Source organism: Ooceraea biroi, chromosome 8 (genome assembly GCF_003672135.1).
Source record: "Ooceraea biroi isolate clonal line C1 chromosome 8, Obir_v5.4, whole genome shotgun sequence".
Classification (NCBI taxonomy): Eukaryota; Metazoa; Arthropoda; class Insecta; order Hymenoptera; family Formicidae; genus Ooceraea; species Ooceraea biroi.
Window position 1 is genome coordinate 577,589 of NC_039513.1, and position 72,089 is coordinate 649,677.

The 72,089-nt window shown below is 33.7% G+C and overlaps 3 protein-coding genes and 1 pseudogene across 3 annotated transcripts; 1 reads left to right on the forward strand and 3 right to left on the reverse strand.

The window, feature by feature from the left end:
* Window positions 1-24,902: 24,902 nt before the first annotated feature.
* On the reverse strand, window positions 24,903-25,901 carry LOC113562416. Its single transcript, XM_026971848.1, has one exon. It carries the CDS (start codon window positions 25,899-25,901, stop codon window positions 24,903-24,905), a length of 999 nt encoding a protein of 332 aa, XP_026827649.1.
* An 8,000-nt stretch (window positions 25,902-33,901) lies between these two features.
* LOC105282935 (aminopeptidase N) lies at window positions 33,902-39,509 on the forward strand. Its single transcript, XM_026971849.1, has 8 exons — window positions 33,902-33,907; window positions 34,606-34,772; window positions 35,107-35,531; window positions 36,793-36,871; window positions 37,201-37,568; window positions 37,739-38,013; window positions 38,496-38,686; window positions 39,233-39,509. The coding sequence occupies exons 1-8, from the start codon at window positions 33,902-33,904 to the stop codon at window positions 39,507-39,509; spliced, it is 1,788 nt and encodes a 595-aa protein (XP_026827650.1).
* A 3,227-nt stretch (window positions 39,510-42,736) lies between these two features.
* LOC113562440 lies at window positions 42,737-43,678 on the reverse strand (annotated as a pseudogene).
* Window positions 43,679-43,840: 162 nt separating this feature from the next.
* LOC113562441 (ATP-dependent DNA helicase PIF1-like) lies at window positions 43,841-44,445 on the reverse strand. Its single transcript, XM_026971887.1, has one exon. The coding sequence runs from the start codon at window positions 44,435-44,437 to the stop codon at window positions 43,856-43,858; it is 582 nt and encodes a 193-aa protein (XP_026827688.1). The 5' UTR covers window positions 44,438-44,445; the 3' UTR covers window positions 43,841-43,855.
* Window positions 44,446-72,089: the final 27,644 nt, after the last annotated feature.

A 72,089-nucleotide genomic window follows, 5' to 3' on the forward strand; every position in this document is an offset into this window, starting at 1 on the left:
GCTTCACGAACTTCTTGTTCCGACCATCACGCCGGTCCTCTATCGCAGTTTTAATGTACCCCCATACAAAATAATCGAGTACATTTAAATCAGGCGACCGTGCCGGCCAGATGATTGGGCCACCTCGACCCATCCACCTGTCCGGAAAACGCGCGTCTAAAAGATTCCGTACTTGCCTGCTAAAATGTGCAGGAGCTCCATCGTGTTGAAAAATCAACTCCGCCCGTACGTCGAGAGGGACATCTTCAAGAAGAGCTGGAAGTTGATTTGCGAGGAACTCTGCGTATAATTGCCCGGTTAGCCTGGGCGGAAGGAAGTACGGACCGATCTGAGAATTATCAAGAAACGTTAGTAGATAAGTGCGGAAGAAAATTAGCCGAAATACAAGGTGCACTCACCACTTGATCTCCAATCATGCCGGCCCAAACATTTATGGCCCAACGGCGCTGAAATGCGCCTTGTCGAACAGCGTGCGGATTTTCTTCTTCTCAACGTACGAAGTTGTGAGAGTTAAACACCCCGTTCGGTGTGAAGGTGGCCTCGTCCGTCCACAGGATGCGGTCGGGGAAAGAAATATTCCGCCGACACTGCGCGAGGAACCCTACATGCATTTTATTGAGAATTAACACGAATGCACAACAAATACTGTAAATGTTAAATAAGAGTAATGAAAATATCTTCACAGAAGAAGATGCGCGGTTGTGCATCTCCGGGAAGAAGTTGCTGCACACGTTGATAGTGGTAAGGTCTTAGACCACTACGCCGTAATGTACGATGCACCAAACTGTTGGAAATTCCAAGTGCACCAGCAACGCGACGCACGCTGTTTCTGGGATTTCGTTCGAATTCCCGTAAAATCCGTTCTTCTGTACGAACGTCGTGATGCATTACTGCACCGGGTCGTACGCGATTTGGAACGACGGATCCGGTTTCCCGTAATCGCTGGATACAGCGCGTAAGTGTTACGTACGACGGATGTACACGGTCAGGAAATCTTTCCGCGTAAAGACGTACCGCGGCATTTCCGTTTTCACCCGCCATCCCATACGTTATCACCATATCGGTGTATTCTCTCGCGGAGAATGGCCCAGTTCTCCGCGAGAAAGTGTTGTTACGTATTTCTTTTTGTGATGTACACACAAGTTTTATTTATTAATATTAATAATATTAATAATATTAATTAATAACCATATTAATTAACATTATTAATATTAATAAATAAAACTTGCGTGTACATCACAAAAAGAAATATGTAACAATTATTTTCCACGCGTTGTCTCGCTTGCTGCTGTAATCCGATACCCGCTATCGCGTCGCGCCGCGACTCGCGCGAGCGGCTCATCCTATTATTCCCGCCTACCCCGCCCGCTCTGGCTCGCGCGCACTGACTCGCCGGTAGGCCGGACTAATACCGCGATTTTTAATACTTAATAACTCGTTAACTATTGCGCAGATCGCAAAATGGTTTAGGACATTTTAATACGATCTGACGTTATCTACCTGTGGGCGAAAGGTTTTTACCCTTGTGTGAAACACCCTGTATATGTTCATTTTATTGTATTTAGTTTTAAGTTTTCTTGTTAATTTAACTGTTACTCGGTTTAATTTAATATTCGGTTGTATTTCTTTAAGGTGTAATTTATTTTTAGGAAAAGACTTTGTAATTTGACATTTGATAAGGACCGGAATTGCGGTCGAAACGTTATGTTCTTTCGATGAATAAAGTTGCCAGTGATTGGTCGTTGAATTTTGATTTTATTGATAAAAAGTAATGTTAATACGTTTTACCGATATTTATTGTTTTCAGAGAATTCAGTATTTCTGTTATTTCTTTCATAGCAAAATGTTTAAATGCCAAGATTGATAGGTACTTTCATCTGTATCATAATCATCACAAATGTTGCAATAGTGATACAAAACTGAAAAAGATATATTAATATATTTTAAGTGTTTGCAATAGTACATATTTAAGTAACGGTACAAAATAAGTTAAAAACTAGTAAGAAGTATTATACGATATGTATTATACGTAATGTGAAAGAATAGTATTATAATAATAAATCTAATAACAAAGATAGTGTCTTCAAAATTACACTAGTTTACAACAAAAATTTTTTTTCATTATTTTAAAGCAGTCAAGGTGTTTTTTAGATTTTTGGATATTGAAAACGATGCCGGAAGCCAATTTTCACTAGCACGTCAGGTTTCTGAAATAATTGAGGTTAAATATGCAAAAATGGTTTTTTTGCGATATGTTACATTTTTTTGTAACAAAAGATAATGTTATTTTGAAATTCTAATCAGAAGTCATGAATGTATTTCTCATCCCTTATAAAATGCATTTTAAACCGGAAAGTTTTTTCCAAAATTGATTTTATCATTATTTTGTCCTCCTTTATATCGTACACCTTTTGTCTAGAACATTTTTTCGAAAATGCATTTGTTTCGAGAAATACGAGGTGGGCAATTAAAATGGAACACCCTATATATAAATACATATAATGGAATTTATCACAATAAATTATTGTTGGAAGTCACTAGTTATAACTAGCTCAGATTATTTTTGGTTTGTATAGAGGGCACCACGTGGGTTTTGTTAATAGCGGCATGTATGCCGGTGTATCTATGTTTGTTTTATAATTCGAGCTTTTCCTTTTGTTTAACGTCTTGAAAATTGTGTGTGCCCTCAAAGAGCTTGTAGTAAGAATAAATATAAACGCATATATATTGTTCAAGTGAGTGTGATTATTTCCACAAGACTGACACACATCGTGCGCTCGAGTACTAACAATTATATTGTGTATATGTGTCGATAACTCTAAACTACAAATTATATAAATATATGACTTCTTATCATAGGCAGAATATTTGCTATCTTATATATTATACAGGGTGTCCCAAGGCCTACCGTATAAGCCGTGAATGGTAGATTCCTGAGTTCATTTGGAGACGAAAATTCTAATGCCAAAATGTCGAGGGTGCTATAGTTTTTAAACGGGAAAGGTTAAAGTTTACCGTGCCGATAAAGATCGGATGATGTTAGCCAACCCTTAATTAGCTCTTGCGATCATTCGCGCGAAATAAGCTTGTCAAAATTTCGCACGCTCAGGGACATCACATATCAAAAAGGCCCTTCCACATCACTTCACTTAACTCGATAGAAACATGTTAATGTGTTCGAGTGTTAACTTGAAATTATTATTCACTTTATTTCTTTGTACACTGTTCACAAGACCGACGAATATCAATTCAGGATGATAATAGTTTTTAAATTGTCATACGGAAACGCGATGCGCGTCGAACTTTCAAAGCATTCGTACGAAGCGTGTATTATAGCAAAACCCTGTATTTAAATCCTTCATAATATGAAAAATAAGTTATCGAAATAAAAAAAAATGCATTTTATAGGAGATGAACAATACATTCATGACTTCTGATAAAAATTTCCAGATAACATTAACCTTTTCTACAAAAAATCTCAAATATCGCAAAAAAGCCATTTTTGAAACATTAAACCTCAATTATTTTGGAAACCTGACGTGCTAGTGAAATGTGCTTTGCATCGTTTTCAGTACCCAAAAATCTATAAGAAACTTGTCTGGCCTAAATTAATTAATTTTTGGCTGTAAACTAGTGTAATTTTCTAAATGATAGTTACACCAGATATGATACGATAATTAAGAAACAAAACATAATAAATGCAAATATAAACCTTCCAAAAAAACTTTTGACCAAATTCGAAGAGACCCATTCCAGTGAATTTTAACGGATGATGCATTGCTTGTAGAATAAACTGGTACATCTGTAAATAAATAATTAAAGCTATTATATTTTAAATAATTTACTTTGCTTGCTTTGTGTTGTTTATAATATTTTTTTACCTCTTTCCATATATCAGCGTATCGCATGATATGTGTCAGTTGATGAATTGTATTGTCAATGCCATTAGCCTGAAATTTATGATTAATTGTTATTGAATGCATATTTTTATTAAAAGTTGCGTTTTACCTTGTATCTCACACTGTCACAGATGCAATTTATAATGTATAGCCTTATTATAAATGAAGAAGCCCATACAAACGCCATAAACCAGTCAAGGAACGGAAACTGATTTGAATATTCGTACGTTATCAATAAGAATATGTGATAACAAAAAGCTGTTAAATATAGAAAATAAGATGTTGTTTGAAGAGTCATCTTCATTCCAAACATTAAGTTTAATTCACGGGCGATGCGATGTAATTCTAAGTAAAGATGCCTGTAAAATCGTATTTGGTTTTATCAAGCAACATAGAAGTTATAACAGCTTAGAAGAAATGGTTTTTTATTATTTATTGGTTAATTGTTACATTAATAACAAATCAAGTGACGCGGTAGCGTCGCGACGCCAAGTACATAATCAAAAATAAGGTTCCGAACAATGAGAATCGCTGTATAATATCGAGTGTTACCAATTTCATTGCATAAACGTCGCGCGCTACCAAGTAGCTTATCTGGAATTCATGCCATTTGACAGGTCATATCAACTTATGATTAAAATATCTCAGGAATTAAAGCCGTAATCAAAAATCTAACGGCACTTGTATAATAAAATGTGAATGCGAGCTTTCGATCGCGACCAGTTCGAATAAGATTGGTGCAGTCAATTCTGAGATATTATAATCGTATGTTAGAATCGTGACGTTCCGTTTTCCGTATTCTGGTTCAGACTCACGTACGTATGTTCGCGCATACACATGCAAAACGATTTTGTCCCTCAAGCTGCTGTTCACACATGCATGATTTAATTTATTATGAATTAAAAATGATTTTAATAATACATGGGAAATGTTTTATTTTACGATAAAGATATAAATCGCAAATACTATAAAAAATGTGATACATAGGAAATGTTTTATTTCACAATAAAGACATAAATTGCAAGTAATTGCAAGCAACATCATCGACGACGACGACAATGATGTTGCACCACGTTGATGACGACGACAACAACGACGACAACGATGACGATGACGTTGCATCACGTCAACGACGACGACGACGACGACGATGTTGATGTGGTGCAACGTCGTCGTCGTTGTTGTCGCCGTCATCGACGTGGTGCAATGTCATCGTCGTCGTCGTCGTCATCGTCGTCGTCGTCGTCGTCGTCGTCGTCGTCGTCGTCGTCGTCGTCGTCGTCGTCGTCGTCGTCGTCGATGTGGTGCAACGTCGTCGTCGTCGTTGTTGTCGCCGTCATCGACGTGGTGCAACGTCATATTAGTTAGTGAGAAAGGGATTGACTGCATCAATACCACGAATTTCATTGCATAACGTCGAGCGCTACCACATTCATTGCATAAAATTATAAAACTCGTAAAATGATTTATGTAAAAGGAAAGTTATATTGTTAAAGTTATAATAAAAATATTGTAAATCACATAGAGAAATTTTGTTAGCAAAACAGAAAAAAGTATAAAATATATAAAAATAATTTACATTATATAAAAAGCAAAAGATTATTCTTAATAAAACTTATTACAAATTGCATCGGAACGATGTACGTGTTAGCATGCAAAATAATTGATAATAAAACATATAAAAAGAAATTATGTAATACTAATTATATGTTCAAAAGAATGTAAAACTAAAATATAGTCAAATTTTAAAAATTCCCAAAAAAGAGAGATCCCTAAAAAACCTTTTTAAAAAAAGAAAAAATATATACGCCAAGTACATAAAAACTCCCAACTTGTCAAAACTCAAAACTAAATATGAAATCAATAATTAACTAGCCAAGTATCTAGAAGCAGTTTGAGTATTTTACCCAAATGTTTTCCATGCATACTCTCTTATCGCATGACGACATTGAAGTACTTGGCGTGTCCGGATCGCAGTGGTCATGTATTCTTGTAAATTTGTACAATATCTTGATTTGTATTGTATCTTGTATCTTCATGATGTTCAATAATGACTCGTAAATGATTTTGTGTCTCTTATAGGTAGGACAGGACGTTTTAATGTGATTCGGGCACGCCAAGTACTTCAATGTCGTCATGCAATAAGAGAGTATGCATAGAAAACATTTGGGTAAAATACTCAAACTGCTTCTAGATACTTGGCTAGTTAATTATTGATTTCATATTTAGTTTTGAGTTTTGACAAGTTGGGAGTTTTTATGTACTTGGCGTATATATTTTTTTAAGAAGTAAATTATTATTTGTCAACCCAAAACTGGCAGTGTATTGTATAATCACGAAAAACGCAACGTTTCGACCTTTACTCCGGTCCTCCTCAAGCAATTAACATCTTTTTCTAGAAACATATACATGCAATTAACCATTTCGAAAGAAAAAATTATAAAAATGTAACACTTACGGCCTAAAAAAGATATTAGGAAATTATTATAAGTCAGCATCAGACTTGCGCGAAACACGTCATTGAACGGTGGCAGTCAACAAGCAAGTGATCACGGTGAAGAAAATATGTTATCCAAAACAAGATCATATATACCGGGTAGGTTTTCGGTATCCCTCTGTAAATTTAACGAACTACTACTCTGCTTGATATATAACATCTCTGCAATCTCCCGCTTTCTTAGATGTTTTTCTTGATGGAGAATGGTAACATTTGACCAATCAAAATTGTGGTCATTCTCCATCCTGTGCCTGCTGACTACCGACCAACTGTCTTGATGCTTTTTAATGTCGACTCTATGTTCATTAATTCTGACCTCTAGATGTCTTTTAGTTTGTCCGATATAACAATTATTACAGTCCACACAGTTAATTTTATATACAACGTTCGTTTTTTTGGCGTTCATAAGCGAGTCCTTACCACACTTGATAATGTTACTCATATTATTAAAAACAGAACAAACCACCTTGAGTCGGTAGTGTTTAAACATCCTACACAGTTTTTGACTTATTCCTTTGATGTAAGGAATCGCTATGAAACCTCTGTTATGTTCATTATTATTAGTCGGAAGTCCTTCGTCAGAATTGTTATTTTCGCTTCTTGTATGTACAATCTTTTTCTGTCTCATTTTTATGTGTCTCTCGATAAAGTCAGTAGGATAGCAGTTGTTAGTTAAAATAGACCTTACACAGTCAATATTCGTGTCGTGAAACCTATCGTCGGAGAGTAAAATCGCTCTATCAGTCAAGCTATATACATATATATATATATATATATATATATATATATATATAGCTTGACTGATAAAAGATGTTAATTGCCTGAGGAGGACCGGAGTAAAGGTCGAAACGTTGCGTTTTTCGTGATTATACAATAAACTGCCAGTTTTGGGTTGACAAATAATAATTTACTTCTCATATATATTCCCTGGCTGATTTCAAAGTTTATCTTAGTACATATTTTTTCTTTTTTTAAAAAGGTTTTTTAGGGATTAGTAATCTATGCAATGTCAATACGTTTATCGTTTTACATTGTGGTCCAAAACACTTGTTTGTAATTATTGGTTGATTTATTAATGGCGATTATTGGTCTGTTCCATGTACACCTCATCCCTAATTCCTTTCCCATCAATAGACATTTTATATGCTCGTGTACTTTATCAAATCTATTACCGACATACCTGCATTGTAAGATATGTCAGAGATTATAAAATATAATTAAAAGCAGAACGTTTAATTTAAATGGTAAATCATGCGCGCACACAACGATAAATAACATTTAGTAAGTTTATAAGTATTTCTCTAATTTTATTTTGCTTATTTCTTTTTAAGAAAATATTTTAACATAAATAACGATATAAAAAAATATTAATTTGGAAAAGTTTCATCAATTTGAAGGAGATCCTTTTTAAGGTTCATTGAATAAATTCTTTAAAAATACTAAACTTACTATTTTAATAATTGCGCATTATAAATTAATTGTATTCTGTCAACTAATAAATATAGCTTATAATTTATGGAGGAAATGACATAACCATATCGTAATTATACACAGAGAAAAATATCTAAAATTACGAACAGTATACATGATACTCTAATTTATTATTATAAATGTATGTTGCACGTACCACAAAAAAGTAAGAACTAAAAAATCCACTAATACGTTGACATGAGTGCAATGATGTACTATGCCTGACAGGATTATTGCCCAAAAAACATTTATGTATTGGATATAATGATGTACATTATAGATATTTATGATACAAACGTATAGGAACCATCCAATTATTATTTTTTTGACCACATGAATATCCTTTTATCCATTTTCGGAGTGCCGAGTTGTTCTAAAGTGTTGTCCACAGCATCAAGTTTAATCATACACATCACAAATTTCTAAAATAATATTAGGCAATAATATAATACATATCAATGTTTTTACTATATTTCTGCAAATATTCGAAATATAAAATATAATTATGTAACATCTGGTAACAAATATATAGCATATTACTTTGGCTATTTGACTATTACGTAAAGTTGTGCTAACTGTGATCTGACACAAAAAAAACTATATTCTATTGTATATGTAGTTAAATATCCTATTTTTACAAATAAAAATTTATGTGATATATGAACGTATATACATATTTGTATACAGTCTATCTAATAAGATCGTGGTGGGTATAACACGCAGGTGGTAAAAGTTATACTCCTGATTCTTGCGTGAGCCGATAGAGGACACTTTTCTCCTTGATGCTTTGCGAAGAAAAGCTCAGTTGTCGTTAAAGTTTTGCCAGAGCAAAGCAAAGGCGTCATGAGTCGCCGCGTAAGCGTCACGCTTCGAAGCTGTGTTCCTTTGCGAATATCCGAAGGGACCGAAAATGTCACAAGTAGTTGCTGCCAAGTACATGAGAAAATCAAACTCTTTTGTACAGAAGTGGGTGCAGCGGTATAAAAAAACAAAAACGGTCGATGACTTGCCGGAATGTGGCTCGGTGCAAAAATTTACAAAACAGACGATAAATGAATAGTGAACATGTTTTCGAAAATCTTGAAAATTTATAAAATGACCTTGTTACCATCTGTCAACTCTTGATTTATAAAAAAAAATGAAGACTGCGTCCTGCAGGAGGATAATGATCCGAAATACCGGAGCAGGCTCTGTACTGAGTGGAAGGAGCAATTTGGCATCAATCAATTGGATTGGTCGTCACAGTCGCCCGATACAAATCCCATCGAAAATGTTTGGGCATATATTAAGCATAAGCTTCGTTAGAAGACAAATATTCAATTTAAAGCAGTTATCTCGAGAGATTCGTCGGATATGAAGATCCTTGCCGCACGAATACGCTGTCAACTTAGTGCAAAGTATGCCTCGGAGATGTCAGTCAATTATCGACGCTGATGGTGATTGGATCTTATTTATGTAATTAGGCCACGCTCTTATTAAACAGATTATATATGTTAAATATATGTTACACACATAACATGTATTTAATATGTTACATACATACATATATACATAATATATATAATAATATAGTCACGCACATACATATAAGTGGGTGCAAAATTAATGTCAATACTAAAAATATACTTGTACCTTTTGATAGTAGAAACCTACGAAACTGGATGTAATTGTGGCAAGAACATTAATTATTAAGACAGTAAAATAAATAATAGTGAAAAATATTCTTTGCAGGGTAAATAAAGTTGTCACATAGTAAATGGCGTATGTATAAAGAGACCAAACTGTCAAAGAATATAGTATACTTAAGTATATAACCCATCGAATCCTTAAGTTTGGTTGTTCTATGGGATAAGCGCTTAAACCAATGATAAAGCACGTGAGAAAAAGAGGTCGCAAAGCTTGTTGTATAGTGATCGTCATGATCATCACCACTGTGAATCAACTCTAATTGTTATTGCTCATTCGCCGGATACATTACGATTGCGTCGATGGTCTGATGATGGTTGGATCCTTGTATTAACGACATATGTTATGGCACTTACGTATATTAAAACGATTGATCTGTTTTGAAAAATGAGAGAGAAAGAAAATTACTCCTCATCCAATTATGTATTGCCATTAAGGTGATATTATTAATCCATATGTCGCTTGCTTTCCTGTACAAAGTAAATGCATTTATGTACTTATTTTTGCTATGTATTGTTATGTATGTAGCTTCTATTATTATTTGTCATACTACTTCATGCGGTTATATGCACAAGAAAATCAATAAAAAATTATAAAATATTATAAAATAACTTACTATAAGTAATAAAACTTTTTAATTATCAATAAGTATTATTAATATTATTATTATTAACTCATCTGTAAGAAAATAATGATAATTTTGAGGAAACAAGCAGGGAAAAAAAGGAAAAGGAAACAGAACTGTAAATGGTTTTTAACAGAGAAAAAATTATATAAAAATACACACACACACACACACACACACAGGGTGAGCAATTTTAAACAGTCCAGTTGAATATGTCGAAAACCGAGTTCGAAAGAACAAAATGTTTTAGATGAAATTTGTAGGGTTCCGGTCAAAAGGCGGGTCAAAAGGCGGTGACCTTGTGATTTTACCAAGGTCATTTTTCGAGGACATATGAAGGTCAACTTTGGTTTTTTAAATGGAAACTAGTATTTTTTATTGCATATTTGAAAAGATTATCGAATTTTGCATAAGAAATATTTATGACTTGTGTGAGCTATATCTAACAGTTTAGCAGTTATTCAGGCATGATGAATTTTTTCCATTAAATTCTACCAACAAATAACGCGGGCTGCAAATCAAGCGACGCGGTAGCGTCGCGACGCCAAGTACATAAAAAATAAGGTTCCGAGCAATGAGCATCACTGTATGCATATACGTCGAGCGTTGCCAAATTCATTGCATTAACGTCGAGCGCTACCGTAAAGCTTATTTGGAATTCATGTCATTTGACAGGTCACATAAACTTATGATTAAAATATTTCAGGAACTAAAACCGATATCAAAAATCTAACGGCACTTTTATTATATAATATGAATGCAAGCTTTCGATTGCGACCAATTTGAATAAGATTGATGCAGTCAATTCTTAGTCTATTGTAATCATACATTATAACTGCGAAGTTCCGTTTTCCATTTCCAGACTCACGTACATATGTTCGCACATACACATGCAAAGCGATTTTGTCCCTCAAGCTTGCGTTCACACATGCGTTCATACATGCACAATTTAATTTATTCGTAATTAAAAATACATGGAAAATGTTTTTTCTTACGACAAAGATATAAATCGAATAAGCTATAAAAAATTTTAAATTTACTTGTTTTAAATGAAATCATCGTGATAGCGTTGCAATGATTAGATAATTCTTTTAATTGTGAAATATAAATTATGAAAATTTAAGATATATTTTGGAACATTTACTCATAGAACGAAACCGAGAAAGAAAGAGGGAGGGAGGCACGAAGTTGCACGACGACGATGACGTTGCACGACGACGACGACGTTGCACGACGACGACGACGACGTTGCACGACGACGATGACGACGACGACAACGTTGCACGACGACGACGACGACGTTGCACGACGACGATGACGACGACGACAACGTTGCACTACGACGACGACGACGTTGCACGACGACGACGACGACGACGTTGTACGACGACGATGACGACGACGATGACGTAGATGTGGTGCAACGTCGTCGTCGTCGTCGTCGTCGTTGTTGTCGCCGTCATCGACGTGGTGCAACGTCATCGTCGTCGTCGTCGTCGTCGTCGATGTGGTGCAACGTCGTCGTCGTCGTTGTTGTCGCCGTCATCGACGTGGTGCAACGTCATATTAGTTAGTGAGAAAGGGATTGACTGCACCAATACCACGAATTTCATTGCATAACGTCGAGCGCTACCACATTCATTGCATAAAATTATAAAACTCGTAAAATGATTTATGTGAAAGGAAAGTTATATTGTTAAAGTTATAATAAAAATATTGTAAATCACATAGAGAAATTTTGTTAGCAAAACAGAAAAAAGTATAAAATATATAAAAATAATTTACATTATATAAAAAGCAAAAGATTATTCTTAATAAAACTTATTACAAATTGCATCGGAACGATGTACGTGTTAGCATGCAAAATAATTGATAATAAAACATATAAAAAGAAATTATGTAATACTAATTATATGTTCAAAAGAATGTAAAACTAAAATATAGTCAAATTTTAAAAATTCCCAAAAAAGAGTGAGATCCCTAAAAAACCTTTTTAAAAAAAGAAAAAATATATACGCCAAGTACATAAAAACTCCCAACTTGTCAAAACTCAAAACTAAATATGAAATCAATAATTAACTAGCCAAGTATCTAGAAGCAGTTTGAGTATTTTACCCAAATGTTTTCCATGCATACTCTCTTATCGCATGACGACATTGAAGTACTTGGCGTGCCCGAATCACATTAAAACGTCCTGTCCTACCTATAAGAGACACAAAATCATTTGCGAGTCATTATTGAACATCGTGAAGATACAAGATACAATACAAATCAAGATATTGTACAAATTTACAAGAATACATGACCACTGCGATCCGGGTACGCCAAGTACTTCAATGTCGTCATGCGATAAGAGAGTATGCATGGAAAACGTTTGGGTAAAATACTCAAACTGCTTCTAGATACTTGGCTAGTTAATTATTGATTTCATATTTAGTTTTGAGTTTTGACAAGTTGGGAGTTTTTATGTACTTGGCGTATATATTTTTTCTTTTTTTAAAAAGGGTTTTTAGGGATAATATAATCATCATAATCATCACCTTCTTTCATTATATGATAAATTTCATTATATAATAAAATTCATTATATAATAAAATTATGCAAAATGCATGCAGATGCAATTGCATAATTAATCAAGGATAAATTATACATTTCAAAATACTTCAATTTTCTGAATTTTCCTTTCAACAAATCGAATGCTCTTTCAATTGTTGATCAAATTGAACTTATTCTTTTATTATACCGCATTTGTTGTATTGTTAAATGACCATTGTCTTTGTATGGTACTAATAAAAATCTGCTTAATGGATAAGCACTATCTCCAATTAAGTGAGTAGTGATATCAAATTATGCGAGATCTCGTCCAGATGGATATATTTGTAGTCGCGCTCCGTTACGTCTTCCCCAACAGATTTTGATAGAGTAAAAATCCGCTAGATGTCGCGCCTGCGACATCCGCCGCCGCGCTGCCGTAGCGCGAGCCGATCTTCATTGTGTTTCTGTTGTTGCGTTCCTCAACAGTTTCGCGAATTCCCTCTTTATTTTTACACATTTTTTCTCATATTTTCGCCGTTTTCTCTCTCAGAATGCCTCAACATATCTCTCGGAAGTCAAGTTTCCCATCCGAAGACCGCCTCGAGGGCATCGAGAATGAGCTGGCGCGTTTACTCGACGTACTGTTCGACCGGGAGGTTAGGTTGCCTCGCCGTGCTTCACCGTCCTCGCCTTTTGTCGCGAGTGTCTCAACAAGGGCCGCCTGGACCGTTCCTACATGTTTCTCCTGCGTATGAGACCATCCTTCAGGACATTTCCGATTTATCGGAGACGATTCTTTCTGCATCTTGCCAGGCAGCGTTTGCTGATCATGAGGGGCCCTTTGTTCGGAATACTTCAGATGTGTACGTGCTTTTCTGGGTCTATATTTGAAAAATATAGGCGGAAATATCGATACAGCTTTCTCCGCGCCGTTTTACGTGCTTTTCGGGTCTATATTTGAAGAATATAGACGGAAATATCGACGGCCTTTTCCAGGGAATCATCTCACCTTGTAAGTGTTTTTCCGACTCTCCCTGTGTGGATAATGTGTCTTTCCAGACTCCGCCCGTCACAGAGGTTCTTTGATACACGTATCCATCCGTGGTCGGACATACCGCCGGAAGATGATGTTCTCATCAGCGAGTTTTCCGCCTCGAAACTCGAACCGGTGGAGGTGCTGCCATGAAATGTACCCGTTATGGACATTCTTACTCGTGCGAGCTTACTCGTAAAGGCCTGCCACCAGAGCAACGAGAGTCTCTTCTGTCGCAGTACTTTCCATCTGCAAAATTCACTTGCCCAAAAACACTGCCGACGTTGTTCCCGCCGATTCTCTTCTTTTGATGAGTCTTTCGGGGAGCTGAGGATGACTACTACGCTGGACAAGTCTAGCAGAGTAACGACGTGGCTCAGCGGGTAGCGCTCACGCCTTGTAAGCGAGAGATCGCTGGTTCGAATCTCCATGTGCTTTTTCGAATATCGTCAGGGCGCCCCTCACGATTTCCAGAAAGATTTCGCAGCCTATTAAGCAGCAGCCACCGTCCGCTTCCTCCGCCGCATCATTGGGAAATTCCCGACTCCCTACATCCGCGAAGTTTTTCGACGGCAGGGAAAGCAGGGGTGTCGAGGAACAGTCGTCGCCATCCGTCCAGGCCCTGACAGGGCTGAGGGCATCTTAGTTGTACCTTGGTGGCCTGCGCAGCCATGGTTCTCTTTATTTCACAAGCTCATTGTCGATCAATCTATTCGTTTTGCTCCTGATATCAATAAGTTTTCGTCTCTCTTTAGCGATTTCCACCCAGCATGAAGTAGGATTTCCCTGGTGACCGCGCCGTTATCCGCCGGGCGTTTTTTAATGAAGGGGACATCATTGTCTGCGCTCGACGCGATGTTGGCCTCGCTCAGCAACGCTACGATCGCCCAATACACACTACCTCTTAAACTATGGTGGCGGTTTTGTAAGGAGAGACAGGGTATTTTCTCATCTCTGTCCATTCCGCTAATCTTGGAATTTTTGTCTACTTGCCTTTCCGATGCCGGATCTTATTTGACCTTAAATACTTATTACTCCGTTATTTCTCTTATTTCCTCCAAGGATATCGGTTCTCATCTCCTGCTTAAACGGTTTTTTCGGGGAGTTGCCGCGTTGAAACCGCAACGGCCCCGTTATGTTTTCAATTTAGATCCTTCTCCAGCTATTATGTATCTAGCTGCCCTGCCTCCTTATAAGGGGCTCTCTCTTGAGCTTGCCTGTCAACGGCTTGTGACTCTCCTCGCTCTTTCAACATCTCAGAGGATACAAACCCTAGCAGCTATTCGATGCACGAACATTTTCTTCTCGGATTGTATGGTCATTAAGTTCCCGGATCGGCTTAAATCTTCCGGGATCGGGAAGTCTCACCCCATTTTCGTCTTTCGACTCCTTTCGGACAAACCTTGTATTCTTTCCCTGACTCAGACTTATCTCGAGCTTACTCAGGGACTTCACCGGAAGAACTGCGATTCATTTTTTATTTCTTACCGTCAACCGCATACTTCGGTTTCTTCGCAAACCTTGGGCCGTTGGGCTACGGCGATCCTTGAAGCGGCGGGTATTGACATATCTATTTTTTCCGCTCATCCTACCCGCCTTGCTTCTACCTCTTACGCGGCCCGTACGAGCATTCACATAGACGAGATTTGCCGTACAGTCGGCTGGAGCAGGGCCTCTCATGTCTTCGCTCGCTTTTGTAATCGCTGTTATTGAGGACTCTCCTTTCAAACTATTATTCTTGACAGCTGCGTCAGCTATACTTGTGATACTGTTTATTTTCTACAATACTGTTATCTCTAGTGCGTTTCTTGTACTGATCTTTGGAATTTGCGACGATACGAGTAGAGGCCTACACAGGCAGTCTCTACTCTTCCAGTTCTGCCAAATTGTTGCTTTGAACATCTACAAATATATCCATCCGGACGAGATCTCGCATAATTGAATAATTAAACGAACTTACAAAAGTGAAGTTCGATTCCAATTATGCTATCTCGTCCGAATGGATACTCCCACCCGGCTCTTTCCCGGAATCCGATTTGGCTTCTTTAAAATAATGAAGATTGGCCCGCGCTGCGGCAGCGCGACATCTAGCGGATTTTTACTCTATCAAAATCTGTTGGGAAAGGCGCGACGGAGCGCAACTACAAATATATCCATCCGGACGAGATAGTATAATTGGAATCGAACTTCACTTTGGTAAGTTCGTTCAATTATTCAATTATGGTACTAATAATATTTGTAAAAAGAGGACTGTTTCGAAAAACTCGCGCATCATGAACTCTTCCTGGCACGCCTATATGTACGTCTATGAACCTTTTTTTATTATCACACACACCTTGCAAAATGACACTGTAGAAACCTTTTCTATTATAGTAGTCCACTGCATTATTATGTGGCTGCATTATTGGAATGTGACAACCATCAATTACTCCTGATATTCCACGAGAATGAGTTCTAAAATCCTGTAAAGATAAAAAATATTAATATAATTCTAACATTTACTTTTTCTGTTTTAGATGATACATTCATATGAACTCAGAATGTCATTCGACTGCTTTTACATGAATATGAAAAAAGAAAAGATAAATTTAAAACTCCAACTATAAAAAAGAAGTTACTATGGACCGAAATAAAAACTGAGTTTATGAGATATAATTACACTATAAGTGCTGAGGCATTGGATAAAAAATTTAGAAACTTGAAAAAAACTTACACAAAATCAATGTTCAGGAAAAACTGGGTAATAGAGTGAGCGCAGATTGTGATGCGAAAAGTCAAAGACTTAAATGTAATATAATAAATTATGTAATTAATTGAACGTTTCGGCCATAATATTTGGCTATCCTCAGCAACTTCTTCTCAAATCATGTTACCTCCTTCCATATCGCGGTGAGATTCCATAAACTTCCAAGTTTAAACTTTATAAATTGTTAAAGGAAATGAAGTTAAAGAATGAGTGTTGACGCATTATTTCAACCCGCGAATAATAATTAAAGAATTAAACACTCTCACGTAATATCAATGTTCAGGAAAAACTGGGTAATAGAGTGAGCGCAGATTATGGTGCGAAACATCACATTTTCCTGAACATTGATCAGTTTAATTCTTTAACTACACAAAATACATGACAACAATAAAAAAACAAGCGGAAGAGACACTGTTACTTGGGAGTATTCTGACACTTTTTGTCAAATATTTGATAGCAACAAAACTACAATATGTATATGGATAATACATTAAGTAGCATGGCGACAATGATGGAAAATAACAAAACTGTTAATCCAGAAATATTAAATTTACCACCTCTTGATTTAAGTCCTCAGCTTTCCAGATATTCAGAAACTTTTGACGCATCAAGGGATGAAGATAGCCCAACTGCGTCAAATAGTGAAATAAATAATGAAACTGAAAATATTTGTAGCGCTAGTGGAACTACCAAAAAAGCTAAAATTATGAAACGAAAGTATGGATTTCAACAAGATATGTTAGAAGTTGGAAAAGAAAGACTGAAAGAATCTAAAAAATTACGCGAGTCATTAAACGACATAGTTGAAATACAAAGGGAACGCAATAAAATATTAATGGATATATCAAGATATTTCAAAAACCAGTCTAACTAATGGCGAATTCGATTGGATGCACTAGTGCGCACTGAGTGCACACCAAGGCTTGTTTACAGTCAATTTTTATATTTATATTCTTATGTTTCTTATAAAAATTGATTGTAACCAAGCCTTAGTATGCACTCAGTGCGCACTAGTGCATCCAATCGAATTCGCCATATAACTTGTGACATCGATTTTTCCTTGAAATGTCAAGAAGTGGTAAATATAATATTTCTGGGTTCTATCATCTCCCATATTTGTGCTTGAAATATTTATCTATTTTGTTTTTCAAAATGTCCTTTTATATGTTTCTAAAGAAAAGTATTCATCTATACTTTGAAATGTCTTATGTGTTAAAGTAAACTAAAATTAAAATGTTAAAATTGAAAATGTTTATGTTTTTAAGTTTTAAGTATGTCTTTCATGTTTTTATTTTACATGTTTCATTAAAAAATATATTCTATTATATGTTCAGTTTATAAATATGAATATAAATATAAATTTATAAATATGCATTATTATATTGTACTTTACTTATTTATATTGTGACAGTACGACTTTCCACCTTAACATCGACGTGATCCGACTCACCGGGAGTTCTTGCCATAATTATTAGAATCACTATATTATAAAGCGATATAAAATTATCAACGGAGAATCTGTTCAACCTCGTGTTGTAAATAAAATGAAATATGAACTCGTAGTCCAGCCAATTATATAATCCCATAAGAACTGTTTTATTACCCACCATCGGAGTGAGAGGGGCGATCGGTGGAGGAATCCCGGCGAAACCGTGGAGGCCACAAAAGGAGCAGCAGGACCGGTCATGTAGGCCATTCGGATGCTGCTTGTGGACCGAGTCCGAGAGCGTTAACTGATGTATCATCAGAGAGGAGGATTTGACGATTCGATCGAGATGAGGATTCAAAGTCCCGAACTCAGCGTTGCCTCTGCTCGTGCGGGAGAAAGCGAATTTGCTCACTTCGAGAGAAAGATTCAGAGAGCAAACACGAATTGTAGTTGTAAACGGCGTTAGATCCAAGAACAGACTGTAATTCCCCGGGGTCGAGCACTCGGATAGTCGGATTGCCATTTTATATTTGTTCGTCAGTGGCATTGAGTTATTTGGCATTTGGCTTATTTGGTTTGCCGAGGAATTGAACACGGATATGATTGTAAGTAAGGAACTTATATTATCCCGTCTCGGACAATCTGTAGTTAAGTCAACATCATAAAATTTGCACTTACTCGTTATTATTGTTATTATAATAATTCATATTGTGGGTTCCTCCATCGCTACCACCCCTGAGTGAAGGAACTATTAATAATTTTATTGTTATCCACGCCCTCATAGACATGTTGATTTTAATTGCGTTGCTATAGTTCACTGTTGATTTTAATAGTTATAATAAATTTGCCTTATACAATGGAATTAACGCATTCAGTTCCTTTACTAATTTTTGTAAATTAGTTGGCGCCCAAAATTAATCTCTTTTATTTTCTGAGCTCTGGCAGCAATGGACCCTGCCGCGTCAGGTGTAGACTTCTAATTCAATAAAAAAGAAAGTCTGTCTCAATTAGGGATGCGCGATACATTCAAGAATAGCGATACTTTATATCGATATGTATTGATTGTTCCAGTATCGATACACCTGATATATTGGACTAAAAATGTCGATATTGCAAATATCGATCCGATATTATTAAGAAGACATTGAAAATTATTATTACTAAAGAAAAAGAAATATTTTAAAACATTATAATATTTAGTATTTTATATTATTTTATTAAAAACATAATTTTTTATTATTTTTACATTTTAATAAAAAGCCAGTTTTCTTTTGGCAAGGAACATAAAAATAAAAAGTGTTGTAAGTGTTTACTGCTAAGCCGATTTCTATCTTGAGTTATAATTTTTCCTGCTTTAGAAAATAAACGTTCTGAGGGAACTGATGTAGCGACGATTGATAAATAACGTTTTGCTAACTCCGATAAGGGTGAGTGCAAATATTTGTTCCAATATTTAACTGGATTATCTTCCATAGGAATATTCGGTTGGTTCAAATAGAATTTAAGATCACTACATTCACCGTCGTTACGAGATTCGTTGTTAAAATTAATTTGTTTAACTAGTTGTTTATGATACGCCCAAAAGTCTCCTTTTTCGTTATCTTGATTTATTTCAACCTCAGGAAGTGGTTCTTTGTTCTGTCTTTGTTTTTCTGTATTTGATAATCCTTTCGATATTTTGTCAATTGCTCAACTACATACAATCTTATCTAAAAAGTGAATTTTTTGAATCTCGAATCTAACAGTGTTGTCATAGCTATAATTGATATTTTCTTAATATTCTCAAAACGTTTGGTAAATTCTTCTATTAAATCTGTTACAGTTTTCCTGCTTGGGAATTTATACAATGGATTTAGAGCTTTGACAAACTCTTGAAAGCCTTCCTTTTCAACTGTTCTTATAGGCATGTAATCTTTCGTTAACATAAAAACCAGTTTGTTATTCAACTCAGTCGCTTTTGAACCACCTAAAATAAAATAGTTAATTTATTATTATAAACTGATAGATATTTGAATATATTTATTATTTTTACAATATAAATTGTTTAATAATAATTGTTTATGGAATAATTAATTGTTGTGCAAAGATTATAAATTTCCCTTTTTTATTCATATGTGTATATAGTAAAAGTTTGTTCCAGTTTATGTAGAGTTATATTATATTTTGTTATATTGGTAGTTTGTTAATCATATATTTTTTATATTTATATGGAAGTAATATAGTATTAGTAAAAATAATAACTTTTGATAAACTTTATTTTCAGCATAAAATAATATAATTTTCACTGAACTTATGATTCGTTAATGAATCATGTAAAACTGTTATAAGAAAATTAACACAAATTATTTAAAAAAAATAAAAATCTTATTTTTAAAAAATAAACTCAAATTTACTGAATAATTTTTAATACTATACGTACTTTGAAATAATAGTTGTTTAGCAAAACTTTCATCAAGTCTTGGTTGCTTGAGTTTTAATAATGTGACATGACTTGTACTTGTAGGTGTCATTTGAAATGTAGAAGTAACAGGGTGGGCCGTGGATTCAATTTCGTCTTCTTCTTCCTCTTCAAGTGCCTAGAAAAGAGAAATAGATATTTTAATTTTATAATTTATATATAAAAATATACATTATACAATGTATACATATATTAATTACTGTTTGCTTCTTTTTTCGATTTGGAATTGCTTTTAATTGTGATTCAGAAATACTTAATTTATGTACTCTTTCCAGGTGAAACATAAAATTGGTCGTATTGCCACATCCTTTTACTTCTTTTTGACAAATCTTACATCTGCCATCTCCATTTCCGATTTCAGTAAAATACTTCCAAACTATATTGACTTTTGGCACTAATAGAAAATTCATACTTTAATGAAAATTCATACTTTAATATAGTAATCAATTATATAAAATCAGATTTAAAAATACAGGATAACATAGACCTATAGTATATGGATTATGAGCATATCAGCATAAGGATTGAGAGAGATAAAAAATAAAAGTGCTATTATCCCCTCCATCTATGCATACGTTGTGTGCATGTGCAGCATTACAAAATACATGTTGTGCGCATATACGGGGGAAGCTGACATGCTATCCTGTGTAAAAGGCCCAGTGTACACGATGCTAGAAATAGTAGAAATTGGTCCGAGATCTAGCATCGTGTACACTGAGCCTAATGAATACGCAGGCCTCAGTCCATATTACAGATCTGGATAAGATTGGAATAATTGGAATTGGATAAAAAAATATTATGAATAGGAAATTAGTATGCCTACTATTTCGGGATAAGAATGACGCATGTGAGGTTAGGAAGCCTAGTAATTATCTCTCAATTTGAAACCAACCAAAATACTGTAAAAATGTTATAAATAATCTGAATTAGAAATCACATTAGTATAAGTAATCACAAAAATTAATTTAATTTATTTGAATTATGTAAAGTTTCAATTTATAATCTTACCTTGTATATAAATTGTACACACTAACAGAAGCGATAGTTTTCTGAAATTAAAATATTGATTAATCAGAAAGAATTATTATAGCAACAACTACAAAAAAATAAATAAGTATTATATATGTGAAACTCACCTTAATAATAACAGCTAAATCTGGCTAAAGCTAAAAGCAACAAGTATAATTTGTTTAGTGCCTCTGGTGGATACGTAAAATGCTTATTCGCCAAAAAACACTGGCCAACAGCAGATAATTAAACTCCCAAAAGTAATTGCTATTCGTCAGTCGCATTCGGCAATCACTGTGTAATTACTGCTAATAGCTTCTGGCGGTTCCTTCTGCAGACCAGCGCGACGCGGCTCGCGATGCGCGATACGCCGCGACGTGCGATATCCAATGAGCTTTTCTATAAAAACTGTACGCTCATTGGATATCGCACGTCGCATGTCGCGCATCGCGTGTCACGTCGCGCTGGTCTGCAGAAAGCTTAAGACAGAGCTCGTCTCGGTTCATAAAAATCTATCTTTAAGAAATATAGAAATATATTAAGACTGTTTTCCAAAATTCTCGGTTAATGCTAACATATATAGTACACGTAACATATGCTGTAGATTTTTAGCGCTGCCAGTGAATTTTGGAAGACAACCTATAGTTTAGAAATATATGTGTATCGAAAGACCGATATTGGCTTGTAGAGTATTGATACGCCGATATATCAATGTGTAAAGTATCAATATAAAATATCGATATTCACAAACCGATACAGCGATATTTGCATGTATCGATACTGTATATACACGATACAACTCAAAATATCGATATACCGCATCGATACGTATCAAAAGCCGAAATATCGATACACCCAAAATATCGGATCAAAAATATCGATACTTTAAGTATCGATACATTCCAGATGTCAGTAAAATTCTATTTCGTTTAAACTATGTACACTATAATTTTTATAATTTAATTTTTAAATTATTTTGAGAATTTAGTATAACAATTTAATAGTGATAAAATACAAAGTAACAAAATGCATAGTAATAAAATTTCATATTTATTATAAATATTTATTATATATATTTTAATATAAAAATACAACAAAACGTAATACAACGAACACATAATACAAAGAATACAATTAGTGAAATTATTTTTTAGATTCTCCACTCTTCAAGCGATAGAGAGACTGAAATTTAAAAAAAGTAGTTGCTGAAGGTGTAAACTACTGAGTTTATTTCTAGAATCAACCATTATATTGCCTGTTCTCGAAAAAAGACGTTCTGAAGGAACAGAGGTGGCTATAACAGTTAAATATCGCTTTACAAATTTTGATAACGTGGATTGCGAATAGTGATTCCAAAAAGCGATAGGATTGCCTTTCATTTCGATAACTTCCTGGTGCAGATAATAGCGTAGATCCTCGGGAATCTCATTTTGATCCTGAATTTCAAATTGTTTAGTTTTATTATAATTCACAACCGTTTCATGATACGACCAAAAATTGTTACATCATTATGTGATATTTCTAAAGTCTGATCTTCCCTTGCAGAGTGTACGTTACTTTCATTCATAGAATTTAACATTCTAATTAGTTTCTTAAGCATATTTGAATAAGCTAAATGGTTCTCAAAATAAAGCTTTTTGAATCGAGGATTTAGAAAAGTAGCGCTTGCCAATATAGATATTTGTTCAATGTTTTCAAATCTTTTGGAGAATTCTTCACACAAAAGTTTCTTGAGGCGTGCTCCGGACTCTGTAATCGTTAATAGATTCAATTTATTTTTAATAATTTTTATGACTGGAATGGTTTTGCTTCCAGTGAAATGCTTCTCTTTGGATAAAATTTGTGTTGCTTCATAGAAAGGTTCCAACAGCTGAATAAATTCTTTAACAATTTTTAATTCAGTAGCAACTAACATTTCTGGCGCACTATCCATAAGTAAAAGGATTACCGATATTTTATCAGCTAATTCGACGAATCTTTTTAACATTTCATAGCAAGAATTCCAGCGTGTTTCCACACTTTGTATAAGTTTTAAATCTGATTCCAGTCTAAGCTTATCGGCAGCAACTACTGATTTTTTAAAAAATTTTACAATATTTTTTATTTTTGTAATTAAAGGACTGACGATTTCATCATTCTCGATGATTTTTGAGGGAACTAGATTGAGCAAATGTTCAAAGCATGGTAAATGCTTGTCAATTCCAAATGAATCTACAATAGCCTTCTTAATGTTAGGTGCACTGTCTGAAATTATAGCTACGACGCTTTCTTTTTTTATATTCCATTGTGCAATAAGAGCTAACAAACAATTTTTCTCTTAAGTAATCTGCTGTATGTCTATCTGTTAGTTCTTCTACGCCAATTGTAACACTCTTATGCTGTTCATTAATTAAATAATGAGCAGTTAAAGCTATAAAACTTTTCGTGTTCTTAGATTCCGTCCACACATCAGTAGTTAAACATATATCATGAATTTTAACTAGTTCTTCTTTTATAAGAGTCGATAAACCATCGTATCTCTCTTCCATTAATCTCGTGATCGTTCTTCGACTTGGAACTTTATATAACGGTATTGCTTTACGCATTAATACTAAAAACCCTTCACTTTCTACCAAGTCAAATGGTAAATTATTTTTAGCGATTAAAATAAAATTCCATTAGTAATTTCGTTGGCTCCCAGTTGGCATAGTAATATTGTAGGAATATCCCTAGAATGTTCCGCTGAAAGGTTCAAATATTCCACCGATGTTCTCAAAGAACATTGATGGAATCTGTATTTGGCACAACGTAAAATATGTCTGGAACATTTCAGTGAAATGTTCTTGGAACAAACATTGTCTTATGCCATGAATGTTGCACCTATCATATTCTACTGATGTTCCAACTGAACATTAACGAAATATTCAGTAATATTCTTTCGTATGTTTTATACAGTAAACTAGGATTACTTTAATCCAACTCAGAGTAATTTTGACCTATTTTCCATATACCATATAAAAAATTAACTGAAATAATGAAATATAATTATACACAGCTTCTACGTGGAAAATAAACGATTATAATTGTATGATTAAACGAACTTACCTGTAAGTGAAGTTCTATCATAATTGTATGAGCGCCTCTTCCGGAGAGATCAGATGTAGTACCCTCTGCCGTGTACCGATAGTATCACAATTTTAAAGCTCGAAACGCCCGCTTGGCGGCGGGCCCTACCCCCGGACGCCCTGCGTGCGCCCGATCATTCTTTTAAAGTATTGCCGTAACCTTAGGGGTTGAAAAAGGGAGTTATTTGGGTTGGGAACTGATCTCTCCGGAAGAGGCGCTCATACAATTATGATAGAACTTCACTTACAGGTAAGTTCGTTTAATCATACAATTGTATTTCTCGCCTCTTCCTACAAGATCAGATGTAGATGTTTAAAGCTGTTACGGCAGTTGGAAGTGTACAGAGTCGACTGTAAGTTCGTGAACTATGTTATAATAAGTGGAACAGGTGGTGATATATATGATGATATATTACTTATCCTGAGCATTCAATACAGAAGTACCAAAAACACCTTTGTCTGGTATGACAGTACGGTTATAAAACCTTGCGAACGTTTGTGAGTTTTTAGACCAACCTGCCGTCTTAAGAATTAAGTCGATGTTAACACCACTTCGACGCGCACATGAAGTCGATGCATGGCGGGTGGTATACGCACTAAAGTAATTGGTATTTATACCGGCGCTAGTTACAACTTTTTTAACCCACCGGCTAAGCGTCTGAGTAGAAACAGCTTCGTGCGGTTTCTTAAATGACAAAAATAACTTATAATGTGAAGTTCTTAAGTCACTAGTTCGACGTAAGTAACTAGATAGAGTGGTCGCTGGGCAAATTAATACATTTTGGGTATAAAAGGGAATCGCAAGAACCGGTTGTTGACATCCTATGCCCGAAGTCTTGATTCTCTCTGGAATCTTAATTTCAAAAATCTCATCACGTTTTTCGACATTTCTGACATCTATTAATGTGAGGGTCTGAAACCGATGACCCGTTACTAACGCCATTAAAGTGGCCAATTTTAAAGACAACTGTTCTAAGGATAATATTTCATTAGATCCCCATGAAGCCAAGAAGTTCAAAACGATGCTAGGATCCCACGTGAAATCATACTTCGGCATAGATGGCCGGAGTCTCGCGATTCCCTTAATAAACCGCTTAATCTGTTGATTAGTACCAAGCTCCGGTCCATAAAGGAGAGCAATCGCAGATCGAAAACTATTAATAGTTCCATAAGACGTACCGTTATTAAATTCATTGCTAAGAAACGATAGCACATTCGGCACGGAGAATTGAAGTGCTTGAATATCGTTGTTAAAACAAAAATTCCACCAACGCTTAAAGCATACGTCATATTGCTTTATGAATGAGTCGCTGAGAGACGAAATTATGATATCCAGTGCCTCTTTCGGAACATGCTTCCTTTCGAACGCTGTCCTGATAAGATTCCGGCAACCAGGGTAATCTTCTCCCATACCGGATGTGATTGCCTATCCAGAGAAGTCAGTACATTAATACTTGGCTTAAAGAATATGGGGTCGTCCTGAAGTAAGGCCATAAACACAGGGAACCAAGGCTGAGCTGGCCAGTAAAGCACTACAACGTTACCCTTACATTGTTCGTATTTAATTTTTTCCAAAACTCGTAAAATTATTATAAAAGGAGGGAATGCGTAGAAAAAATAGTTTTTCCAATTGATAGTAAAGGCATCGACCGCCAGTGCACCTGGATCTTTTTTCCATAAGACATATCGCCGACATTTAGTATTCGTCCTAGTTGCGAATAAGTCGATATCTGGTTGGCCAAACCTACTCACGATGACAGCAAATGCCGTCTGTGATAAGGCGTATTCCGTCTCAAGATCCAGGCGGCGGGACTCAAAATCAGCTTCAATATTATCCTCTGAGCAAATATATGATACAAAGATCTAATTGTTCCTTTCTTCGCACCAGTCCCAAATTTCTTTAGCCAATGCATGCAATTTAGGAAAGCGAGTCCCTCCTTTTCTATTAATGTAGGACAGCGCCGTTGTATTATCGATTCGTAATAAAATACTACTATTTCTTAGTTTATTCGCAAAGCATTTTAAACCGAACAGGACTGCATTCAACTCTAGTCTATTAATACTCCACATCTGCTCCCGGGCGTTCCAATGTCCGTTAGCCCGGTTACCGTTACAAAATGCGCCCGAGCCCGAAAGAGAAGCATCTGTAAAAATTTCTATGTCCGGTTCATAATGCATGATTGAGTTACATGCCAAGTTGATATTTCTATTCCACCATTGTAAATCATCAGCAATCGCATCTGATAATTTCATACTGGCATCGACTGGCCTCAAAATTATCATTGTTACGCACGAGCGCTACGCACCTCTCTCGTTCGAGGCTCCTCATGTGGACTCTCCCATACTTTAAAGTTGGACAACAAGACTCTAGCGAGCCTACAAACTTCGCGAATTCCCGAATACGGCATTCCCGTATTTTTATGAATTTATCAATGAGCGTCTTTATTTTCAACCTCTTGTCTTCAGGTAACTCGACTGTCATATTAACTGAATAATTTAACCCTAGAAATTTACACCGGGTGGACGGAATCAACCGACTCTTTTCTTTGTTGATAATGAAGCCGAGCTTTTCCAATAAGCGACAAGTAACCTGGACATTCTTTTGACAGGAGGTGTAGGAGTTCCCAATTACTAAAATGTCATCGAGGTATATGTATGGCATGTAACCTAATGTCCGCAACCATGAAATAAGCGGCTTCATTAACTTGGTGAAGACATACGGCGCCGAGCTAAGCCCGAAAGGTAGGCAGCAAAATTCGTAAAACCGGCCCTCAAACAGGAATCGAAGGTACTTTCTGGAGGACTCCGCCACAGAGACCAAATAATAAGCGTCTTTTAAGTCGATAGTTGCCATAAAACAACCTTGAAACATCAGACGTCGGACGATTTTTGCGTCTTCTAATTTAAAATGCTTAGTTATAACAAACTTATTTAGGTTCTTAAGGTTCAATATTAACCTATGAGAGCCATTAGGTTTTTTGATTAAAAATATTTTAGACACAACTTGGTCTGCATCATAGGGAACACAACAAATTACACCTTTCTCCATCAGCTGCGCCAGCTGAGTATTTATAGTCGAAAACTCCTGTAGAGACCAACGTGGTTCCATTGAAGGATCTGTCTGACAAGGCGGCTTTATCAAAGGTATTTTGTACCCTTCAATCCATCTGAGGGCGGTTTTGTCCGCAGTAATCGAACGCCATTCGGTCTGAAAAAATCTGAGCCGACCTCCTATGGAACTTACGGTTTCTACACTCGTGTTCTGTAGCTCCTTCGACTGCAACGTTCCCGCGACGACGCCCGTGATGAGTGCGTTGTGTGTCTAGGTGTCGAGGATTTGTGCCCGCTCGATGTCTTCCTGTTCCGAAATGTGTTCGTCGGACGTCGGAGCGGGCGTTTCAAGTTTTTTGAACCAAATCCAGAAGGTCGCTGTGGTTGTGGCTTCAAAACCTTACTGGAGGACGCCAAAGTCTTGACTGCCTTGACTTTATCTTCCAAGTCTTTACTGAACAACCATTCGTCAGCAACAGTAGACATAAGCATGTCCCGAACGGAAGTATCCAGATTTTTCTGAATAAGACTTCGTCGAACAACCGACTCATTATGCTGGAGATCGGAAAGGAGCCTAATTGCACCATTCAGAGATTCTAGTATCTCCAACCTCTCGGTAATATCGAGGTGGAGGACCTTTATCATCAAATTGATAGTTGCCGCCAGCGCTGCTGTAATTATCCATTGTTTCTCAGAAATACGAACATCCCGCTTAATAACTGCATCCTGTAGAAATGCCTTGACCTCCAGATTCAACTTAGGCGGATCTAAGACAATACAATTACTAGGTAAAGGAAACTTATTCATTAAGGATTTCCTTTCCTCCGTCGGTAAGCCTTTTCGGATAATTTCTTCAATGCGAATCGCCAAGTCCTCGTGAATTGCCGCCGTAAATGTCCTTTCGGGGTCAAGACGTGCACCAATAATCTCTAACACACTCGGATCAAGGTTATTTTCCTGAGCGGAGTCTGGCGGCTTAAGCGTATTTTGATCCGGAGGATCTGACCGTTGAGACGGTCCTGGAAAAGCCGGAGATATTGCAGGCGAGGTTACGGTTGGCGCCTGTAGCGGACCTGGGGAAGGGGTTGTCTGCTGGCCAGCGTTTGTGAGAATAATTGATGTAATCGAATCGTAATCCAATGAGTGACGAGGGGAACGATTAGAGTAATTCCCGTAACTAACATCGTCATTCCTCGGAGGAGAATCGCTGTCAGCAGAACTATAGCGGGAAGAACTATCCCTGCGGCGACGTCTTGATTCACTCACAGAGTCATCCCGCGAATGCCGTCTTTTTCTCTCACCTAGTTTGAGAATAAAGAGATCATCAGGTTGTAAAAGACGAAAAATGTGCACGCCATCTATACCGGCGGCGAGATGAATCGACGCATAGCCGAACCTAGCATAGGTTAGCCGTCGAACATTTATGCCACATGGCGAATAATAATTCGAACATCCTTCTACCTGACCATCGATGTCGGTAGGACCGACTCGAAAAAGGTTAGAAGGGGGACGCGACACAATTCGTGTCATGGCGTCTAACCGAAAAGCAGCCGTATAGCTAGGTAATACAGCACGGCGTAAGAGAGGTCAGAGATCTTTCGACCCAGCAATCGCCGTCGGTTGCAGACCGACGCGAAAGGGTTAAGAAAGAGACCATCCGCGGAGAATTTAGCGGATATCGCTGCCACGCTCGTTGTAAGGCGACGCACATTTGAGATTAACTTACCACGTGAATACCGATCACCGGCTAATAACTTTCGTTCGAGCCGTTTGAGACGTTTTAACAGCTTATGATCCTTATTTTCTCTATTCGAACTATGATCCTTTCGTTTCCTGCCCATCTTCTTACTAAAGAATGTTGATGAATCCCGAGCACGCGATACCATCGGCACAAAGAAGAAGAATGATCGGGCGCAGCGCAGGGCGTCCGGTAAAGTCACTAGATAGATAAAGTACCGCAATCGTTCACCATTTTAATTCCAACTACACGGTGTTTTCATCATAATTATGTTCTCTTCACATCTATCACAATATGTAACCTTTCTCAATGGAGATACAACGCAACGCTATTTCGTAGAATTGCACTTAGTGTGTTGATAAGTTGCATGTTTGCACTAAATACACTTCCAACGCCATTTTTATTCCACGTATTTTACCACGAATTGCGGTACTTTATCAATCTAGTGACTTTAGCGTCCGGGGGTAGGGCCCGCCGCCAAGCGGGCGTTTCAAGCTTTAAAATTGTGATACTATCGGTACACGGCAGAGGGTACTACATCTGATCTCTCCGGAAGAGGCGCAAAATACAATTACGGTTATATGAGCATTAACATTATTAATTATTAAATATTTTTATTAAATTGTATATATTAAAACATAACTATTTTTAAAATAAAAGAAGTGCAAAGATGATAATTTTTATATATAAACTTTATTTAATATATTTGTTGTAAATGCACTTTTATTCATTCTATAAATATATACACTTTTATAATTTTTAAATTTTATTATATATTTAATTTTATTATATATATTAAATTATAGAGGAGAATTCCCTATTATGAGATATGCTCCTAATATGAGATAATGGGGTTTCTGCTAAACTATTGAGCATCATCTGTTAGTTCCACCATGAACTTATTACTCTTGGTGTAAAATGTATTTAGTGAAAAATTCATTGTTCGTTATTGAGTTTAGCCTTTGCAAGAAAAGGTTTGTGAAATTGTGAACATGTCAAAGAAACTTGAGGTTAGTCTTTAAACCTTGTTTATTATATAATAAAGAAATGATTGGCAATAAATTCAGTATGCAATGATAGAGTAGAATCGTAGTAACAGGAAAATACGCAATTTGTTGAATTGCTTAATTGTAGAGGTTAGATTTCATGATCGCGGAACCGCTAGGCGTGTGGCTCGTATAATGAGATATTCAGGGTACCCTTAATATGAGATAATTATTGCTCGAATATGAAGATTATGTAGTGTAATAAAAAGAAAGAAAATACTACTTAAGGTTAAAGAAAAGTTAATACGAATTTATATTACGAATTTTTGTGTATTTAATTTTTATAGAATCTGACTATGGAGATTAGAGAAACGAGAAAGCGTCAACAGTGGAAACGTGAAGATTTGGCGAAGGCTGTGGCAGCAGTATTTTTATAAAACTATCTAATAAAGTTTTTTACTTGCAATACTGATGTATTTTGCTCTTTTAACACCGATTTCTTGAGGTATCTTATATTAGGAGCACACTTTCTCGATCCTGCGTAAAGCTCTTTTTCAAATTTTTTTAATTTTCAGAAAAAATAATATTTAAATTAGATTTTTCATTTCACCAACCTAAAGCTTATTAAATTCTCTTCAAGATAACGTATTACATTTTTAAATTCTGCCTATAGATTTCCTTACATTCGGCAAAATCGATATGGTATCTCATAATCGGGGACTTTCCTCTATATTTATTTATAATTTTATTTATAATTTTATTTATAATTTTATTTATAATACAAAATATTTTAGTAAGTAAATTAAACTGCTGCACAAATATCATTAAAGAATCGAAATATAAAACGAAAGTATGAAATTAATATATATACTTCATTTTTCTTTTGCTAAAGCTCGCTGTCTTCTTGATTTCGCTTTTATTAGCCAGTTGCCAAACATAATTTCGACAGCTTTCATTGTAGAGTTTCATCTATCCCCAAGAGTTACAGCATCTGAATAAGTATAATTAGCAACAAATATTAAGGTAGTTATTCCATAAAATTACTTAGGTGAGAATTTCTTCAAATTTTGACAGTTTATTCTTTGCATTAATACGCAAAAAATGAACCCAATTAAATTGAATTTGATCGTCTCAAAGTTCTAAAAACTAATGTCAAAGTTTAATGTAATATTACATGTAAAAATATTATAAACACGTGTAAAACGTATTGTTATAAGCAAAAATGTAATACATTTAATATTATTACACGTAAAATATCATTTTATTAGATGTTAAAAATTAATATTTGCATTTGCAAACGTATACTGATTTCAAAACGTTTTAATTACTTTTTAACGAGTTTTCTACATGAAAATGACATGTACTTGTTACCTAGCATATTACATTATTTATTTATAATACAAATATGTATGTATATTTGAGAGTATATTAAACTGTATATAGAATTTATTATTTTTGATAAAAATATAATCCCTACAAAAACCTTTTTTAAAAAAGAAAAAATATATACGCCAAGTACATAAAACGTGTCGGACTTTGTAAAAACAGTGTAATTCACAAACTCTTTCTAAAAAAGCGTATTATGAAAATTTATTATTCATTCAAAAATATATATGAAATCAATGCAAGTAGCCAAGTTATCGTTATTATTATTCGAAAGTGCACTGTTCACAAATGGATATGAAATTAATGCACTTTATCTAGTATTTCTTTAAAAATGGATTTTGTCAATGCAATATCCAATAATTACATACAACAACAGATTTATGCAAAATTAATCCAACAATTATATGAAACAAAAGTTTTATATCAAATTTATGTATTATTCAATGTGTAATTTTGTACGTTAAATTTATATTTCAATACATTTTTCTAGATAGTTTTACTTGTGTTTAGTATTAATAACGTTATTATTATTATACTGTCTGTCATATGTCATTACTTTCGCTTTTACTATAATTTATATTTATATTACCGTACATTTTGTTTTTCTTATATAACATTGTTTTCTAAATATACAAAGTAAGTCAGTAAAATAATTGTATAATAGTATATAATGGAGCGAACACAATTTTGAATTTGAAAAAGAACCTAATCCCGCGATCAACCAAGCGACGTCGCCGTTGCTGCTGACTGGGCGATTTTTGAAGAGTAGTGGAGGATCAGAATGGTCCATTCAAAGGAGAATTTTCGTTTCTCGAGAAACAATTTATTTTGTGGTTGAATACTTAATAAGCAACAGATATTGCGAACAATTATATAATCGGAAAACTTTCACGCGACAAAATTTGACAACAATTGACCGTAGTTTAGATCGATTAATGAATTCACAATGCAGCGACCCGACGTTTGCGACGTGGCATACCCATCGATGATAAATCAATATAGCAATCAATCTGCTCAACGATTATCATAACTTTAATGGAGTTAGATAAACTGTTCAGAGGAAACACTTTAAATTTCGCCGAATAATATAAATAATAATAGTTCATTAGTTAGATTGAGACATTAAATAAATAAAAACTAATTACAGCTCATTCGTTACAAGTTAAACAGAAAAGCTTTACGCAGTCATGGTATAAGATAGAAATTATACTGTGAGAGACAGGTGCAGGAAGAGAGCGCGGTGTTTTAACATGTACTATAAGGATTGAAAGATGATGACAATACGAGGAACGATTAGATAATGATATTCCCCTGCAATCCTAAATAATTTGTTCCATTTCAAAAATAAAGAAAGACAAAACTTATTAGATGAAATTAAATGATTTTAAAGTATTTGAATTTATGTGATTTCATTTGTCCTTTTCTTGAGATATTAAAGTTACTTGCAACATCTATACAGTGACACCATAATATAACTAATATGTTCACTCTCTGTCAGCTCTCTGATCTTTTTATTCTTGATCAACTTCTTGAGCGCAAGTTGGTGTTCAACTTTAGGTGGAAACGATTATGATTTACAAATTTGCGCATGAGTGATAACATAATTCGAAGTTTCAAGAATGATCCCCAGGATTGCTATATCCGGACCGTTAACGAGGAACAGATCATGTATCGATTAGCGTAGTCTCTCACATTCACGCTTCACATACTTACATGAATTTAAATCAGTTCGATGAAGCAAAAATAAACTACCGATATTCAACATTCATTATTACATGCACATAAGCGGTCGTGATTGTAAGATATAGCGTAAAGTTATATCTGTAGCATTCAGTCTGTGATATTTCTTCTTCTGTGTTACTACGACGCGTATACAATGGTAATCGCAACACAAATGTAATGTGTAATTATAATATATATCACGAAGAAAATTTATGCTTTATATATTTAATTTATTTAAGTATCATTCAACAATAATATAATCCGTTTCACTACTACAGTAGCTATATCAAGTGTTTGTTAAAGTCTGCTTACAGATGGCGACTGATAGAACTATTATGTGTGACCGTAAACATGTTTTCGTATTACTTCTAGTCCTTGTGTCCTTTCAGATATTAGTATTCTTTGGTCGTGGTAAGATTTAAACGCGACAGCATAGTGGTATGATTCCAGCACAAAGAACTGTTAGCGGCAATAAGAACTAATTGTATTGATTTCTTCATATTTATTTTAAAGTTGCTACACTTCAAAATGCAGGTAAGTCATTAGAAACATTTGATCTTTATTTATTTCCTTTTTTATTTAACGATAAAATACTGTATAAAGAGCAATGAATGGGGTAGAGGTACCAGAAGCACGTAGAAGAGCACAATTTGTTGATATAAAAACTGAACTCCATTTATTTGTCGTGAGTCGACATATTTATTATATGTTTTGTTTAAATTTACTTCGTTCAGATGTGACATACAAAATGCATAAACTTTTTAAAATCATGTAAAATAATATTACCATTATTAATAATACAGTTTATTACTGAAAAAATAACGTTTTTGTGAGAGGAGGAACCCGATAATAATCTTTTAATAATCTTTTAAGTTTTTCTGATGACGAAATGTTGTTACAGATATTTGAAAAAAGACTTGACATCCTATTCCTTCAAGTACTTTTAAGTGGTATACTGATAATATGTATACAAGGGGAACATCAGTCTACCGAAAATAAATCATATAGAGAACTTGGTTATCGTTTATCAAAAGATGTACTGCCACGGCACTATAATATCAAGATGAGATTTTTTCCAGAAACGTTGAGTTATTTACATGGCGAATGCCAAATTGATATTGAAATTTTCAAAGCAACGACAAATATAAGCTTACACAGTCCCGATACGAGTGGTGAAAAAATAATAAAATTAGATATGAAGAATAATGAGACATATGAACGCATATCCATAGCTGGAGAAGAATGCAGGAACATGTCTGGAGAACATTCTAGATCTCTGTTTCAAGCACCAGCTATCTCCTGGAAATTATACTCTGTCCATATCATACGTTACATATATTGATGAAGGCATAGGGGAAGGTTATTTTAAAATTTTATTTCAGCCTGAAGCACGTAAACAGTGAGTTTACATTATAAGTTCATATTATTAAAATATATAATACTTTAATATTTATTAATATAAAATGCACGTTATCGTACAATAATAATTATTACGTATTATTATATAGGGACAAATAATTTTGGGCGGCTATATAATGTGCAATAACATCAATATGTTAAACATTAGATAATTTCTCCAAATTATTTATCACTCTAACAAAAAACATAATGATAAAGTACGCTAAATGTTCTCCTTTAAATAAAGATCTATGCTTGCCTATTGCTCTACTTGATACTTCTATTCAAATCATTATTGTGACAATTTATCATATTTCGGAATGTCCTTAAAACAGGTATAGATTGTTGGCAACAAATATTCAATCTATTGAAGCTCGAAAATGGTTTCCGTGTTGGAACGAGCCGGAATTTAAAGCAACATTTCTAATTAGATTCAATCATGAGATGAAATATAAGATATGGCCAATATGGCCAACTACAAGATTTACACCAGATGATCATAAACAAGGCTGGGTATGGACAACTTTTGTCATTCCATACCCAATATCTACATACCATGTGATGTTTACACTAACTGATTTAGATCTTGCATATATATCTACACATGAATATACATATAACTCTGAATATTACGATGAATATGAAGATGAATATGCAGCTGAATATGAATATGAAGATAAAAATATATCACATCCTACAGCAACCGAATCTTCTAAAATAAGAGTGTTTAGTACATGGAGTAGACGTAGCGTGGCAAATTGTATGAACTTTGCAGATATCGTAATTAGGAAGATCCTAGAATCTGACTAGTATCGCAAAATTCCTATAACTGTTATGAATATAAATCTACTTGCAATTCCGGCTATTCCAGAGGATGCCATCGGAAAATGGAGGCTCATTCTTTATAAGTATAGCAATATCAAAATTATTATTATTATTTGCTAATATTGTATGAATAAAATTTACTCACATTGAATGAGAAAGAAATAGATACATTACAGTTCGATGATATTAGTCGGAGTACGAATTTATATATAACATTATATTAAATTTTTTATATCATCTTTATATCTTCATATGTATATGTATAGCTGTCTTTTAAATATTATGTTACAGAGAATCGCTTGATACTCATAATGAAATATTAGATAGCAGTGTCCACAAACGGGAGGTAGCACGCACAGTAGCACGTGGAATAGTATATCACGAGATAGATAATGCAATAACACTGTCGTGGTGGTCTGACTTATGGTTCAAAACAGGGCTTGCCGCTCTTGTTCATATGAAAATTCTAGATGAGGTTCTTTTATATTATTAATACAAGCTTTAGTAATATTACTCTATATTTGTATGAAATATAGAAGAAGTTATTCTTCTATAGAATGGCGAGATGAGTTTTTACTAATAATACGAACATTTTATTGGTTCAACATTCATGGAATCAAATAAACTTTTCCTTTATAGATTTTTCCGAAATGGCGATTTCTAGATTTGTTCGTGGTTCAAGTTCAGCAAGACTGTCTTCGTGTTGACACAAATTTTGCTATGAAGCCTCTTTCATATGAAGTCCGAACACCATCAGAAATTAAATCGCTTTTCTCTTTCCCAATTTATATCAAAGGTAAATCAGAATAAGAATAAACAAATGACGTTCTGTACTTGTTTAATCCCAATTAAGATAAAGAAAACAAAAAGGTATTTTAATAAAATTTTGTTAGTATCGTATTTGTATACCTTATTATGTAACTGGTTTTTTATGCGAAATAAGAGCACAAAACGAATGGGATATGCAAAACGCAATATTTATAAAGGATATATATTATATATTACTTAAATGAGATTAGTATTCTATCATCAATGAAGTATTACTAAATAAAATACTATGTGAAAATGTATTTAAAATTTATTTTTAACTGTATTTCATCTGAGAAATAGTTTACATGTTTGAGTATATAGATTCATATTTTACAAATACTTATTTGTCTTCTATATACACTCACATGTTATATGCATTTTTACAGCACCTGTCATATTGCGCATGTTACAACATATTACGGGCTACAAGTTTCTAAAAATTATCAAGAATTATAGGGACACGTAGTGAGTACCATTCTGTAATACAGTAGCAAGATAATGTAATGTGCGACGTAATAAACACAACGGTATAGTTTTAGTGTAACTCCGATGTCTCATTATTTTTTGATTACGAAAAATGAAAGAAGCTATAGTATCATATAGAATTTCATGCAAAATAACGTTTTTTATACTTATGTTTGCGTTGGCGCTTTACTCTTTATATTCAATTGCAAACTATCTTTCCTTGTTCTGTAATGTTATTGTAACATGTGTGCAATTTGTGTGCATCGTAAACTTTTATATATAATTTATTGTAGTTTAACTATCAGAAACTATAACTTTTATACATTTAGCAAGTTTCAGTCTCCTAGTCTTAATGATCTATGGGATTTAATGCAAAATACTATGGATAATCCAAAGCTGAAAAACTATACCTTGAAAAATATAATGGAGACTTGGATAACAAGAAATAATCATCCTGTTGTACATGTTCACCGAAGTGAAAACTTACTGTCAATATCTGAACATTACATCGATGATGAAGGCGTTGTACATAGCCCAACGTCACGTAACTGGTTACCTATCACTTTCACTACATGGAAGCAATTAGACTTCAATAACACAGTCCCTTATAATTGGATACTTCCGGAGAAAAGCAGTGAAGTACATGTTCCACTTTCTGATAGTGATGGGTGGATCATAGTAAACTTAAAACAAACAGGTGAGTACCGTGTGCATCAAATTAATAAGATTCCTGTTTATTTTTTACACCTTAGTTAGAGTTTTATATGTTCACAATATTCACACAATGTACATTACAACAGGCATATTTACTTTATTCTTGATGCGTCGGATTGACGATATCTTTTAATATTATTTATTGTGCAATAGGATACTATCGTGTGAGATACGATTACACGAGCTTAAAGGCAATTGCAGACTATTTAAAGCATAAGGAGTATGAAAAGATTCATGTTATTAACCGTGCTCAAATCATCGATGACACATATTATTTCTTCATGAAAGGAGAAGTTACATACGACATGTTTGCGTATCTCATTTATTACTTGCGGCAAGAGAGGGATTACGTAGCATGGTATCCAATGTTCCAAATTTTTAGAGACCTATCGCGTTTCTTACCATTTGAAGAGAGCGAACCTTTAACGGTCAGATGATAGCTATAATTTTATTGAAAGGTTTTAATACGCATGTTGTTACTTGCCCACCCCGTATAATTTGGACTTAGCCCAGTCGAACAGTCCTGTACCAATTACGATTTTCGCAATAATAACCGAGTTATTAAACGATTAAAGTAACCGAATGAGTGCGCGTCCTCCTACCGACGGCCTCGCTGCACGAGCCGCGCACTCGTTAATTTACTTTAATCGTAATAATTCGGTTATTCTTGCGAAAATCGCAAAATGATACAAGACTTTTCGACTCAGCTAAGTCTAAATTATACCGTTAACGAGAAAGTAAGGAGTTATGAGACACCCTGTATATTGTTCATTGAAATAATAAAATAATAATATTGTAATAAATAATATTGTTTATTGAAATAATAATGGATTAATACCTTCTAATATTTACTTTTATAAACAACAAAACATGTGTATGATGATCATATCATTTCTTACAATTTTTATAGAAAGATATGCGCTTTATCTTGCAAGGTTTGCTCGAAAACTTAACGTACAACGAAAAGGTCGATGAAGATGATCTTACTAAATGGTTGCGCAGAGAGGTTGTAAAATGGGCATGTATTTTTGGTGATACAGACTGTGAAGAAATTGCGCATTCTAGACTGGAGAAACACCTAAATGATCCTACAAATCACAAGTAATTTCTGCAATTACATTTTTTTATGGTGATATTTCTTTTGTTCAATACATGCAGTTCGAGACATTTTTAATACTCACAAATGCAGGACTTTCCGAGAAAGGCATTAAATTATATTTGTTAAACTGTATAATAAGTTTGTGCAAAATTTTCTTTATTATTAGATTATTATTATTTACAATTGCATTAAACTTTGTTTTTGTATATCTGTATATGCGAGTATGAAATTTATCATAGTACAATATATTTTGTATTTTTAGCACAAACCAAATGGGACAAAACGTAATATATTCCTTAGTTTTCGCTCTCAATTTGCTTTAAAAGACATTGTATTGTTTTCGTTGGTTCTTGCAATTTCATCTTCTCAGAATTATTTTTTTCTTCCGTAGATATAAACATTACTACATATAATTTGGTGCATGTTTCTTCGTCAGCATATTTGTCGGAAAATGTTTTAATTTTGCGAAATCTGTTAATAATAGATTGTGCCATTTATGATACTAAGAACTTTCTTATCAAATTTTATTCATTTTCTGCATATTATAGACTTTTGCCGAAATGGAGAGAATGGACGTACTGTAAAGGTGCGATGATTGCGGATGAAAACGTTTTGCTGAAATTGGAAAAATTATTACGCAGAAATGATCATAAAGTTTTTGATTATATTTCATGCGCTGAAAAACCTCGATTTGCTATCGCCAGTTTCTATTATTCTCCTAGCTGGGAAGACAAATATCCCATTATTTTCCGTTATGCCATCTTTGGTGATTATACAGTGCAACATGTAGCCGCAATCATAGGAATTCTAGAGGCGTACAAGTAATGAAACTATTTTTATAACTTGCTGTTCCAAAAACGTATTGCAAGTTTCTTTATCAGTATAATATAATTTCGAATCTATTAATTCAGTTTTTTGCAGTGTTTCAGCTTTCCACAAAGCCAAACTAATATTTATTATTATAAATCGTTCATTTCCTGATAATCTTCAACGGGTAATTTTTATGATTTAAATGTTTTGATTGTTTTCGTATGTTTTATTTTTTGGTACGTAGTGGCTTTATTATTATTAGCTTTAGTTATTATTGCATATACGTATGCACACATTAGTGTAAAAGTAATGTCTTTTTATCGTAGTTGTAATAAAAATGTTAGTTATGACAGGATTTTGGTACAGACTAAAGACTTGGTATCATAAAATTTGTAAATATTGCGGTTTCCTACTTTTAACTATTTCTTTTCTTCAAAAGTTTTATTTAGAAGATGTTAAAATGTGTTTTAAATAAGCAGAATCAAGTATTATTATTTTAAATACTCAGAATTAAATGGCATTCTTGATGATGTTATCAAAAGACGCTGGCGTCAAATCGAGTACCAGAAAGACAGACTTCTGAAGTTAAACGTAAAGGACAGATACTAATTTCTTAAATATGTCAGAGAGATAAAGCTATATGTTTATTAAATTGTATTATAAATATTCCTACGTATATTTGCTTATAATTAGATAGTGTTTAACAAATTTATGTATTATTCAATGTGTTTAATTTTGTACATTAAATTTATATTTCAATACATTTTTCTAGATAGTTTTACTTGTGTTTAGTATTAATAACGTTATTATTATTATACTGTCTGTCATATGTCATTACTTTCGCTTTTACTATAATTTATATTTATATTACCGTACATTTTGTTTTTCTTATATAACATTGCTCTAAATATACAAAGTAAGTCAGTAAAATAATTGTATAATAGTATATCGCATAAAACGGGCTTAAACTGATTCAAATGATCAACGGAATCATAGTGAAACAAAAAACTTGGCGTGCCCGGGTTGCATTAATTGGATTCTTGTAAATATGTTTATAATTTCAATAATTGCCTTGGAAATATAAAACATCTTTCTTCTTTAATTGTTGCTTTTATATATTTATATTTCTACAAATATTGTATGTAAATCGTTTCATTACTTCACGCAAATAATTTCTATACTGTAAAACATTGGTGAGCATTGCATCGTAATACAACCCGGGCACGCCAAGTTTTTTGCTTCACTATGATTCCGTTGATCATTTGAATCAGTTTAAGCCCGTTTTATGCGACTTAGGATTTGCGTGAAGAGACAATGGATGCGTTAAGCTTGTGTTGCATACACTTTTGAATGTATACAACTTGTTTCATATAATTTTTGGATTAATTGTGAATGCATCTTGTATATAATTTTTGGATATTGCACTGACAACATTCATTTTTAAACAAATACTAGATAAATTGCATTGATTTTATATCCATTTGTGAACAGTTCACTTTTGAATAATAATAATGATATACTTGGCTACTTGTATTGATTTCATGTATATTTTTGAATCAATAAATAAATTTGTATAATACTCTTGTTTTAGAAAGATTTTTTTAATTACACTGTTTTTGCAAAGTCCGACACGTTTTATGTACTTGGCGTAAATATGTTTTCTTTTTTTAAAAAGGTTTTTGTAGGGATCTCACTCCTTTTTGTACATTTTTGAAATTTTTCATATTATAATAAGATTCGTAACCTTTATAACTTTTTTATTATTAACTTTATATAATACTAATTGGAAAATAAATATATACATTACAAAACACTAACTTTGCCATTTGTTGAGATATCTCGATTCAACTACAAACGAAACGAAAAGCATTACAAACAACTACAAACGATTGTAAAGAAGACTGCGAAAGCGGATTCGCGATATCTCAACAAATGGCAAAGTTAGCTTCTTGCAATTTATTTAATTGTTTATTACTTTTAAATGGTTCAATTACAAAGCATGAAAAACAACTAGAAACGATCCTGAAAAAGACAGCGCAAGCGGAGTCGCGATATCTCAATTCTAATGTAGAGCCTCTACATATGATCGTTATGTGTGAGTCACACGGATATACCAACAGCATCTCCGCTGGTCGGTATAAACGGAGCTGCTGCCATCTCGACGGAAAAGAACGAACTGTACAAACGACGATGACGACGATGACGTCGACGTTTCTTAAATGAAATTTTCCAATTCTGTCACAAATTCTGTCTTTACACTCAGTTTTTTCTGGTTTTTAGTGAGTAACATATCCTTGAATATAGAAAATTTACGCACTGTAAAGTTTTATAGAGGTGCGTATGTTTAAAGTCGACGTTAGGCTGATGTTATTTCTCTGTCGTTGATTGTTCCACATAGCATGGAATATCATGTGGAAATGCGTATTTTACTGTACAGGTTAAGACGCCAATTCAATTTCTGTTTATCTAATCAATAACAACACTACACTTGGTTTATTAGAAAATTCTCGAATATTTTAATGTAAACCAGAAGTCCAAACCTCAAAAACATGTATATGTGATTTTCAAGTAATTTTATAAGTGACTTCAACTGAGTTCAAGTGATTTCTCAAGTGACTTCCACTGATTTCAAGCGATTTTTCAAGTGCCTTCAACTGATTTCAAGTAATTTCAAGTGATTTTGCAACTAATTTCAACTGATTTCAACTGATTTCATGTGATTTCATATGATCAACTGAATTCAAATGATTTCATAAGTGATGTCAACTGATTCCAAGCGATTTCCGAATCAATTTCAATGATTTCAAACACAGGTGTACCAGTGATTCGCTAAGTGAATAACCCCTTGATAATAATACTTCCTGTTATTATTATATCAGTCTTTACAAGTGTAGAAGTAGCACCACAATTAGTACATATTTTTTCAACATTATTCCAGCGTGAAAAACTATATTGTATTAGTTCTTGTAAAGTGTATGATTTTTTTAAATTTTCGGGTAATTGGAGCAATAATATATAATTTGTATCAATTTTTGTGTTTGTATAATTGCATACTTTACATCGTAAAGTAATGTTTAATTGGTGCTCAATTACACTCTTTATCTTATCTATGTTACTGATAAGATGTATAATAAATTCACTAACATCCTGTTGAATTGTTTCAAGATATTGATGTCCTGCCAATTGCCGTATTGCCATTATATTAATAGTTTCATCGTTTGATACGTAACAATCAATAAATTTTCTTATAATATTATACGAATATACGCTCAAGGCGAAGCGAAACTTTTCTGAGAGTAGAAGAATGAAGTATACATTGAATTGAAACATTAGCATAGCAAGATATATTATCAACATTTGGAAGTCCTCTTATATGCCATAAAGAATAATCATTAATATCGTTATCATTAATTTGACATTTCAAGACATTTTTTGATATTGCCCAAATTCTATCATGAACCTTCTGAACACGTTGTTGCAAAATATTAATATGAACAAGATCTGGCCTGTATTGTATTCGTAATCTGTTATATTCTATTATAGCTAACTCATTTGCTTTTACAGAAGAGGGATCAAAATTTATAAGGTGCAATCCAATCAACGTAGTCACTCGTGAAAGAACGACATATATTTGTCCACAACTGAATATAGAATTTCCGGCTTCCACAATAGCATGCTTTAAACTCAATCCTTGACTTTTATGGATAGTCATACCATAACTTAGACATATAAGAAATTGTTTTCTTATAACAAATGCTCTATCCATTACTTCAAATTTAACATTTACACGTTCTATAATATGCTCTATTCCTGATGATATTCTTATCTTTATTTTTTCTACTTTATTGTCAATTATGCTACGTATAATTGATGTAATTGTACCAATGGTACCATTCACAAGACCTAAACTAACATCGATATTTCTTCTACCATTACACGCGCTCCTACTTTGACAGTTATGATTCTTGCTAATCTAGCTGTTCGAGAACTATCTTCATCGTCTTTATTTAATATCTTCATAACTTTTTTCTTTAATATGATGCACATTCTGCCAGATCTTGAGCAACGAGTTCTATCTTATCCGAAGAAATACGATCTAACATTGCAGTATTCAAAATATCACATAATGCACAAGTTGGAAGTAAACAAACTGTATCCATTGGTAAATTTTGTAAGTAATTACATAAATCTTGTAATCGGTCGTCATAATTAGTTTTTCTCAAATTAATTTTTCTCGTTTCTAAAATAGTTACATCCGAATCTGTTACTGTTCCAACTCGAATTCTCGTTAATATATCTCGATAAGAGTCATCACCTTGTTGTCGCACATTAATTTGTAATTCATCATAAGTGAATAAAGATCATAAATTTACAGAGCCCATTGCACCAACATACTTCTGAATTTGTAATTTTGCTAATTCAATAAAAGGCGGATCTTCATGTACAGGTGGAAGTTGCAATAAATTTCCAAAAAGAAGTATATGTTTTTTGCCGAACCATCCATTATCACAATCCATGGTATTAAATATCTCTGTTAGTCGAAGATGTATGTACATGAAAGTGATATTTGAAATCATTGAAACTTCATCGATAATTATTAAAACAACATTCTTAAGTTCGTCCCGTATAACTTTAAGAGCTATATCAGAAAGTTGTTTATATTTAGCAGTACGGCCATGTTCTACTGGCAATTGAAATAATCTATGAATAGTAAGTCCATCAATATTAAAAGCTGCTATACCGGTTGGTGCAGTTACCGCTGTGTCTTTGTCTACAATATATTTTTTAATCCAACATCTAATAGTTTTGATCAAAAAACTCTTTCCAGTACCACCTTCACCGCTAACATAAAATCGAAGAACTTCATTATTATTAGTATCAGATAAAGCAGCAGTAATTCTATCAAAGATTCGTTTTTGATCAGTATTTAATTGCGTCACCATTTCATCGACGTTAACTTCACTTTTATTACCAACATCTTTAAAAAGTCCCTCATTGCCCCTTCAACTTCGACAGGAACACATTCTAATGGACAATTTTCAAGACAGTCATTTTCCTCTTCATCTTTTCTAATTTCTGAAATTTCTTCTTGTATTAATTCTTTAATATTATCTATACCTTGCTGAATGACGGTTATTCTTTCGTAATACTGAAGAGCATCTTTCAATTTAAATTGTACTAAAGAAAATGCTTCTGCATAACTATCACATTCATTTTTTAATTCACTAATATCTCTCCAAGGCTGAAATAATAACAATAATGAAAAGTAGTAACGCTCTGGTTGAGTATGGACATTGTATTTGTAATGATTGATAAGATATTCACGTTTACGTTTCCTTAAATATAAAGATTCACCGAGCACGTAATATTTTATTTTCTTAAAAATTGGTTTATCTTTCGTAATATCATACCATTTTGCATACTCATACAAATTAGTAGATTCTAGTTCTTTAGGTCTGCTCGGATAATATGTATCAATTAAAGAAGGACAAAAAATATCGGCAGATTCAGAATTTAACATTTCAATCTCTTTGTGAGACTTAACTTTTCTACTTCTAATCATATTTACATCTAACCATCTTATAGTCGTTTCCTTGTCAGTACCGTATAATGATATTCCTAACAAAGTGTCAGCAGCTTCAAGAGCTCCACATTCCCTGTGATTCAACATGCGCACTCCAATATTCCAAAGACAACTTCTCAACGATCTTGTTGAATTTATCTTTTGAAATGTATCTTCTGCATTATTACTCTTTTCTGCTTTGGAAACATATTTTGTAGTATACCAAGTTAATAACGTAGATTTTTCACCTACAAATTGAATATCCATGTTTCCTTCCCAAGCAACAAGTATAGCTGGATTATAATCATTAATATTGATTTCTTCTTTGGATCGTGGCAGATCATACAATCTGCTTTTTGTTTTCAACTTTCTTCTATCCGCTATTGAAACAGCAACATCTCTAATTTTCAAAGTATTTGCTACGGATCTTGGAAAGCCAAACCTGCATACTTTCGAAAAACCTACTTTAGTTTTTTTAGTACGCAAGCAGTAATCATTATGTTTATGTCGTTGATGTGTATTTACACGTCGCTATAATTCCGGTGATAATTCTTTATTTGGCATTCTACAAGTGACATATTTTAAGATAAAAGATGCAATTTCTTCATTAGAAGATGTACCAATTACCGGAGCATCTTTTATCCAAATTAACAAATGAAAATACTGCATACCTCTGCCTTGATATTCACGACGCCAAAAGTAATGAGTGACCTCTCCGATTGGATTATCAGGTGAACAAATAAAATCAAGCATAGCTTTAAATTTATTATCTATGAATCTCGAAGTTGATACAGGATCGAATGCAATAAGTTCGTTTGAAGATTTTCCATTAGCAATTGATTCATTTATTTCTCGAAGATATTCTATCAAATCGGTCCATAACCATTCGTATGGACTAAGAGTAAGAAACCAAGTAGCAGGTCCGTAATTATTTATCATACAACGCAAATTGCCTCTAGGTATTCTCCAATATTGTTCTGTATTTCGTAACTTAGAAAATATAGTACTTAAGTTAGATTCAAGCTGCTGGTTAGATAATTGCTCCAAATAAGTAGCAGCTGTATACTTTTCACGAGGATCAGTAACATTCAGTTTATGAAATATGCCAGCATTTAATTGTCGCATATTGTTATCATGTAATGAATAGAAAAGAAATTGTGGATTTGTCCGAAATTCCGAGTGTTCCGACATAAGTCTTAATTTAATATATTCGAAATCAGTTATCCGGACACATCTATCTTCATGCTGTCCATTTACACCATATGGATATAAATCAGGAAAACATTTTGTATCCAAATCTTTATTACGATTATCCAATGGAATATCTTGAATTTTCTTCATTTGATAAAGTTTAGTTGCAGGTTCATTTATTCTTTTTTCATACATAGGATATATTGTACATTGTTCATAATATTCATCTGTTTGCGACATTTGAGTCAATAATGCCTCGTGTGTTTTCTTAATTTTATTTTCTTCATTATCATAACATTGAGAATCATGTTCTTGAAACTCAACGTTTTGTAATTCGGAATGTAACAAACTTTCAGGAGATGTTGGTAGTATAATGTCTGAATATATAGGATTATTTTGTTTTAACCATATTAAGGCTATCCATACTTTTTTTACATCGACTAATTTTTCCCAGATTATATTTGCGGTAAATATTCATAAAAGGTCAAACCTCACCGATGACCTTGACATATGTTATAGAGGTCATCCTCCTGAGTGACCTTCACAAGGTTATAGGTGGCGGTCATTGTTTATTAAAAAGTTATTAACCAAAGAGATTTGAATAATTATTCGCATAAGGCGACAGTGCCGATACCTTGATCATGACATGTTATAGATATCACTTTCCTCAGTAACGTTCTACGAGTTTAGCCATCGCTCGTTGTTTATTAAACAGTTAAAGAGTATATTTGATGGAATTTTAGCTTTAGGTCAGAAATAGGTTTGGGTTAGGTTATATTTTCCGAAACTGGAGCCCCGGACACATACGCTCGTGTTCAGCCCGCTTCGCGGGAGGGCGGGGAGGAGAGGCTTTGCCCCTCCTCCGCCGGAGCCAGTGTAACAGATTTCACCATACAGATTTTGATCACCTGGTACACGGCACGGATCCCGGCTGGGGGGAGGGGCGAAATCCCCTTTACAAATGTTATCAAGGTCATTACCATCACTGAAAATGTTATTAACAAAAAAATTTGGCTTCATCTTGTAAAATACATGCGTGGATACAATGGGTTCCGCCCCCTCTGTGGGGGGGCTCCACTTCCGAAAAAAATAACCTAACTCAAACCTATTTCTGCTTTAAAATGTTTTAGCTGTCGCTCACATTTTCGTTTTAAAGCAGAAATAGGTTTGGGTTAGGTTAGGTTATTTTTTCCGGAAATGGAATCCCCCCGCAGGGGGGCGGAACACACTGTGTTCACGCATGTACTTTACTTTATAATATATGTCACAGTGAAGTCCTCACTTTGCATACAAAGCTCAAAATTCATGCAAAATAATTAAACTTCTTTTGTTAATAACTTTTTAATAAACATCGACCGCCGGCTAAAACCTTTTGAAGGTCACTCAGAGTGATGACTTTGACAACATATGTCAAGGTCAAGGTCATTGGTGAGGTTTGACCTTTTATGCATATTTACCATATTTGCTTTAGTTGGAATACCACGAACTAATATACGAGGTATGTCCGGAAAGTAATGAGACTGATTTTTAAAAAAATCGTGTATTGAAAAAAATTACAAATTAATATTATCTCCCTCAAAGTATGACCCTTGGGAGCGCACACACCGCTCCCAACGATTCTTCCATTCGTTGTAGCAATGAATGAACTCATTTTCTGTCAGGCTGTTTAGGGCGTCGGTCACGGCTTTCTGAATATTCTCAATGGTCCTGAAATGTTTTCCCTTCAAGTGAGATTTCAACTTCGGGAAGAGAAAAAAGTCGCACGGGGCCAAGTCCGGGCTGTAAGGTGGGTGGGGGAGAACGGTAATTGATTTTCCATTGAGAAACTCTCTCACAAGCAAAGACGTGTGACTTGGAGCGTTGTCGTGATGGAGGATCCATGATTGTGCGATTTCACGATGCACACGCACAACCCTTTTTCTCAACCGTTCCAAAACGTCCCGATAAAACGCTTAATTAACAGTTTGGCCCTGTGGCACGAATTCCTTGTGGATGATTCCACGACAATCAAAGAAAACAATCAGCATCGTTTTGATTTGCTCATTCAAGCTTTTTTGGGACGAGGTGATTGACTTGTGTACCATTCAGCACTTTGCCTTTTTGTTTCGGGGTCATACTCAAACGCCCATGTTTCATCTCCTGTGATCACTTTTCCGAGGAAATCGGGTTCATTCGTCAAACGGTCCAACATTTCCTGACTTGTGAGCAAACGGTGTTCCATCTGATCAGCGCCCAAATTTTTGGGAACGAGTTTGGCACAAATTTTTCGCATGTGCAATTTTTCCGTTATAATTTCATGAACGATTGTTTTACTGATTCCCACCTCTTCTGCGATCATTCTCACATTCATCCGACGATCACGGTTCAGTACGGACAAAATAGCATTCACATTTTCTTCAGTTGTGTAGTGGAAGGACGTCCTGAACGGGGTTCATCTTCGACACTTTCCCGACCGTCTTTGAACGTTTTGTGCTAACGGAAAATTTGTGTTTTTGACGGAATCACTGCCGTATGCTTTCTTCAACATTTCCATGGCTTCCGTCGCTGATTTACCGAGTTTAACACAAAATTTCATTGCGTAACGTTTTTCTATGTTAGCCTTCATTTTTCTCACGACGAGGGTCAATGACCGGAGTCCACAAAAACTAGTGCACGGACTCAACGAGTGTTAGTATGAAGTTAGGGTGGGTTTCGTCGTCTACATGGGACCGCGATAGCTGTGACCCTGCCTCACGATCTCCGTACAAACACCCTTAGGTCCGGTATATTTTTAGTTTCATTACTTTTTGGACACACCTCGTATATAGTTCATGATTTAGATTAATAGGTTCATTAGAAGGACAAATCTTCTTTAAAGTTTCTTCCATAGGCAATGGCAAATGGAACGTTCTACCTTTTACTTTTGAAATTATGTGTTTGTGTGGTAAATTTTTATTCATTACTGTACCCATTCTTTGCACAACTTGAAATGCTTTAGCTCGTTGTATAAGAATTTGTTCCTAATCATTTAATGTTGAAATTTCTTTCGGTACAGGTAATACTTCAAGCTTATTGGTTCTGCATGTTGGCGGTATTTTGTTATTTTTAAAATATCGATCACAAAATTTGCAAATAATATAATTTTTTTTATTTTTAATCCTATATCATTAATAAAATTATTCCAAACTATGGCACCATTTTTCTTACAAATTTTTATCATGATAATATCTCTCTTAAAGCAATATTTTGTGCAAGAAATACAGACATACTTTGGAACATCCATTGATCGTTTCGTAAATGCTTTAAAGGCCAAATTATATTGGGACTGAATTTCATCCTCATTTAAATTAATTTCCGCAATAACCTGTGATGATACAGTCGTTGCTTTTTGTTGAGCCTCAATTGTAATATCCCGGAGTCTGTTTATATCAACATCGTTTAATGCTTTGTGTAGTTTATTTAACTTTTTATTAAAAATGATTAAATCATATAGTAATCTTTTAATATTTCGTATCATCGGATAATGGGGAGACATTATTTCAATAGATAAAAACCATGATCTACATACTTCATAGTCAATATAACAGCCATGAGAATGACCTAGTTTGTTTTGATGTATCCGATTGTAACAATTATGATAACATAAAAATTTGTTACGAAAAGTCTTTAATGTACAATTTGAAAATGCTTCAAAGTAGTACTTCAAATCGTTTATAATGTTCTCTTCTATTTTACAAAGTAAACTACAGCGCCAAGCTTTTCTGATTTTGTGTTTTTATTGTATTAAAGGTAAAATATTAATTGCTTTGCCTTCGGAATCCATTACAATAGGTTCAGAAAAATTATATACACGATAGGTAGTTTCTGCAAAATATAATTCTGAAGAAGTGGTATGTTTAGCTTGTCCACAGAACATATTTACATAATCTGTAAATTTTAATGAAGGACATTCCGTTGCACGTGTCAGACAAACTTTAATTTTTTGTTTACATTTAAGAAATATTCTTTTCATTTGTCGAATATAAACCTTTCTTATATAAAAGCACCATTTTGCTATACGTTCAGCCTCCAATCTATTTTCAAACAACGATGCCATTCTAAGAAGCTTTGATATATTTCTAATACACCTTTCTTTATTGTACTTCAGTATAATATTATTATTATTAATTTTATGATTATTGTTTAATCCTTTACGTATTTTGTTTTTATAGTAAATCTTTCTATTTAATAGCACATTTTTTCTATATAAACTATAATATTCCTCCCTCGATTTCTTTATATCTTTTCTATGTTTTTCATAATATTCCTTATTCCGTTTCTTTTTGCTATTTATAGGTTTTTCATAATATTCCTTATTAGATTTCTTTATATCATTTCTCTGTTTCTCATAATTACTTTTTTTTCTTGTTAATAAATCCTTTTTATGTAATTCATAATATTGTTTGTTAAGAACTCTTTTTTTATTTTTACGTAAACTAATAACATCTATCTTATGCAATAAAATATTTTCTGACTTATAGTTCTTATTTTGCTTTTTATTACTATCTCTATGATTATGACAATTTATTTTACTTTTTATCCTTTGTTGATCTCCAGTTAAATCTTTAGTCATTATAATGTTATTAATTATACTATCTTTCTTGAATTCATATTTACTATTAATTTGTTTTAAACCAATTGATACTGTAAGTTGAGGAAAGTGTTCTATTTTATTTGATTGAAACATTTCCGCTAAATGCTGACGTATTACACTATGATCATATATAATTCTATCCGGTTGAAGATCAAATAAAAGAGATACTGCAAAGGCTATTGCAAAAACTCCGCAATCGTTACCATTAGGTTGCAACTGAACCGTTGGAAACTTTACTGGTTGTTTATCAAAGGAATAGAATGGATATAATTTTTCAAGATAAATTTTATGATGTGCATGTAATTGTTTCATATTTAATGAGTCATAAATATAAATCATTTTAGTATCGTAATAGCTGCAAACCCAATGACCGTCTAAATTAGTTGCTATATCGCTGCAACTATGCAATATTTGAACATGTTTTTGATTTTCAAAGACAGGTTCAATTCTATCAGGACATTGAATTTTCCATGACTCACGTGGTTTATATTGTGAGCAATTTTTTAATAATAAAGCAAAATAGTCAATATGAATATCCTCGAACCATTCACCTCTAAGAGTAGTCTGTATATACTGCTGGCTTAGAGGTGAAATATTTGTAACAAAAGTTGTACATTTATGTTCATTTATTTTTGTTATACAAGAACTGATATCTGTTAATAATGTGTTTTTCTGAATATATGTAGGAAAATTATTTGTATAATTATTTTTACTATCTTGTGTTTTGCCTGTAGAAATATGTAATGATGAAAAGGAATTCTTCAAAGTGCCATGAGTAGATTGCTTAACATCATTACATTCATTTACAGTATTATTATTTTTATTCATTTTATTATAATCATCAAATGGATCTGACATTGTATCATCTTTCTTTACCATTTGCTCTATTATCATTTCATTATCATGAGTTGTATTGTTTTTTAATTTTTTGATTAAACCTACAGATTTTTCCTGTTTAGCTTTTTCTTGTCGACGTTTTCGTTTTTTATTAGCTAATGCCTCTCTTCTTTGTATTTGATCCAAAGTAAAAAGTTCTTTCGGATCAGTGGGTCTCATAATTCGGGGGAAGTGTTCTATTTTATTTAGTTTAAACATTTGTGCTAAGTGTTGACGCATTAAAGTATGATCATACATAACTGTATCTGGTCGAAGACCGAATAAAAGTGATACTGCAAATGCAGTTTAGTGCAGTTGCGAAAACACCACAATCATAAGCATTACATTGACTTTGAACTGTCGGAAATCGTACCGGTTTTTTATCAAAAGAATAAAATGGATATAATTTCTCAAGATATAGCTTATGATGAGCATGCAAGCGTTTTAAATTTAATGAATCATAAATGTAAATAGCTTTTGTATCATAATAGCTACAAACCCAATGCCCATTTTCATTAGTAATCATATCGCTGCAGCTATGCAATATTTGAATATGTTTCTGATCCTTACAAACAGATTCGATGGTATCAGGACATTGTATTCTCCACGTTTCACGTGGTCGATATTCTGAACAAGATTTTAATAATAATCCAAAATAATCGATATGAGTGTCTTCTAACCATTTACCTTCAACTATTATCTGCATTGCGGAAGTATTCAAGAATTGAGTATTATTATTACTTATTTTATTTGCAGACATAATAAAAAAACAATAAAACAGAATTATTTATTTATTATTATTATTATTGTACACAGAATAATTAAGAAATACTTAAGAACACATAATAATTAGGCGTCTAAATATTTTACAATACTTAACAAATTGGACGCCCTTACAGACAATAATAAATAAGTTTGACACATTTGACAAATAATTGAGCTCAACACTAAAGATTTAGCCCTGTATTGTGTAAGAAAATTTTTGCTCTATAAGCTCTGTAGCTCTTTAGTTCTTTAGCTCTTTCTTCTTTTCGCTTGTCCCTCTTTCTCTTTTGCTCTACAGTGCTACGTAGCTTATAGAGATACAGCGTTACAGAACATTTTTACAGAATAGACCCCTTAATGTTAATGTAGCTGAGTCTTTTAGTCAGCGCTTGCAGCAGCCGAGTTTTTAATGCAGCGCTTATGGCAGCCGATACCCAGCGCCAGAGAGCAGCCTCTATAATGTTAAACGTCCCCAATGTGTAACCTGCAAATAAAAATATTTTATTCATTATTAATTGCAATCTACGATATCACATATAATAATGCATTTAATTTATATAATATATATAAATATACCTTTAGTATATAATCCGAAACAATTGAATATTTACAGACAAGTTTGGCTGTGATAACTTTTTTTTTGTTCCGGGTGGAACAGATAGCGCTTTCAGCCTTGGCCCCCAAGACTATTTAACGCAAGTCTGTGATAACTGCAAAAATAGAGGTTATAATAAAACTCAGCAACAGAAATGTCTTTATATCAGAATACATGCATTTTCTATCTACATATGTATGTATGTATATATATGTATGTATATACGTATGTACCTGCTATACTCTTAAGAGTTAGTAAAAGAAGTATATCGCTTGAAAACTTCTGAGCTAGCTTCTGAAGCACCACGTAAAGCACGTAGAAACAGAAACAATATGGCGTCATAAAGTGCCAATGCGGGGATTTCCCCGCGGGTCCACTTCGCGGTCCACTTGGCGGTCCGAATAACGCGACCATAGAGTAGGTAAAAGGAGAGTGTCGTCAATTGAGTGTCGCGGAATCGCCATTTTCAGAGAAATTTGTGAGCGGTAAGTTTGAATTGTAAAATATAATAATAGTTTGATAATGAAATAGAAATTTCAATTTTGTAGTCTGTAATTATTATTTTTAATTACTATTTATTAAAATATTATTAATCTTAAATCTATATATATATAAGCCAAATACCACTCACTGACTCATCAACGTGCAACCCGAACCACTGCACCCATCAACTTGACATTTTAAGGGTATATTCCTACTATCACGTAGGTGCTCACTAAGGGTGGGTTTTCCGAATTCCACCCCTAACGGGTGAGAAGAGGTAAAATGTGTTTTTATTTAATTCTACACATAATATCGCGGGCGAAGCCCGCGTGACGGGGGATGCTAGTAATTAATAAGTGTAAAATCTTCTATATACAGGGTGTTCCGGGTTTTAACCGACAAACTGCGGGAGCATATTCTACTAGTGGAAATAAGAAAACATTCTTATATCGAGTTTGCTTAGAAATGCTTTATTACAAAGTTATAAACCAATATTGAAAAGAAATATGAGATAAATAACAACGGAACATAGTGTAGAATTTGGAAGGTCGAAGATGTTTATGTTATGTGTATTCACATGTATTCATGTTCACTATGTTGAAACGATTCAGTATGATTGTTACTTTCACAACAGTAGCTGTTAGATTTCAATCGTCGTGTGAACTAGCAATTACTATCAGAATGCCAAGTGTTTTCAAATGAGGAATACATTGATATTCATTTCGTGTACGGATTCTGTGACAGAAATGCACGAGCTGCCGTACGAGAGTATCAACGTAGATTTCCTAACAGGAAAGTACCAGATAGTTCTGTGTTTAGTAATACCCATTTGCAATTACGTAATTTGGGTTCATTTCGACCTATGAATGAATATGATGATGTTCGTTCAGCTCTAAGACACCGACGACGCTCGGAAAGAATCTTAAATCTTTTTGATAATACTCCTACACAAAGTGTTCGACGTGCTTCAGCTCAACTGCAGATATCACGAAACACTATTTGGAGAACATTGCGTGCTGATGACAGATTCGCATATCATTACACACCTGTACAAGAATTACTTCCAATCGATTATCAGAAACGAGTCGAATTTTGTAACTGGTATGTGAATGCAGTAGAAAGGGACAATCTTTTCTCATCAATGATATTATGGACAGATGAAGCGACCTTTACAAGACGAGGCATATTCAATTCTCATAATAGCCATGTATGGGCTCATAATAATCCACATACTACCAGACAAAGAAACATAATTTTTATTTTTGTGAAAAAATCCGTTGTTACTTATCTCATATTTCTTTTCAATATTGGTTTATAACTTTGTAATAAAGCATTTCTAAGCAAACTCGATATAAGAATTTTTTCTTATTTCCACTAGTAGAATATGCTCCCGCAGTTTGTCGGTTAAAACCCGGGACACCCTGTATATATAAGCCAAATACCACTCACTCACTCATCAACGTGCAGTCTGAACCACTGTACCTATCGACTTGAAATTGTAAGGGGATATTCCTACTATCACGTAGGTGCTCACTAAGGGAGGGTTTTCCGAAATTCCACCCCTAACGGGTGAGAAGGGGTAAAATGTGTTTTTATTTAATTCTACACATAAATATCGCGGGCGAAGCCGGGACGGGGGATGCTAGTATAAAATAAATGTAAAATATAAAATGAGTTTTATTAAAATATTATTAATAATTAATAAGTGTAAAATATAAAATTTATTTAAACAAATGTTAATAACTTTTGAAAGTTCAACTACAAACGAAACAACTAGAAACGATTCTGAAAAAGACAGCGCAAGCGGATTCGCGAATCTTAACAAATGGCAAAGTTAGCTATTTTTCATTTAAATGTTAATAACTTTTGAACGGTTAAACTACAAACGAAACGAAACAACTACAAACGATTCTGAAAAAGAAAGTGCAAGCGGATTCGCGATATTTTAACAACTGGCAAAGTTAGCTATTTTGCATTTAAATAAATGTTAATAACTTTTAAAAGTTCAACTATAAACGAAACAACTAGAAACGATTCTGAAAATGATAGCGCAAGCGGATTCGCAATATCTTAAGAAATGGCAAAGTTAGCTATTTTTTATTTAAACAAATGCTAATAACTTTTGAAAGTTCAACTACAAACGAAACAACTAGAAACGATTTTGAAAAAGACAGCGCAAGCGGATTCGCGATATCTTAACAAATGGCAAAGTTAGCTATTTTTCATTTAAACAAATGTTAATTAATACCTTTTGAACAGTTCAACTACAAACAAAACGAAACTACAAACGATTGTCAAAAAGTCAGCGCAAGCAGATTCGCGATATCTCAATATTCTCAATACTCAACGTATCAAACGCAGTATGAATTCTCCATAACGCGCTTATGTGAACGCACCTTGACGGACAAATTCGCTTTGCTTGTGTGCGTGCGAGTGTACGTACGTGAGTCTGAACAAGAATCTGGACTGGAGAAGAAAAACGAAACGTCACAATTCTAGCATACGATTATGATATCTCAGGATAGACTGCACCAATCGCGTTCGGAGTGGTCGCGATCGAAAGCTTGCATCCATATTATGTTATTAAAGTGCCGTTTGATTTTTGATTACGGCTTTAGATCCTGAGATATTTTAATCGAAAGTTTGTGTGACGTGAAATTCCGGATAAGCTATACGGTAGCGCCTCAACGATGCCGCGCCAGTGCCGTATCAAGCGGCTATTTATTTTCTTATGTACTTGGCGTCGCGACGCTACCGCGTCGCTTGATTTTGTATTTACCAAGCAGAGCAGTATATATTAGTAAGCGTTTTTTTGAAAGATTTTTTAGAGTTGGGTTTAATATTTTCCAATCTTCCAACCCATACCAATTGTGTTCCGCATTCATCCGTTAAAATACTTGCCATCATTCTTGAGCACATTTCAGATAAATTTGCACCTCCTTGTGCCTTTGGAATATTTACCTTTAGAATCCTATTCTAAAAAAGGCGTGTTAACTTCGTGAAGTTCTTTTTTATCAAATATTGAGGCCTCTTTTCCGCGACGCTGATTGGTTCTCTCGCTTAACTCGAACTTCGTGTGACTTGAACTTCGTGTTGCGAATGTCAGAATGTCATAGTGGCTGTCAGTGCGATTATATTGACAGTTTTATTTATTATATTATTTTTATTTTATTTTTTTTAATTTCTTATTTTATTTATAGCGCATGTAGCGCGCGCCTGTGTTGCTAGTATTACAAATAAAAAATTAATAGATTATTTAGCGTTAAGAGAATGCATAAATATGAGAACGAATGGGTTAACCTGAATGACAATATTTATATTTTAACCCTTTAATAATATATATTTTTGCAGCAATCACAGTTTACTTACTAAGTCTTTAAAATTCTCTTCATCTTCCAGCATCGTATTAATATTTAAAAGCATTTCTACAGATGATGCTGGTATACCTAATTTTTTAATGATAGTACAAAAGTCTCTCTTACAAAGTAACGTACTCGAATAAAAACGACAAACGAACAACCAAAACAGGCTTGGTAACCTAAAATTACACAACACCACCACTCGTCTAACTATATAACCAAACGTAAAATTCCCTAACTGGACGAGTGTACATACATACCAATTAATATTATTCACCAGTAGCATTTGAAAAGACTTATCTTAACAATTATATGTTACTCCGAGTAATTTCGTCAAAAGATTCTGTATTATCAACAACTTTTCGTTTCTTGCTGCTTGTTGATTCAATCTCATGAAGGGCTTCCTCCGCAGCATTTTGCAAAACATGATAAAATTGCCTCTTACTTTTGGTAGCACGTAAAAAGTTCATTATAAATGGTCCAAATCGCAAATAACTGTGTGTGCAATATAAATAACTAATATCAAAGTATATATATTTTCACATATACATATACACAGAAAAAAAAGATGTATCAACAATATCAGTGTAAGTTGAATAAAATCGGTTGATGCAACATCAATATTAATGAACGAAAAACATGATTAATTGGAAAAAAATTATTTCTTAGTATTTCGATTATTTTATTTAAAAACATGTTAATTAACGTAGAAAATTTAACCGGCACATTTTTTACAAGAAAACACAAATTTTCCAACTGTGTAATAAAATATATATAATACTTTATTATAATCACACAATTATTTTCACTCTCTCACTTATATAGAAGATCAACATATTGTTCTGTAAATTTTAACAGATAAAATTCTGTCAATAATAATACGGAACAAAAACAAAAATCAATAACTAATATAATTAAATGAATTATTTTATGTTTATGTGGCAGTCCGTGACGTCAACATTTAATTCAAGCAATAGCATTTTTTTTCTGTGTACAATTTTTGTATGGAATATTTTTTCGAAAATGCGTATTTTTCGAAACATTAGGTCGAGTCCCTTTTTTCTATATTCTATATTTATATATAATAATACCTACTTTTTCTATTTATATATAATAATACTTACAAATTTGCTTGCTGCTATATGTGTTAATTGTAATTAATTTTAATCAGATACTTGATCTTATTATTTTCTTTCTCTCTCTCTCTTTCTCTCCACTTTATGTCCACATTCACAAAAGTAATTTACTGCATCAAAATTGTATCCTCTGGAAATTATAACCGTTTTAAAACACTTTACTTTATTGACGACAGCTGTCACTCCACATACCACAATACTGAAGATTAAACTTACCTTACAACAATATTTATCTTGCACGAGAAAATACGTGTAACCTATATGTATACGTCTATCAGAAGATGGATTACTTTTATCGTCTAATTTTTTATCGTACGTTATTCGTACATAGCAAACGGTTGTCATGGAATGCGCAAAAAATAACGAAAAAAACAATAGCTAATCTTGGTGCATAATCTATGCAATACTTCGCGCGATTTCGTATTTATTAAAAAATGCTATATTAATCTAATTATAGTATTATAGTATTGTATTATAGTATTATAGTATTATAATATTGTATTGTAATATTAGATATTATTATATTATCTTTTCTATGCATGCACACACGCACGCACGCACACATTAATTTCTCTTGACTTAATATTTATTAGAAATAAATATAATGTTATTATAATAAAATAAATAAAATATAATTTATTAATTTTTATTTATTAATTTCTATTGTAAGGATGTATTATTTTAATTAAATTACATTAATGTAGATTAAAATATAGCACAATATTTCATAAGAATATCAGTGGCGTGAAAATGACAGTGGAGACATTTTCAAAACAGAAGTTTAAATTGAGCATTTCAACGATATTATATTGATCCTCTCAAAAATATTTTATTAAACTATTCCCATAGAGTTCTTTGGATATTGTTAAGAGAATGTTCCATTAACATGCCAACATAAACGTTTACTCAGTATTCTCGATGAAAGGCTGTAGGAACATTCATACAAGATTATATCTAGGACATTAATGGAATATATCACTTAACATACAGTTAATTCTATGCCAAAATATTTTTCATTAATGTTCTAGATACAATCCTATATACAGGGTGATTCAGAACAAACGTCAGTCCTTAAAATGACGTATTCCTGAGGTAATTCTAAGACAATTTTTCCTGTAGCAAAATTTTGTCCGAAGCTTAGTTTTCAAGTTATAAGCGAAAATAGTTAGCAAATTACGGGCCGAGTACGGACGATACGTAGGGGCGGCAGAACTCACCCTCGACGCGGGCCCGATTACGCGATCAGCTGCTACACGCAGTGGTACGCGCGCGCGCGCACACACACACGCTCACACATTCTTACCTTATAAGATATTCGATGTCTTCATACTGTTGTAAAAGGCGAAGAATAAGTAAATGGCCCCACGATCGCGGATAACAATAAAATCACAAATTTACATGTAACACACTGAGTAATGAGTCACAAGTCTTTTTCTTTAATATATTGTATCACGTATTTACTCACGCACTCGATTAATTTATAAACGAATCTATCGGCTTATTATTCACTACCGATTAATTATTCGGCAACTGAGAATTACTCGACGAAAAAAACACATTACGCACAATCACAGTAATCACTATCGAGGCAATTACGAACGAATCTGTTGTTTCATCACTATTCACAGTCCACCTCCGATCACTACCGATTCAATTACCACCGATTAATTAATTATTAAAGTTACTTGAAGGAAAGAAACGCGTTACATACACCGCGCAGTTACACGATGCGGAGACTGCTCGACGCGCGCGGCAACAGTCAATAAGGTTACGGTGGGTTATGTTTAAGGCGCGCTCGGCAGCGCACTCTCCCGTTTTGTGTTTGAGTGAGTGAGAGAGAGAGAGAGGCGGTGTATTCATTCCCGAAATTCTGACCGCATGAGAAAAATTCTTTTCTAAAGAATAGGGGCCGTTTTTCAAAGCAATCATTTCAATAACGTAACGATATGATTTTATGATTTTGATATCGATATTAATAAACACATTATGTTGATAATTATTTTCAAATAACAAAGAAGAATGAAGGTGTATTTTATGCATAATGCATCATTTCTTCTTGTTGTTCACTGAATATTAAACAAGGATAAATAATGCATTATGCGTGAAATGAAAATGCACTTTAAGAGTATAAGATTGATTATAAATATTGCGAGAACCGAAGCGTTTTGATCCCTCTCTTGGATTTTTTTTATGTTTCTGCAACTGCAAAAGATGTTCCACGTTCAAATGCTTTGTTCGCTCTGAAAAGAGCGGATTGGACTCGAAAACTTTTATAGCAAGTGCTCGAAATGACCACCATCCATCCTGACGCAAGCTCTCATGCGTTTTGACAAATTTCTTGTGACGTCCTGCATTACATCTTCTTCGATGTCCCAAATGGCATGTCGGAGTCTTGTTTCCACATCGTCAACATCTTCCGGAAGCGTTTTATAAATTACTTCCTTGCAATAGCCCCACAAGAAAAAATCGAGAGGGTTGAGATCCGGAGATCTTGCGGGCCAAGGTATCGGGCCATACCGACCCATCCAGCGTCCAGGAAACTGGTCATTTAAAAAAGTTGTTACAACTCTAGCGTTGTGTGGCCCGGCACCTACTTGTTGAAAAATAATTTTGTTTCTTTCCACCAACGGTACATCTAAGAAATCTGGAAAGTTATCTCTTAGAAGCTCGACGTACGTTTGACCAGTTCACGTTTGTTGCGGAAGAACAATTAGACCAAGTATTTGTGTTCCCATTATTCCAGCCCACACATTTATCTTCCAATGAGTTTGAAAGTTTCTAAGTCGTGTGACTCTGGGATTTTCGTCGCTCCAATAATGCATGTTGTGGGAATTATAAATTCCTTCCTGTGTGAATAGCGATTCATCGCTGAATATGATACGAGAAGGAAATCTGGGATCTCGATCTACTTCCCTTAGAAAATTTTCGCAGAACGTTTTTCTTCTTTGGTAATCTTCTGGTCGCAAATGTTGCACGCATGTGTAGTGAAATGCGTGCAACTTTTCTTCCTTCAATATCCTCTGCACAGTTGCATAAGATAAATCTTGTTCTCGAGCAACAACCCGAATGTTCTTTTCAGGATTATCCTTGAAAGAATGTACTACGTTCTCCACATTTCGTACATTTCTTGCCTCCCGATTACTCCCAGTGTCGTGTTTGTTAGCAAGGACACTGCCGGTCTCGTGTAATCTTTGTGCCGCTCGAAGTATGACGCGAGCCGATGGATGTCTTGCTCGGTTCGGATACAATTCGGTGTATCGTCTTGCAGCTACGTGGTACTGCCCGTGACACTCGCCAAGTGCCATTAACATGTCATAATATTCTTCGTTGGTGCATGCCATTCTTCTAACGCTTCTTAACGCCTCTAATGATAATCGAAGGATTATTGATTGCAGTATTGATCGCTTCATCCTATTTATACGATCTTCGCGGGGGGTCGATGCCCCCTCCGCGACCCCCCTGACCAATCGCGGGTGTCCGCGACTCGCTGTATATATTTCCAGAGCATTCTATAGACAACATTTAAAGATCATTCCCATTGGCATATTAATGGAACATTCTCTTCAGAATGTCTATGAAATACTCCATAAATGTTTTTTTAATATATCTCCATTTTCATACTAATAGCATTCTATAGATAACATTTAGAGAACATTCCCACTGGCATATTAATGGGGCATTCTCTTCAGAATATCTAAAGAACATTTCGGGAATAGTTCAATAAAATACATTCCGAAAGAAATGTCTATGAAATGCTCCATAAATGTTTTTTTTTATATATCTCCAATTTCATACTAATAGTATTCTCATGGAACATTCCTCGATATTCCCATGCCAACTGGGCTCTTACTCCTCCATCTATATTAAAAAAATAAGTAAAAAATTAAATACAAATAAAAAATTAAATGTATAAAAATTGGTTGTATTTATTTTTCTAATTTGTTTTATTTTCAAATTATGTAGACTATAAATTCATTTTATTTCATTTTATTTGTTTCTCCATTTATTATTTAATTGTATTAATATCGAAGACATTGCAATAAAATGCAAGGGTAAATATTGACAATAACGAAGGCCGCCCCGATGACCTTGACCGTGACATATATTATAGAGGTCATCCTCCTGAGTGGCCTTCAAAAGGTTTTAGCTGTCGCTCGTTGGTTATTAAAAAGTTATTAACAAAAGAAGTGTAATGATTTCGCATGCGTTTTCGACTGTAGAATTGTACCAATGACTCGATAATCTTTGCGTGGGGCGGGTAATGCAGGGCAAAGCCCGTCCACCTACACTCCCGCCGAAAAAAAATAGAAACGAACTGCAGGGGGACTAGGAACGAATGACATAGGGGGCGGTGTGGGATGGTATCGGCATCGTTTTCAGCCCGCTTCGCGGGAGGGCGGGGGGCAGGGGCTTCGCCCCCCCCGCCGGAGCCAGTGTAACAAATTTCACACAGATTTTAATCACTTGGTACACGGCACGGATCCTGGCGGGGGGAGGGACGAAGCCCCTCCCGCCCTGCCCTCCCGCGAAGCGGGCTGAAAACCGAGCGTATGTGTCCGGGGCTCCAATTTCGGAAAATATAACCTAACCCAAACCTATTTCTGATTTACACGCGGCTAAAATTCCATCAAATATACTCTTTTGTAAACGTATATGGTATCGTAAAATTATGCTCTATTCATTAAACTTTTTTGTTAATAATTTTTTAACAAACAACGGGCGACGGCTAAAATCTTCTGCAGATTACTCGGAAGGATAATCTGTATAATATATATCAAGATCAAGTCCTCACTTCGCGTAGATAGCTAAAAATTCGTGCAAAATCATTAAACTTCTTTTGTTAATAACTTTTTAATAAATAACGAGCGACGGCTAAAATCTTTTAAAGGTCACTCAGGAGGGTAATCTTGACAATATATATCAAAGTCAAGGTCATCGGGGCAGCTTCCGTTATTGTCAATATTTACCAATGCAAGTTATTTAAAATTAGAAATAATCCATTCCCATACAAAAATATATTTAAAACTGTATATTCTTTTTTAACTTTTATTTTTTTTTAATAAACAAGTTTTTAAGTAGAAAATTTAATTTTAGAATTACCTTGGAAAGATTTCTGAGTAGTAAAAGCTACATCTAATTTCATTTGTTTGTTTGAAAATGTTCTTATTTTTTTCAAACAAGTAACCTTTGCTGCTGATACATTGGATGAATCACTTGATCCTGACGGAGAAGAAATTAATTGATCATAATGATCATTATTACTTTTTTCAGGTTCAGTATGACCCATTTCCTTTTTTGTGTTTTTTTACGTTTCTCCAGATTAAATACTTTTACTTTAGGATGATTGCGCTGCATATGAAAATTCAGATTTGTGGTATTACCACATAGTTTTACTTCCACTCCGGAAAGTTTGCATCTGGATGTAATATTACCCTTTACAAAATGTTTCCAAATTTCCATTGTTGGTGGCACTGAAATGTGGAAAATATGATCTATAATACAGCAAAATTTCAATAAAAATGATAAATTAAAAATTATTAATGTATGCATTCAGAGCAAATTAAAATTTTAATAAGTTTTTTTGCAAAATAAATGTAAATACAATTAAATGTCAAAACCGAAAAGTATATAACTATGAATAAATAAAAATGTAATAACTGTCTATAAAAATTTTTCCAAATATGAACTTTAAAACTAATTTTGTAATTTAATTTGATATTTGCACTTATATTATGAAAAAATCATTATAAAATTAATGATATCGTGCTTATATCGCTCTGAAAGAATACAATAGGATTAGAGTAAGGAAAGTTATAAGAAATGGATGGAATAATCATGTGCGTACTATTTTATGCATGCTTTGGGACCAATTGACATTCGAGGTTTGAGGTTAGGAATATCCTGAGGTTAGGAATATCCTGAGTTTCAATCAACTGTAAAAATTTTGGTAAATATTTACCTTTACACAGCCCGCACCAAATGACCTCCGATTGACCTTGACATTGACCTTTTCCAATGCTCATTGTTCATTAAAAAGGTATTAACAAAAGCAGTAAGAGAATGAAGTATAAGAATTTGTAAATTAGTAACAAAACAAGTTGGAATAATTATGCACATAAGGAAACATAAGTTTCGAAAATATAGTAGTTATTTTGAATATGAACGAACAAAATTTATTTAAAGCAGTGAATCATTAATATATAGAATAGTTTGTCATATAAATATAAGGTATTCTTTATTTTAACCAAAAGCACAAAACAGGTAAATAAAAATAATTTTCTGCTTTAATCGAAATTAAAGACTTATTAAGGATTATTTATTTGTTCAACTGAATATACCATTATTTATATAATTAATGGAAAATTAATCGAACACTTAACGCACTGACTATACGACACACTGGTTACGTTTGATTTCTGACAATATAAGAATATGACTGTGAAAATTTGTATATAAACATAGCCATAAATACAGGCGAAGCCCGTCCTTCAAATCTATCTCAAAGACACAAGTCTAATCCAACCCGTGTCCAAGAAGTAATAGAATCTAATAAATTAATTTAAACAACGATTCACTGCTTTAAAAATTATTTTCTTCATCTTACCTACAATTATAATAATCTTATTGATTATTTGTGTAATATGGAAGTATTATGTGTCCAAGAAGTAATAGAATCAGTATTAAATTTATATTGTTAATAACTTTTTAATGAACAATGAGCATTGGAAACGGTTAATGACCTTGACCTTGTTAGGGGTCAAGGTCAATGTCAAGGTCAATCGGAGGTCATTTGGTGCGGGCTGTGTAAAGGTAAATATTTACCAATTAATCTATTTTAATACAAGTATATAAACATTATCATAGAATATTTCTTTTTATCAATGGCACAATTAATAAAATGATCAATGCCATGAGACACACACACACACACACATGCAATATTTTTCTTAACTTCGTTTTGTTAAGCGTAATTTACTTACCATATTTACTAAAAATGTGACATTTATATCTAACAAAATTATCTTTAACTGATATTTCCTTTACTATTGCGGTTCTAATATTTTTCACTCCTTTAGGCCAATAACAATGATCTGGTTCATCTAGCCAAATTACGGGAACCACCGAAATATCTAAATTGTCGAATTGTACTACTGCATACTGAAAAATAAATTAAGATTAGGTTACAGAAATTGTATATCCTTCATATTTTTTTAAAAAAAGTTAAATTAAAAATAGTTAAATAATTATTTAATTATTTAACTATTTTTAATTTAACTTTTTTTAAAAAAATATGAAGGATATATAATTTCTGTAACCTATTTAGTCTATTTAGTCAATATAAATACATTTAATCATTGAATAAAAATTAAAATGAAAAGCAGTATTTAAAAAAGGAAAAAGGGAAAAAAGGGAAACCTGTGAATACGTTGGTAATAAACACAGTTGTGCTATACTGCAAATAACCACTTGTATCTTGAAAAGTCAGTCCGTGTGTAATATTGATAAGAAACAGTCATTTATTTTGAAGCCTTTCCTTCTTATATTGTCCATAGATGTGATACGTTCTTCATTAGTGATTTCAACAAAACCACACCGAAATATAGTACTTTCCATCGGATTGTCAAAATAGGGTTTTATTTTATAATTTTTATATTTAATATAAAACATATTATTAATCCGCAAAATATCAATTTTTACAGGTTGATTATTTTTTTAAATAAAATTACAATTGGGTTCTTTAGTTTCTACTCTAAAATTTTTATAATGTATAGCTGAAAAACCTTCTGCTGATTTATTGTTTATTAAACGAAGACCATCTTCTTTAATAAAATTTTGTTGTTCTACTTTAGAAGAATATTTATCGAATTCGTTTACTCTTTTTATAAATTGGGACAACGGTTTATTTGACGTTTTAATCATCATTTTAATTGTATGCATATAATTTTCGAATGGAAAAGCACTGAATTTATCTAACGGGCCAAATGTCTTCACGTCTGATACTAAATGAATAAGATTATGAACGTTATGATTCACAAATTCGTTGCCATATAAATAACCAAACTCCTTTACAAAATATATTAATAACTCATTAGCATAATCAATGTATTCTTTTAATAAATCTTCACAAACTAAAATTCTAATTGCACAATGGAGGGAAAGGAAATGGAGAAAATATTGATTGTTTAAAAATGGTTTCATTAGCCATGGACCATAATATAATAAAAAAGTCCTTAATTCAACAGCTTTCTATCTATCATATTCCGTTATTAATCTAGGTTTTCTTAAAAATTCATAAGGAGTTGATTTATATATTAATTTTAATCTTTCATTAATATTATCAATATCTTCTTTGAACAAACGAACTTTTTGGTTTCCTTTCACCCAAAATGCTAATAAACGTTTCATTAATCCTAATAATACCAGATGCATGTAATCCAATGGAACACTTTTAATAAAGTCTATTTTCAAATCACATAAAACAGATACGTCTTTATGAAAATCTTTATCACTTTGAGAATAAAAGTCTTCATTTGTTTTTAATTTATAATTCAATTCAGGAAAAGTCATTCTGTTCTTTTGAAATACTCCTTCAGCGTAACATTTGGTGCAACTTTCATAAGAATTAAAATTTTTTATACACAATACAAATGATTTAGCCGGAGCATCACAAATAATTTTACTAATTTTTACTTTTACTATTTTATTATGTACATATAAACCTTCGTTTTGTAAACTTTTCATTTCTTCGACAAATCTAAATAACAAACTGTTAGAGTTGTTTGGTTTAGTTTCTCCATGGTAAACACCTATTGGAAATGGTTTAAGTTTTTTCAATTCATCGATTTTCATCAAAATAGGCTAAAATAAGCTACCAGTACTTTTTGTGAGAGGAAGACCGTCAATATTAAGAGATATTAATCTCATTATCTTTAAAATCGTTTTGAATTAATTTTAACAACAATTTTGATTTTAATCCGAAGTGGTAATATTTTCCAGGATGTAAATTAATTATTTTATTATTTATATTTTCAGTTTTAAAAAGAGTTCGTGCATCTGTAGTCAAGGAATTTAATTTTAAGTCTGATTTTATAATTTTTAATAAATCACTAATAGCTGTTTGTGCGATGTGATGCCCAATTGCCCAACATCTGAGATGATCTTTAAAGACCTCAAGTGATGATTCGCAATCACAAGGTGGAGATAATGCTTGAGATAAATTATTTGGAATGTGATTGATTTCTACTGATTTTTGAGGAGATAAGGAACTGTTGTGTGTTGTTTGTTCCATTGGAACATACAAGGATGATGAAACTTGTATCTTTTTTCTTTGAATTTCTTTTAGCTTATTTTTTTCAATATTTATTTTCATATTTCGTTTTATAATCCTCTTCATATACTTATCACTATGATATTTTTTATAGAACTGAAAATATATAATTTATAAATGCATATAAAACTCTATTTTAGCTTTTATCTTTTACTGCATAACATCATTATTATAACATTATTAGTAGAAAGTTGAGAATCAGTTCATACAATAACTGAAATATAAAAATTTATATATGTATGTTTTATTATATGTACATAATCTTACCTTATTAATACGTGATGTGCTTGGTTCATCCATTGTCTTCTTTGAAATTGATATAAGTAGAAAGAGCTAGAGAAGTACAATAAAAAATAAGATGATCATATAATAAAAATAAATAATAATGTTTATTTTGCATAAAACTAGTTTTTATGTTTTGTTATAAAGGATTATTAAATGTTAAAAATGTGTAAATGTTATTTTTATTATTGAACAACAACGTTCTGAGATTGAGAAAATAGCACTGTTACTTATTACCATTGAAAAGTTTAACTCAAGCATTATAACGCAAGGAACATGATGATGAAATGCGGACGATCGCAAGAATATATTATATGTATATGCACCGCCGATAAAACCGTCCACAAGACACCTTTAAATTAATATGTAAAAGGCCACGGCCTTTTGGTTCGCACATTTCTACTCTTAACTCAATCATATTTTTTTTATTTTTTAGGTTAATTAAAGTATCGATAAATATCTTTCAAGATTTTTATACTAACCTTGACACACACTGCAACAAAAAGTAGTTTCTTCTTTTATAGTACTATATATTCACTGTACAATTAGATTCTGCTTGTCACACAGATGTAATAAAATGCGACGGACTATATGGCTGCGTTGGGAGCAGTTCGGAGACACGCCATTAACACACGCCGCTGTGAGCATGTCTTATTGTCTTTTGTTTAACTGACAAAATATCATGCGCTGCGTTCGAAAACATCACCCGAGTGCCCCAGTATATTATTTCATCCTTGTTCATTCGCATCAGTCGCATTTATCATGATCAATATTTGTATTCCAATTTGTTTTTCAATGTTTTTCGTGCGATTTTGATTTATACGCATATATAATTAACATAAATATATAAAAATATATGAGCGCGAAATATAAAAAGTTTAATAAAATTTGTATAACATAATTCGTGTACGCGGTTCGCGCGCGCGCGTGTGTGTGGTACGAATTATTAACATCAAAAAATTATTTAACTTTTTTATTTTAACTTATTTTAATAGATATTATATTTACTTAACGTGTTAATAACATTTGAAAAACATTTTGACTCATATGTTATTAAAACATTTTTAAAATATTTGGAGAAATAGATTATTAAATAATATTTTTGAAATGTTTATAAAACATTATGTCATAATGTTTAATAACATTTCAAAAACATTTTGATCATGTTGTTAAAATATTTTAAAAATATTTGCAGAGTAATGTTATTAGGTACTGTTTTAAAAATATTTATGAAACATTATGTTATAACGTTTATAAAATTTATATAAAATCAATATTTTAAAAATGTTGATCAAATATTTCTTGCTTACTGGGTACCAAGCGAGTCATTCGTATACACTTGACCAGAATTGAACGTAATTTTAAGGAACTGTTATATGCAATCGTTTGTATTTCGTTTGAAGAGTAATGAAGTGTGATTAAAAAGGTTTGTGAGTCCCTTAGTTAATTGTAATTAATTAATTATTTTTGCTTAATGTATTTAGCCGGAACAGATTAGCGGGAATAACTTCAAACGATATTTTTGTATGGAATCGTTTGTATTTTGTTTGCCGAGTAATGAAGTGTGATTAAAAAGGTTTGTGAGTCCCTTAGTTAATTGTAATTAAATGTTTATTACTCGGTAGTTAGCCGGATAATCAGAGAGAAGAATGAGAGGAGAGAAGAATGTATCATGGGCCACACACTTGACCGGAAGTGGACGGTTTTTTAAAGAACTGCTATATGCTATAATTAATTAATTATTTTTCGACCCCGCACTTAGCCGGAATGAATGAATTGAACAAAGATTTGATATGGAATCGTTTGTATTTTGTATGAAGAGGTATGAAGTGTGATTAAAAAGGTTTGTGAGTGATCCAAATACTTTTAATTTAACTTGGAAGTTAGCCGAAATTTAGTTACTCCTGTCAAAAGAAGAGGCGCATCCATCGGTAGTTTCCCTTCCATTAATAATTTTCCTTCTATGACGTTGAATGATTGAAATGTTGCGTCATTCCAGGACAAACATCATGTTTAGAAGGGAAACTACCAATGGAAGGGAAAGTACCGATGGATGCGCCTCTTCTTTTGACAGGAGTAACTAAATTTCGGCTAACTTCCAAGTTAAATTAAAAGTATTTGGATCACTCACAAACCTTTTTAACGAAATACAAACGATTGCATATAGCAGTTCCTTAAAATTACGTTCAATTCCGGTCAAGTGTATACAAATAAGCGAGTCACTGCACCTTAGTTACATGAAAAAGCGCCTTGGCGGACAAACTCGCTTTGAATGTGTCGTGTGTATGTGAGACTGAAAACTGAATACTGTAACTTATAAGTGCCACTTTTACATGGACTCGACTCGAGATCTCAAGAGTGACTGCACCAATTTTATTCGGGTTACTCGCAATCGAAAGGTCGTATCAACATTATATAATAAAAGTATCATTAGATTTTCTATTACGATCTTTGTTTCCGAGAATATATCATCGGAAAATCTAACAAGGCGAAACTCGAGATAAGGCTACTTGGGGTGCGTTCCACTTAACGCTCGTAACGACCGCGAACATCATTCTATCTTTATTCAATGTTCAGTGAGCAATAAAGACAGAATGATGTTCGCGGTCGTTGGGAGTGTTAAGCGCACCCTTGGTAGCGCCTCGATGATGCCGCGCCAGTGCTGTGTCAAGCGGCAATTTCTCATGCGGCTACCCTGGTAGAAATCTGTGCAGTTTTTCTAGACACCCAAGCAGTTACTGTCTAGTATTGCTGTATTCTCATAAATTGTATCAATACTGTGTAGGAAATGGACAAAAACTAGATAGAATTTTACTAAGCTCATTTTATGAGCAGTAAACGTGCTTAGTAATAGGTTAAATAGTTTCTTTGTCTAGTTTTTGTTCAGTAAATGAGTTCAGATTTTGTGCATCTTTTGTGGCCAGTAACTGTAGGAAAAACGCATATATGTAATACTACTATATGGCCAGGGTCCGTAAGTGGAAGTGAGAGAACCGAGGTCCGATGAAGTGAGACGTGAATAAGTTACTTTGGCAGTTGTGCGCAAGGTATTCTGCGCAGGCGGTTGAATATGGCTGCGTTCCGATACAAGAGTAAGATGCAACATGTAAATGAAATTATAAACCGCAATCATTTACAAATGTTTTTTTAGGACGTCCACAAATACACTCATCAACAAAATTATCGCATAGGTAAATATACATCAAAATTTCGCATAATTTCAAATAAGCATAACTCTGCGAAAAATTGTCGTATCACAAAGTTTTTTTTCTATTTTCAAGGGTAAAGTCTGTACCTTAAGAAGCATTTGTTGGATTTTAAATTTATCCTTTCCCCTTCCGCCATCTTTTACAAAAGTAAGGACATGTTACGCTTCCAAAACAATTGCATACTTTGACGCACTGTATGGGATAGAGTAAATTGTTTTGTAAATTTCATGACAATCACCGCAAAATATAGACTTTTCCCTGCAAATTAAAAAAAATTGAGGTCTCTACGACTTTTCTTTCGCAGAATATGTCGTATCAAAGTTACCTATGCATTTTTGCACAAATACCGTCAGCATTAGCATTACCCGATGCGCATCACGGGGAAGTTGCTGATCGGATTTTGCGCATCGTGTGTGTGTGTGTGTGTTGTGCGTGCGTGCGTGCGTGTGTGTGTGTGTGTGTGTCGTGGAGGGTGGGGTGCACACGCGCATTTCGAAGGAGAAGAAGAATGTTCGCATTTAAAATTGTGTATTCCCACCTCGTCTATATGACTGAGGTAACTTTACAGAAAAACGCCGTATATCATACTCTTTTTTAGAAAGATCTCATGTAGGAAAATGATAACTGTAGTAAGTTTATAGAGAAGCACTGTGTATTAACTCTTCTTAGAACAGTGTCGGGATTTAGTTGGACATTTACATAGTTGCCGATGTCGTTGTCACTCGCACTGTTCCCCTCTTGCCGCGCGTATCTTAGCAACGAAGTGCCGGACGCTAATAAACAAGATACATAATAAACAGTTATACACAGCGCTTCTCTATAAACTTACTACAGTTATCATTTTCCTACATGAGATCTTTCTAAAAAAGAGTATGATATACGACATTTTTCTGTAAAGTTATCGCAGTCATATCATTCGGGAAATTCGAACGACAAGAGTCGTAATAATGCCTCGGTTGAATGAAATTCAATCTGCGCAAATTATTGCTCTTTTGGAAGAAGGTTTGAGTCAAAATGACGTTGCAAGGAGAATGGATGTTCACCAGTCCTCTATCTGTCGAGTTTGGACTCGTTACCAAGAGACAGGCGGATTTCGTCGCAGGAGAGGACAAGGTCGAAGACGAGCAACGTCAGCTCGCAAAGATCGTCTCATCGTCAATGAGGCGTTGCGAAATCCGTCAATGATTGCGCGACAA

Bases quoted from the DNA above. Each gene is read 5' to 3' on its own strand.
- LOC113562416 (XM_026971848.1), bottom strand. From the start codon at position 25,901: ATGGGAGAAGATTACCCTGGTTGCCGGAATCTTATCAGGACAGCGTTC.
- LOC105282935 (XM_026971849.1), top strand. The intron at 35,532-36,792 runs GTATGAACTTTG...GCATTTTTACAG, and splicing joins TAGACGTAGCGTGGCAAATT to CACCTGTCATATTGCGCATG. The intron at 38,014-38,495 runs GTCAGATGATAG...CAATTTTTATAG, and splicing joins AAGAGAGCGAACCTTTAACG to AAAGATATGCGCTTTATCTT.
- LOC113562441 (XM_026971887.1), bottom strand. From the start codon at position 44,437: ATGGTGACGCAATTAAATACTGATCAAAAACGAATCTTTGATAGAATT.